This window comes from Mauremys reevesii, linkage group 8 (assembly GCF_016161935.1).
Source record: "Mauremys reevesii isolate NIE-2019 linkage group 8, ASM1616193v1, whole genome shotgun sequence".
Classification (NCBI taxonomy): domain Eukaryota; kingdom Metazoa; phylum Chordata; order Testudines; family Geoemydidae; genus Mauremys; species Mauremys reevesii.
The window spans coordinates 60,548,643-60,620,731 of NC_052630.1; the positions used below are offsets into that span (position 1 = coordinate 60,548,643).

General features: G+C 42.2%; 1 long non-coding RNA gene across 1 annotated transcript; it reads left to right on the forward strand.

The window, feature by feature from the left end:
- Positions 1 to 27,396: 27,396 nt before the first annotated feature.
- On the forward strand, positions 27,397 to 38,061 carry LOC120370785. Its single transcript, XR_005583937.1, has 3 exons — positions 27,397 to 27,513; positions 29,396 to 29,488; positions 37,761 to 38,061. It is a non-coding gene; the product is annotated as an uncharacterized LOC120370785 (long non-coding RNA).
- The last annotated feature ends 34,028 nt before the right edge of the window (positions 38,062 to 72,089 follow it).

Here is a 72,089-nt window from a genome sequence, read left to right on the forward strand (position 1 = left end):
AGCTACAGTGGAATCTGCATGGTGCATATCAAAAGCTCAGGTTCTTCGGCAAGAGACAAGCTTTTCCCATGGGACAGCTTGGGGTCTCAGGAGGGGAGGCGCAGCATGGCTGGAGGTTGGGAGGAGGGGCTCTGGCTGGCCTGGGGGTCCTCTGGCTGCAGGGGGACTTGGGGCTCCAGCCTCTGGAGAAGGGGGGCTCAGGCACAAGCAGTGGGGAAAAAAAAAGCCAAGATCGGCGGCACTTTGGCAGTAGATCTACTGTGCCGCTTCATTCTTCAGCGGCAATTTGGCAGCCAGTCCTTCTCTCTGAGAGGGACTGAGGGACCCGCCACCGAAGAGCTGGACATGCTGTCCCTTTCCGTTGGCCGCCCCAAGCACCTGCTTCTTTCGCTGGTGCCTGCAGCTGGCCCTGGGCACAAGAAGTGGGGCCAGGGGGGCTAGCCTCCCCAAAGAGGGGTTCCACCCACCACCCATGGCTGTATTCATAGAGTGGTCACAATGAACGCATGTGTCAAATCCTCACTTGCATGTCTATATTGTGGCAGATGCCTCTCAGTAGAGTTTTGAAGCAGTGGAATAGAATTGGGTTGAGAAACAGTTCCAAATGCAGATAGTCAAATAAACATGTGACTTGTCCAGGGAGTAGGCTGCACTTTTAATGGGATTTAGGCTCCTAACTGACTTAGATGCTTCTGAAATTTTTAACCCAAGTGTTTAACAGAATGTAATACATCTGTGATGCTTTCCATGGGTATCTAGGGCGTTGACACACCTCACCACCACCTGCCCTTACTATGCACAGGCATTACCATCCAGGCCTCCCTATCTTTGTACAGGTTAGGAATAGGCACACATCAAGCCCCAAGTCTTCCAGATGTTCCCTGTAGTGTCCAGCCCCCATCCACTGAACATTTGTAGAATTACCAGGCCTGCTGTTCTCAAAGAAATCTACACTGCAGATTACCAGTTCGACCTTAGAACACAGCTGAACATGCTATATTTAATATATTCATAGTGAAAACAAGAATAAATTTGTTATCAAAGAACAGAGATTCAAGTGATAGCAAGTAAGAATATTGGAAACAAATAGTTACATATCAAACAACATCATAATCTACTTTCTAGAGATTAAACCTAATTAACAAAGCATTCCCTTATTTCCTGCAAAAAAGCTACCCCAGTTCTGTCACCAGCATTTTCAATCAGTTTTGCTGAGACCCCTTCTCATAAGATCAACTCCTTATAGATTGAAGGAAAAGCTTATCCTCATAGATTGAAGGAATACCGAGGGATTCATCTCTACCCCAGATATAGCTTCAAAAGTTCATTGGTTTACCATTAAAGAGGATTAATCCTACTGTTCATCTAGTCCTGTTACTTTCCTCTCTTTGAAGATGCCACAGTCCTTCATTAGCATTTGTCTTAGAGTTGTCAGTGTACGCCCATTGTGAACTGTACAATATTTAATTTATGCACAAACAGATAAACATTTCATGTCTGAAAGAAAACTTGTTTTTCCCATTCACTGTTGACCAGTCTCTAAAAACAGACCTTAAACACATAATTTTCAGTGTAAATACATAACTCCTTACACTACATACATTTCACAATGATATTGATGTCCAGTGTGACACAGCCTTTTATTAGAGACCTCACATGACACTCTTTGGTGAACTAGACCCCTTATGCCCTCTTCCAGTTTAGCATCAAGAGGTCCCTGGGTCACAACATCATGACCACTCAGATCCCAGTGTGCCATCAAAAATATGTGCAACATCTGAAATCCCATTATCAGTGGGAAAGAAAATAAAAGTGGAACTAGCTTAATTGTGGTTCTGTTAACCTAGTGTAGAGAGCTGTCGTCAAAGGTTTTTAGCAGAAAAACAGAGGAAAGGGTTACCATGGAGCGTAGATGTTCAACAAGAGCAGAGCTCTGGTCAGTGAAACTACAGAGTTTTGTAAATGTGGGCTGCGCTGTACATGGGGACCTGGAATGACTTAAAATATTTCCCAAGAAGCTTCATTAGCTTTTTAAGGACTGAACACTTCCAGCTTGGAATGCTGTGTTTCAGCACTGCTAGAGCTATCGTGGTATTAACATTGTATTATATGGAACCATTTCATTTTGAATGAGATTTTTGCCCTGGTGGCTGCTTGCTATGTTCCATATAACTGTGTGGCTGCTTCTACTTCTGCCTGTGCCTTCCCAAGGATTCCCCTTGTAAAAAGATGATACATCTCAATGGGATCTTTCCTGATGGAAAAAGCATGTCTCTGTGGTTCTTGTATGTACCCAAGCAACAAATGGTGAAACTACATTAAATTATTGAGAGACCCTCTTCCTATAGTAAGTATCTAGTCGCACTGTAGTGTGAATGAAGGGTGCATATGCTCAGAGGCAGGACAGTATTGTGACTAAGACACCAATGGGGATAAGAATATCTAGGTTCACTTTCTGGCTCAACTATAAGCTTGTGATCTTGGGCAAGTCACTTGGTAAACTTAGGTTAATACTTCCTTATCTATCTGGTCTCTTTAGACTGTAAGCTCTTCTGGGAAGCGACTATCTGTTACCGTATACTTGTACTGAGCCTAGGTTCCTGAATTTGCCTGGAGCTTTTAGGAGTTACCATAACAGAAATAATTGATAATATATCACAACTGTTTAGAACTGCATTACCTGAGGGGAGAAGAGTGATAAATGACCTGTCATCATTTAAAAAGCAACAACAAAGAAATGGAAGGACATAGCTGTATCGTCATTGTGCTGATGTTCATTCAGAGCCTTAAGAGGATGTCTAGTTTGTGTAGAGAAGCTACACAAAATAGTTTGATTCTACAGTCTTTCCCATTCTAGCAAGGACCAATTGACGAATTCAGGGACAAGGTTTTCAATAGTGGCACTGTAAAAAGATGATTAATATGTATGCCTCTTGTATTTATTTTCCTGTGATTGCTTCATATCCCTTGACTCAATTTGACATAAATGGAATGATTTGGCAGAATAGCAATGCTACTCTGCTAACAACGTCACTGAGCTCTTGATCCTGTACTTGATCATTGACTTATTTGCTGGGGAGAAAAAAACAGCACTATCATAATTCACTGAGAAAACAGCACTGCACCCAACATGTTGTAGTGACTACATTGTGGTATGTGAAACAAATCCTCCTTAGATCAAAGTTAAAGGTCATTTTCGTATAAATATAGATCATGCAATTGATTCTATGACAACCATAACAGAAAACTAAGATATTTTTCTTCTGGCTTCTATATTGCTTTAAGTGATCACCTTTCCATGAATGTAAGTTGTTTGGTTGCTTTGTCAGCTCTGTGTTCAATGCAGAATTTCAATGTGTCTTCAGAAGCTGCCACTCAGTGAACAACATTCACATTGCCCTTCTAGAGGTCTTGGGATATATGATTGTAGTGCAGTTGGTTTTAAAACTAGAAACAATGTATGTGGTAGCATGTGTTCTAGTTGAAGATCTCAAGATGGAATCTTGCTAATGCATTATGTTACATTTTTACAACATTGTTGTTTTTCCGCACTTTTATTACCAAGGACATTTATGGTCCTGCAAGTTAGTGTTGAAAGCTCTGTGAGTTTTCAAAATTACATATTAGGCATAAACAACTAACAGTCATTTTCCAGAAACATTCAAAGTACCATATTTCTGGCTTTGTTTGATAGAACCTCATTCTATTATGACAATTTTACAAGCCTGCATTGTTTGTCAGAACATTTTGATAAGAAAAGGTAACCCAAATTGCTTTGGTGTACACAAATAAGGTGTTAAATAGGGAAGTTTGTGCATAACTAAAGCAAGGATCATTTTTTTCAGCAATAATGAAGAATGACTATGAATTGGGGGGTGGGGAAGGGTTCCCCTACAACTGCAATCTTAATGTTAAAATTTGCTTAGGTTACCTATAACGATAGACCTACACCAGAAAAGTTGTGTTCTGGGGATTTGGGTTAGGGCTGTCATTTGTTATCTACAATACAAGGTAGTCAGATGAAGGAGAACATAAAGCATAGACACATAACAGATTTCACTATCTTGCAGACCTTGGAGAAGGTGTCGCTTCTGAGGAAAAATAATGATGCCAAACTATTGAATGCCAGCTTCAGAGTGATCCACTGTTCTGCAGCAGAACTCATGGAGCTTGGATCCCTTCACACTTCCAGTTCCACTGGCCTGCAATTCACCTCCATGATTCATAGATAAGTAGTGACAATTTATTTTCTCTGGTTGAATTTTTAACATTTTTTTTCATGGTGGCATGAAGCAGAACAATTTAAGGCAATGGTGGTGGAAAACCATGCAAAATGGATAATGATTTGTCCATGCAAAATGGATAATGATTTGTCCAGCTGGTTACAAAAATATCCTAATGGTCAGTAGTGAATTTAACAGCCCTTTACTACTGACAAACAACCAGAGGATGGATGGACCCCAAGGATCTACAGCGCTCTTCTTGGGCCAGTTATTTCCAATCGCTAGCCCAGTGATTTATTCTCTTGGAAAACGTCCATGTCTGAACTGAGGTGAAAGATTCCAGGGCCAAGGGGAAGAGCATGAGGTCTGGGGCAGACACTGTCTTTGTTCTGTGCGTCTACAGGGATTAGCACAGTGGGGTCCTGGTTCATGACTGGGGGGTCTTTCAGCCCCATTTTTGTTTGGCAGGAAAACAGTGATCCATTGCTATAAGGAAAACTTCAGTGTACTCAACTGTACAGGTTTCAGATTTGTATAAATTGCACATGTTCTTGGGTTTAGTACACAAGGCTTGGTTGTGCGATTTAGACATAGTCTTGCATTGGAGTTAAGGCAGAGCCACGCGGGCTCCTGAAGGCATATACCCTCCCCAAATCTCCCTCGCATGTATGGTTTGGGGGAAGGACTTCTTAGGCTGCAACAGCCAATATCATTTTAGTTATCTTCAGAGAAAATCCCAGGGCTTTTTGCAAGGGAGAACAAGATAAGCCATTTGGGTGAGTATGGGTCCCCAGGGGGTTAATGAACTTTCTACTTGGAAAAACGACCTCAATCCCTGTTTGAGTTTTTGTAAGCATTGGCTCATGAATGAACTGAATCTCAGGTTGAGGTTTAGTGTGAATATTTGATAGAACTAAAGGGGGAAATCTGATTTGAACTGGTTCTTCTCAGTTTAAAATTGTATGCTTTCATTAGGCTCTCTGGGACATACAGGGCAAAAATGATCCTGTTTCACAGCACCTCCGGAAGACAGTGTGTCAAGTTTTGTGTGTGTGTGTGTGTGTTGGTATGTGATTACCAACTCATTTGCCCCTAGCTGATATGTTGATAGGAAAACCTGAAGCAAATACTCACCAGCTACCACAGACCACACAACAAAAACACGAACCCAGGAAACTATCCTTGCAAAAAAGCCCATTGCCAACTCTATCCATATATCTATTCAGGGGACAGCATCATAGGACCTAATAACATCAGCCACACTATCAGAGGCTTGTTCACCTGCACATCTACCAATGTGATATATGCCATCATGTGCCAGCAATGTCCCTCTGCCATGTACATTGGCCAAACCGGACAGTCTCTACATAAAAGAATAAATGGGCACAAATCAGACGTCAAGAATTATAACATTCAAAAACCAGTCGGAGAACAGTTCAATCTCCCTGGTCACTCAATTGCAGACCTAAAAGTCACAATTAAAAAAAAAAAGACTCAGAGAGATTGCTGAATTGGAATTAATTTGCAAACTGGACACCATTAAATTAGGCTTGAATAAAGACTGGGAGTGGATGAGTCATTACACACAGTAAAACTATTTCCCCATGTTTATGTACCCCCCGCCACACACACTGTTCCTCACAACTTTTTGTCAGCTGCTGCAAATGGACCATTTTGATTACCACTACAAAAAGTTTTTTTTTCTCTCCTGCTGGTAATAGCTCACCTTAACTGATCACTCTCATTAGAGTGTGTATGGTAACACTCATTGTTTCATGTTCTCTCTCTCTCTCTCTCTCTCTCTCTCTCTCTCTCTCTCTCTCTCTGTGTGTGTGTGTGTGTATATATATATCTTGCTACTGTATTTTCCAGTCCATGCATCTGATGAAGTGGGCTGTAGCTCAGGAAAGCTTATGCTCAAATAAATTTGTTAGTCTCTAAGGTGCCACAAGTACTCCTGTTCTTTTTGCGGATACAGACTAACACGGCTGCTATTCTGAAACTTTTATTTTGTGACCCCACATGCATACAGTGCTCAGAATAGTTGTCAAGGTGCAAATGATACTCATAAACCAGTTTGTTTGACATTATTGGTGCTGTAATTGAACTGTGCTTTTCCATAAACAAAGAATAAGCAAGGCTCTTGCTGCTTTCAGATCAATAATCATTTCTTCAATCAAGTCTACCAATAATATAATAAAATATATGTGAGATTCTGGGGCTGTCTGCTTGTTACGTTTATGTTTGGACTTTCTAGAACACTCTGATACCATGGTGATAAGTGTAGTATAAATCTATGGATACACAGAGTAATGATATACTTTCAGTCAAAATTATTTTTATTTCAGATTAAAGGAAAGTAAAAATAAATAAAAAATGGAGAGGGGTTGGGGAAAAATGATGTTTCCCTGAGAGAACATGGTTGTGTAGTAGCAGCCATCCTGATCTGAAACTGCCTTTCACAGTGAGATCTTCACTGGTGACAGCAGAAAATGGAGGTGACTCCTTTGAAAAGTAAAGATGAAGTACACAGAAAACAGTAGTTACACTTATGTCTCCATACACATCATATCAGCCTCTGAATCATCACCATCTACAAAGTCTGATTATTCCCAATCTATGGAGGCACTGCTGGTTTCTAATTGTTCCCAACAGGATCACCTTTTTCTTCACCTTATCCCATCAGTTGGGGCTGGTGGCTCTTTTTCTTCCTTTCCAAGCATTTTTGTCAAGTGTGTCTTCCAAGATGGCACCAACCTTCCTCATGTTCTCCTCCTAAGAAATCAGCTTTGATCTGTTTGCTATCACTTATAATCACTTGAAATCTATCTTTTTGTAGTTAATAACTTTTTGTTGTTGTTGTTGTTGCTTTATCTAAACAAGTGTGCCTTTGAAAGAAGTGTCTGGGGAAAAATCTCGGCTTGGTTAACATAATCTTGTTGCATATCCCACATCGAGGGGAGAGCGAATTTTTAATGAGCTTACTTCGTACAGATCCCTGAGCCGTATAACACAGTATAATTTTGGGTTTATACTGCAGCGGAAGGAGGGAAAGGGCAGAAGGGAGGGAGTGCTTGCTTGAGGAACTGAGAGATTGGCTGGTGTCTGCTGTTTGTACTCAGGTAGTTCAGTTTGGGTGAGTGGTGCCACCTGCTGTCATGTTCGGTGATAACATGGCCTGGTGAGGCTGGCTGTGTCTCCAGCAAAGCAGTATGAACTGAACCAGCCCAGTTTTGTGCCTTAGAGGGGCGCAGTGATTCCCAAGGCTCCCAGACTGCACCCCAGGGGTGACAACCTGTCACACAGCCCTCCATGGTTCTGGGTTGCTTTCCAGCTCATATTTATATTCCTGGCATGTCACTGTCAAAAAGCATGCTCCATGGAGCCTCTCCCCTAATCTCCGACATCAAGGTGTCCATTACAATCACAAATAGGAATGGGCTTAAGACTGATCCTTTGTTGCAGACTTGGTGCTTTTCACTACTGTTGTAGAGCTACCCTCATGCATGTCCATGATAGTCTGAACATATTTCTCTAGGAATTCTGTTATAATCCTCCTCTAAATCCACAAACACTACATGCAAGAATTTGCATTTCTCCCTGTACCTCTCCTGCAATATTCGGGCTGCAAACACTGCATCCACTGTCTACCTTCCTGGCATAAAAACAAATTCATTGTTGCTTACTTGATGCTATACCTCTTCCTGAAGTTTCTTCTTGATGATTCTTTCCAGCCAATTCATCATGTGACTAATTAATTTAACAGGGCAGTAAGAAGTATGGAGAATTAAGTTGACAAAATTTGTCATCATCACTCTCTCATGATTTAAATTCCCCTGTTGGTACACCATCTCTTCCTGCTATCTTCCCATGTTTTATCTTCAGCACTATGTGAGTCTCCATCATGGTGATAGGCCTTGTGAGGTTGTTGCTTGTGCATGATTCCTTCAACTGTTTCTTCACGCTCTCTTAATTGAGCAGTTTCTCAGAAAACTGCTGCCACCTCCTAATGAGTTCACCCTCTCCCACCAGTACTCTTCTGTTTTTATCTTTGAGGCGCTTCACAGCTGCTATGTTTTCTGTGCTTCTTTGATTAACCTCGGCTAATCTATAATGTTCCTTTCCCCCCTTCCTTAGGTAATAGTTCTGTGTATAATGCTTTAAATGCCTGACCCTTAGCTTCTGCAACAACTCTTTCCCTTGTTTCCTTTGCCAGCTTGTATTCCTCATAACTTTCCACCATTTTGACTTCCTGCCACCATTTAGACTTTTTCTCCTCCTCTTTTACTGCCTCCTACTCACTGGAGAACCACCCTGGCTCTTTGCCATGGAATTTCCCTCCTTTCATTTGGCCACAGGTAGCTTGTGCACTTTCTGTAACATGTCTAGATATTTTTCTCCAGGCCTCATTTGTATCATGGTTAGTTTGGTTGTTCTCCAACCTCCATATGACCTCACTCTTAAATCTTAGACTAACTTCTTCATCTGTGAGTCTGCAGTGCTTAATCCTATGTTCTACAACTAGTCTTTTGTCCCCCACTAGAAATCCATTACAAGAAATATATGTTGCTTTGCCATCAGCTCTTCCTTGACCATTTTACAGCACATTTTTAGATCTTGTCCTCTTGTTGGGAAGTAATCAATATGGGACCTATTGGCACAGCTCTTGTATCTAATTAAATGTTTTTCCCTTTTTACAAAGTACATATGGGAAACAATCTGGACATGGTTTCTGGCTAACTCTAAGATATCCTCATCAGCCTCATTTCTGGTTCCAAAGTCTCATCTTTAATCTCAATTGTCGTAGCCCTCACTGTGTTCTCTCACACATACATTGAGATCTTCAATAATCCAGTATTCAGTTGTGGTACATTACTTAGCGCTTGGTCCAGTTATCTAGAATTCCTCCTTCTCTTCAGTCACACAACTGACCTGTGGCACGTGTCCACATATAACATTAAATATTTATTCTCTGTTCAGTGGTAGTCTAACTTTAACTTTAATCATTTGTTCACTCTTCTTTTGGATGTCCAGTACTTTATCCTGTAATATTTCTGTTATGATTATTTCTGCTCCATTCCTCTTTGCTACTGAGCACTGATACATTATCTTGTAACCTTCCCTGATGTTCATGGATTTCAACCCTTTCGTTTTTGTCTCTTCTATACTGGCAATGTTCACACTTCTTCTTCTTTGCAAAGTCTCATCTAGTTCTTTAGATTTTCCAGTCACTTCCATATTCAGGGAAGCCAAACATATTTCTTGGACTTGGTTCTCTAGCTGCATGTGTCTAGAATGCCTTTTTCCATTTTTTCCACAGCCATCAGGCAAAGTGGTTGTGCATCACTTCTAGTAGATGCCCTAACATTGGACCAATCTACTCCTTGAAGATAAAGACCCATAGAGCAAGTGTGATTGGCACAACTTTTACAAGCTGGCTGAACAGGTCTGATATCCTAGGTAGGCTATCTACCATGGCTAACAAGCCCCATCTACCTGGAGCAACAGGATGAGATCAACTATCAAGCCCCTTTCATATCAGCATCAACTGAGAATGCTGGCATGCATGTGGATTTGAGGAAATGACTTCTGCTTCCTTTGAAAAATAAACTACAAAAAATGGTGGTTGGAGTGGAACAGAGGAAAAAATTGAAAAGTTATTGACAACTGCAAAAGGCTCAACAAGTATAGCCCTAAGGGTAAAATGTTGTCCCTTGTTTTTCAACACTTATCTGCTACAAGAAGGACCTATCCACAAGTTCCTAAAAATGCTAAATGCACAAAACATTCCTCTGTAAACTAACATTGATATTGATGGGCATTCAGATCTGATGGTAATGGAGACCATCTAACTAGCTAGAAAATATTAGTTATCAGTGTAAATCTGTTAGTGATGTATTATAGGAGAAGCAGTAGTAATAGCGAACACATTCATTACTGATTTCTAGAAATTTGCTCCTTCCTCTTAATCCAAAGAGTTGTATACTCTGTGTTTCACTGCTGAGCCCATACTTGTTTCCATTTCACAGACATTCTTGATACTTAGTGTATTGTACTCAGGGGCGGCTCCAGGCACCAGCACGTCAAGCATGTGCCTGGGGCGGCAAGCCACGGGGGGGCACTCTGCCAGTCGCCGTGAGGGCGGCAGGCAGGTTGCCTTCGGCGGCTTGCCTGCGGAGAGTCCCACGGCTTCGGTGGACCTCCCGCAGGCATGCCGCCGAATCCACAGGACCGGGGACCTCCCGCAGGCAAGCCGCCGAAGGCAGCCTGCCTGCCGTGCTTGGGGCGGCAAAATACCTAGAGCCACCCCTGATTGTACTTAGTGTACATCCTTGAAATATTGTATTTATTCTGCTCTATCTCTTAATGCTCCCCTTGAGATTGTTGTTTACCAGTTGCCTATTGCAGAAGGGCATCCTCATCTTTAAAGCGACCCTCTCTTCAATTGCTTTTATTAGCACATTCAGGGCTTACCTTAAAATTTGTTCTACCAACATTTTTCCCCTCTCCCTGCTGAATTCTCCTACTGAACCAAGAAAACATATTAATTTACTCCCTCCTCCTGCTATCCTCCCAAATCACTTGTGTATCACAAATGCAATTTCATGAATGCAAATGAAAAATGCAGTTTCTGTTTTTAATAAATAAGGAAATCATGTCCCTGAATACCAGAAATTGACCTTACAACAGCATCCAGAGTCTGACTCTACATGGACCTGTCTCTCTGTGCATATAGCAGGAAGGGAATTGTGGAGGAAGGTTGAAAAAGGTGTTCCTGAGAAGGTCTAATGGAAGGCAAAATGTTAATTTTGCTGTATAACAGATCTGGAAGTGGTGCCTGAAGTGAACATTATATGTGCCCACCCAGCCTCCTGTTAGTTTCACGAGTACAGCTGGCTGCCAGCTCCTTGAGGTGGTCAGTCGACTGTGTTTTAAAACCACTAGGACACTTTGTAGAGCCAGCAGGGACTTATCCTAAAAGTAAGACATTCCTATGTTTGTTGGACCTTATTAGATTACCATATTTGTTTATGAAATCTGAGATGGTGTTGTTCATTTACACTAATGCAGCAACAAAATCTCAAGTTTAGTGCTCCAGACAGTAATCTGCTGATGTGGAAATCACCTTCACGATAAATTTGCAGGTTAGAGCTTTACTAGTGGCTTGTAATGCTTGGTATTGCCTGCATGGCTTATGATATTGGTTTATAATTACAAAAAGCAGCAAGACCTTATACATGTATTTATTTTTAAATGGGAAGTACCATTGTGGCGATTGCAGAATGCCTTGCTAGTTCTATTTAACTGAAAGTATAGAAATTAGATTTTAGAGAAATGCCTGTTGTAGAAGATGACACAATTCTTCTATAAATTGAGCAGATTAGTTCCAGCTATAGTGCTAAAATTATATTGTACCTGAATATCTCCCTGAGACAAGGTGTGTGAGGTTATATCTTTTATTGGACCAACTTCTGGTGGTGAAAGAGACAAGTTTTTGAGCTACATGGAGCTACTACCTACAGTTTACACCCCACAAGCATATGTGCCAAAACCTTACCAATGTTAGTTGCTCTTGCTTCTGAGATGGACATGTCCTGACATACTCAACACAAATCAGGAAGATTTTTTGCCCACGTTTTAATCATTGTACATAAGCTTAAGAGACTCTGGTCCAAATTCAACTAAGCAGAAAACCTCAACTTCAAATAACTCATTTAAGCAGATGGTATTCTACTTATTACATGATTGAATGTATTCTTGATCAGAAAGTAACAGTTATTGAAGACATCATTTTCATTTGTCAGTGATCTCAAGAAGGACCTTGTTCTTCATCCTGCTCAATGGGCCATGCTGGAACACCTGTTACATATTTTGTAATGCTGCCAATGAAGTCAGTACTGTAAAGCATCATTAAATCCAGTTAAACCACTCATCCTCTTACAGACGGAAGAAAAAAATGTGGAGGAAAACCGTGACCTCTGCCAACTTATTTTTCATAGCAGAAATGGATGGAAATGTAATTTTCAGTCCTCCCCTTCTCTCTTCCCTACACAGTTTAATATTAAACATTAAGAAACTACTAACATTAGCAGTGATGATGTGGTCTCTTGAGCACACTTTATACCAAGTCTGAGTAATCGGGATAAACTTTGAATAAGCATAGACTCTCTGAGCTGCTTATCAAAGTGGAGGAATGGATCCTCACCAGGGTGTAAGTTGATATAACTCAATTGAACTTAAAAGATTTTGTTGATTTATACCAGCTAAGGATCTGCCCCCAACTGCCATACCTTGGGGTTTGTTCCCATCATTACTACTTTCTTCATGTCTGTAGTTTTTCCTCTGTGTTTTGTCTATGACAGAGAGAGAGACTATTGTGCTTGGAAAAGAGCTAAATGCTCATGGCAAGGTGATACATATGATGATATTACTAATATGAAAATGACAGTGAGTTTTATTACCTTTTAGCCTCTTATAATAGGAGAATGAGATTGTTTAATGCCAGATCTGTATCATTAAACTGACTTTAGCTTTTAATGAAGGCTCCTTTTGGAATCAAATGAAAAAAAAAAAGTTAACTCTGCACTGCAACAACGCTGCAGGGACAAAAAGCTTTTGGAATCCTATTGACTGTAAATAAAAAAAACAACATATTTTTCAGTAAAGAGCACATCTTGACATTGTTTCTTTGAAACCTGGCCTTCTCTAGTGTCGTTGCAGATGAAGTAACATCAGCTGATAGAATGCAAACTTTTTTTCAAAAAAATCATCTTCATTCCTTCGGTGCTTTATTCGTCAATCAGTTTGAAAACAATTTAAATGTCACCAACTTTTTGTGTCTCTTTCTGAAAACCTTGAAAATTTGCTGTTAGTACAGATGGAATTTTTGTTTTTTAATTCTTTAAACAATCCCTTTGCCCTTCAGATAAAAGTTTTAAAATTCAGTAGGTTTTATTTCCTATCGACCTCCTCCAACTCCCAAACACTAAAAGTTAAATTTTGCATTTGAACAAAGTCAAAAATAGGGAGTTACTGTTAACTGACATAGTGACTGTGAAAGAAAAAATGTTCTCAAAGCCTAGAAGGATCCAAAATTCCTTTGTTCAAATCTGCCAACAGCTTCTTTGAAAAAAAAACGAAATCATAATGAAGGAATTTTTTGGATGGGGAGATCTTCTGGAAAAGAATTTCTTATAGCCAAAATTTGTCTTTTGGAATTTACTGTGTTTCTTTCCATTATTTTTCTGAATTTATAGAAAAAAATAAGAGTCCTTGTGGCACCTAGAGACTAACAAATTTATTTGGGTGTAAGGTGCCACAAGGACTCCTCATTGTTTTTGCTATACAGACTAACACGGCTACCACTCTGAAACCTGAATTTATAGAGTGCAGGTTAATCATGATCATACAGTACGTAGCTGGGTCCATTTAAATACAGATATTTCCCAGAATATGTCAGACAGAAGTATGTCAGACAGAAGTATGTCTGAATATAATGATATAGTTAGAGGTATGACAGCTGTCTCAAAGAATTTTTCCCTGATTTCTTTTGGATTTTTATAGTCAACTTAGCTTCAAAAGAACCTTTAGGGTTTGGAAGTTTGCAAAGCCTATCATTCCAACCTAAGTGCTGTTTGAACTCTCCCATAATTTGCTTGCCTTAGCAGTGCCTTTCAGAGCTGACTAGTTCTATCTAGATGTCTATCTAGATGTCCAGCAACAGCAGGGGTAAAAGTAACTTACAGGACTTACCGGTACTGCCGGAGTCCTGGGGGGGGGGGTGGCCTCATCCGGAAGAGGCGTGGCCTCATCCAGAAGAGGCGGGGCCTCTCAAGATTTAAAGGCCCTGGGGAACCAGCTGTGGCTGGGAGACCCAGAGCCTTTAAATCAACCAGGGGCTCCCAGCTGCAGAGGTGGCTGGGAGCCCCCCGGGGCTCAGGGGCAAATTAAAGGGCCCGAGGCTCTGGCCTCCAGGGGGAACCCCAAGCTTTGTGGGGCTGGGGCAGAGATTTAAAGGGCCCAGAGCTCCTGCTGCTGAGGGAAGCCTGGAGCCCTTTAAATTCTGGCCCCAGCCCGGCCGCCAGAGCCGTGGCCAGGATTCAAAGGGCTCTGGGCTGCCTGCAGCTGTGGGGAGCTTTGAGCCCTTTAAATTCCCACCCCAGCCCAGCCGCCGGAGCCCAGCTGCGGCAGGGATTACTTACAAGTTTGAAATATGAGAGACTTGTTCAGAAAGATTTGGAGAACATGGATTGATGTCTGGTCCCTCTTAGTCCCAAGAGCGAACAACACCAAAACAAAGAACACAAACAAAAGCCTTCCCTTCACCCAAGATTTGAAAGTATCTTGTCCCTTTATTGGTCCTTTGGGCCAGGTGTCAGCCAGGTTACCTGAGATTCTTAACCTTTTACAGGGTAAAAGGATTTTGGTGCCTCTGGCCAGGAGGGATTTTATAGTATTGTATACAGGAGGGTTGTTACCCTTCCCTTTATAGTTATGACAAGGCAGCCTCTGACTAATAGGGGTGACTGTAGATGGTTTTGAATAAGACAAAATAAAGCTGTCTTAAAATGAGCCAGAATGGCCCTTCCCACTGCACACACAGTGTTATCTCAAAATTTAGGGCCTGTGTGAACCCAGATGCAAAAGAAAAACTGTTGGCCAGCAAAAAGGAGGGGAGGAAAGGCCTTGGAGAGAAAGGAGGTTATAATTTTTATCTGCATTAAGACTGGAAATAAGGATGAACTGCCTCAAATTGTTTTTTAGCTGAAGTCCGTAATTGGCAATGACATCTCTCATTTATTAAAGGGTATAAAAAGGAAGCTTTCAAAGAGTTCATTGCTAATACCTGCCTGACCACGTTGGAGCTGACAATGTGGCTTTAAGCACCCCTGGGTTTTACCCATTTGTAAGTATTTTGATCAAATACTTATGAATATTTTGTTGTTGTGTTGGGTGTAGTGACTGCATATTTTTAGGTTGTTAGATATGTTTAGAGCAACTGTATAAAATACCATTTGGCCTTTGGACTTAATAAAGGAATTTATGATTAAATTAGTGTTACATGGTTTCCCATATCAATATTAATAATTGCCAGTATTATTGATAATGCCAAAAAGCCCTATCAAGTATCTCAGTTGCACATGCAGATCAGGAGAATGTGCAGACAGATGGTGAGTTAGGCACCTAATGATTCACATGTGTATTAACCTGCTTTTGTGTGCACAGAAATGAGACCAGCACAAGTGCAGGTATGCAACTGCATGACCAAAAAAGCTATGTTAACAACTGGGACCTCTCAACTGCCACTGTATTTTATTGTCAAATATACCTCCATCTTGCAGGCCAAGTAATGTCTCTTTTTGAATTACTCTTTGCTTGGGCTAAACTTAAATTTCCTTTCGTTCAGCTTTGTGCAGCCCTTTGCAGTGGTCAAATTAAAAATGTATTATTATTTTGGGGCAGGGGTTGTATTTGGGAGGTAAGCTAATGGCCCAAATCCTTTATTCATGCTGAGTGGCACTTACTCTGAGTCATCCTCTGTCAGATTAATTAACTATTGAAACAATTTACCAAGACTCATGGTGGCTTCTTCATCGCTGACTATTTTAAAATAAAGATTGGATGTTTTCCTAAAAGATGCAATCTAGGAATTATTTGGCATAAATTCAATATTCTCTATTACACAGGAGGGCAGGCTAGATGATCAGAATGGTCCCATCCAGCCTTGGAATGTATGAATATATGAAAACAATCTTCAAATATATTAAGGGCTGTCATAAGGAGGACAGTGATCAAATGTTATTTATGTCCACTGATGGTAGGAGAAGAAATAATGGGCTTAGTCTGCAGCAAGGAATGTTTAAATTAGGAAACCTTTCTAACTACAAGGGTTGTTAAACCCTGGAATAGAATTCCAAGGGACGTTGTGGAGTCCTCATCATAGGACATTTTTAAGAACAGGTTGGACAAACACTTGTCAGAAATGGTCTAAATTTATTTGGTCCCATCTTGGGAAGAGTCTGCAAACCTATAAAATCAGCAGGAAACAAGGAAGAGGAGCCAACACAATGACACTATGGTATCAAACAGACCTCAAGGAAGCACCATATAGTGATCCACAGACCACCTGTGGTCTGTGCATTAGAGTTTAAGAACCACTGCATTACAGTAGCTGTTCATGAGTCTTAAATGAGCTTGTCAGAGGTACTGTCAGCAGATACTTTTGTTGTTGTTAAGGGGGCAAGCCAGAAAATTTCCTTCTCTAAACTATTAGTTTCCTCGCTATACATTTTCAATAATTTCTAGCCTTGGAAATAGACTTCCATCTGTTTCTTCTTTGTTTTTGTTATGTTTGCATTATTACTTAATAACTGTATTAGAACACACTACTGAGTAATTTGTTTGCAGCCTTGAGACTTTTGTTTGAGTTGTCCACTCTGCTTGTAAGGTTTTCACACACTAAATCACAGGTTGTTGCTTGTCAGTATTAAGGTCTGCATTGGGTAGTGTGTATAACACTCCTCTGCAATATAGCTGTCCCAGTACTGTCCATCCCATTTTTTTGTTAACATGCACTCCAATATATCCATTAAAGAAAGAAATTAACTAAAACATTGTATTTCAGTATTTGAGTTTACAGCTGGATGAGAAATTGAATTAAACAATGTTGATAAAAATAAGATTTTGATTTTTTTAAAACACAAATGTGTGAGTAAATAAAGCTGTGGTACTGAATGCTTAATAGAGTGTGTTCCCTGAATTCCACTATTATAGCTGCACTTTTGTTGATGATATTTGTCAGTTTGCACTAGTAAATTGCTCTTCCCCCCACCCCTTCTTAGCTTTACTAATATATTCAGAATTAAAAGCCACTGCCAGTTATTCTGTTCATGCAGATGTTGGTTTATCTCTTGGCTTTGAGGACTGTAGGCTTTCCATTTTAGTATGAATATTGTGGTGCCATTTTTCATATATCTTTCTGTCAGTATTGTCATTTCAGATACTTAAACCATACTGAAAATGAAAAGTACATAAAACTTTAGTAGGTTTGAGAAAGAGTTCATTGCTTTGTATAATAGGATGCCAATTAGAGCCATAATGGGTCTAAAGGGACAATCTCTTTTATGGGTTTTCATCACATCATTTAGTAATATTGTAACTGGTATAGAGAGCTGCAGTGGAGCTTTTAAAATGGGTTTATCAAACAATGCATAGGTGTCCCTCAATACAATGTTGTTTTACAAATCACAGGATAAGTTACTTTGTGCTGAGAAGAGTGTTTATGAGTTGTCACAGTATTTGAATGCTTATTAGTAACATGCAGCTTTCCCATTAAAATTCCATTGTAATTCAACTGGATTCATTTTACAAACAATTGATTTTCAATAGAATTTCACAGGGGGAAAAACGTGATGGTTAACAGTTGCCAGCAACGTTGCATCCTCAGTCTAGTACTGCATCCCCTCCCTCTAGAAAATGCCTGCCTCTCTTCCCACCAAAGCTATCAAAATGGGTACATGTAAATGGATTGCATGCTATATATTTTAACCATGAAATGTAATAAGATATACATTCGAAGTTTGTTATATTTTGAAATATGAGTGAAGTATGAAGAACATCAGTTTATATGAATTTCACTAATTATAGCTATATTTTTGAGGGGGTCAACAGGCATGCGGACAAAGGAGATCCAGTGGATATAGTGTATTTAGATTTTCAGAAAGCCTTTGACAAGGTCCCTCAGCAAAGGCTCTTAAGCAAAGTAAGCAGTCATGGGATAGGAGGGAAGGTTCTCTCATGGATTGGTAACTGGTTAAAATATAGGAAACAAAGGGTAGGAATAAATGGTCAGTTTTCAGAATGGAGCAGGGTGACCAGATGTCCTGTTTTTAAAGGGACTGTCCTGTTTTTTGGGACTTTTTCTTATATAGGCGCCTATTACCCCCCACCCCCTGTCCCGATTTTTCACAGTTGCTATCTGGTCAGCCTAGAATGGAGAGAGGTAAACAGTGGTGTCCCCCAGGGATCTGTGCTGGACCCAGTCCTATTTAACATATTCATAAATGATCTGGAAAAAGGGGTAAACGGAGGTGGCAAAATTTGCAGATGATACAAAACTACTAAAGATAGTTAAGTCCCAGGCAGACTGCAAAGAGCTACAAAAGGATCTCACAAAACTGGGTGACTAGGAAACAAAATGGCAGATGAAATTTAATGTTGATGAATGCAAAGTAATGCACATTGGAAAACATAATCCTAACTATACATATACAATGATGGGGTCTAAATTAGCTATTACCACTCAAGAAAGATCTTGGAGTCATTGTGGATAGTTCTTTGAAATCATCCACTCAGTGTGCAGTGGCAGTCAAAAAAGCAAACAGAATGTTGGGAATCATCAAGAAAGAGATAGATAATAAGACAGAAAATATCATATTGCTTCTATATAAATCCATGGTACACCCACACCTTGAATATTGTGTGCAGGTGTGGTCTCCCCATCTCAAAAAAGATATATTGAAATTGGAAAAGGTTCAGAAAAGGGCAAAAAAAATGATTAGGGGTATAGAACGGCTTCCGTATGAGGAGAGATTAATAAAACTGAGACTTTTCAGCTTGGAAAAGAGGTGACTAAGGGGTGAAATGATAGAGGTCTATAAAATCATGAGTGGTATAGACAAAGTAAATAAGGAAGTGTTATTTACTCCTTCTCATAATACAAGAACAAGGGGCCACCAAATGAAATTAATAGGTAGCAGGTTTAAAACAAACACAAGAAAGTATTTTTTCACGCAATGCACTGTCAACCTCTGGAGCTCCTTGCCAGAGGGTGTTGTGAAGGTCAATACTATAATGGGGTTCAAAAGGGAGCTAGATAGATTCATGGAAGCTAGGTCCATCAATGACTATTAGCCAGGATGGGCAGGAATGGTGTCCCTAGCGTCTGTTTGCCAGAAGCTGGGATTGGGTGACAGGGCATGGCTCACTTGATGATAACCTGTCTGATCATTCCCTTTGGGACACCTGCCATTTGCCACTGTCAGAGGACAGGATACTGGGCTTCATGGACCTTTGGTCTCACCCAATATGGCCATTCTTATGTTCTTATGCACTAGAAAGCATGTCATAGGATTTGGGAAAGAGTAAGAATACTCATCAAGGGACTGATTTTGCAACCTTTAATCATGGTGAGTAGTACTTAAAGTAGTTCCATATCTCTGGACTGAGGGTCTGAATCCCACTCAAGTAAGCATTTAACCAGATGATTAATTCCATCCATATACGGCAAAACATTTAGGTATGTGCTGTGCTTTTAAACACACATAAATCCCATTGAAAACAATCAAATTTAAGCACGTTTAACTTTTGGCATGAGTTTAAGTGCCGAGTCAAGGCCTCAATGAACTCAGTGGCTACGTCTACACTGTGCTGATAAACTTGTGGCACCAAGGCATGGCTACACTTGCAGATGTAGAGCGCTGTGAGTTAAACCCACCCTCGGAGAGCACACTGTCAGATTCAAGCGCACTGGCATGGCCACATTAGCAGCTCTTGCAAGGCCACAAAGAGCAGTGCATTGTGGTAGCTATCCCAGCATGCAAGTGGCTGCAACATGCTTTTCAAATGGGAGGGTGGGGTGGAGTGTGACAGGGAGTGTGTTGTGTGTTTGTATGTGGGGGGAGAGAGAGTGAGTTTTGGGGGGGGGGGCGCAAGAGCATGTCAGCATGCTGTCTTGTAAGGTCAGAAAGCAGCAGACTCCCTCTCCCTGCCCCTCTCTCTCTCACTCTCTCAACAGCAGCATTCCACAGTAATGGTTGCTTTGTCCCAGATCAAATAAGCATGCCGGCTGTCAGACGTGGAGCTTTGCAAGGGCATATCCGCATTTCTACAGCCAAGTTCAAAACAATGACAAGAGTGGCCACTTGACTTAAGGGTATTATGGGATGTTTCCGGAGGCCGATCAAAGCGCAGTAATGCAACACCTCATTCACACTGACGCTGGGGCGTTTCAGCCGAGGCACAGCAAGCGTTATGCTTCTTGTGGAGGTGGATTACGAGGAGCACTCCAGATGCAGAGTCCATGCCCTCTAATTGCTTTGCCAGTGTGGATAGGTCATGAGTTAGGGCACCTGGGGCTTCTTTAATGTACTCTAACTTGCAAGTGTAGCCAAGCCCTGGCTTGCAGTGCTTGGATTGCAGAGCTATAAAACTGCAATGTAGACATTCTGGCTCAGGCTGGAGCCCAGGCTCTGAGACCCTCCCCCTTGCAGGACCTCAGTGCCTGGACTCCTGTCTGAGCCTAAACCTTTATGTTGTAATTTTACAGCCCTGAGTCAGCCGATCTGGGCCTGCTGCCTCCATGCTGTGGGTCTTTTCTTGCAGTGTAGACATACCTGTGAGACTATTTGGCATGAGAGATGGAATCAGGTCCTAAATCTGGAAATCCTAAACATGAACATATTATACACTAAATAGTATAATTAATATTATGAGTTATTTGACCCCTTTATTCAAGGGTAATGCAATAAAAAATACTCGAGGCGTCTCTTATTAGGTGGCTTTACATTTATGCAAAAGGATTATTCTTGTTCTGTCGGAAGTGACAAGGTACTGTTTCAATCCATGTTAAACATATTGTTTCTTGTTATCTCATTCAGTGTCTACTACTGCACTTCTCGATCGCTCTCTGTAACAAGAAAAGGAATATTTTATCTGACCCAGGGATACAGGGACTCATGAGTCATAGATACTAAATGACAATTATTTTCTACATAAAATGTTTCTGAGGGGTATGTAGGCTGTGCTACTGAAAAGGGAAATGTCAAGAATGCACTGCCATTACTGTTTTCCATTCCACCCAACCTTTCACACTTGTTTTGTCAGTTTTCAGTATGCTCTCATCAAATAAATCTGTTTTCTTAGTTTCAGATAAAGAGAAAATATACAAATGTGCTCCTCTTGTTCTATACCATTTTGCTCTCAAAAGAATGTTTGGGGTTTTTTACTAGATCAATCACTAAGTAGTTCTCACTGCTTACAAATGAGGGCCATCCAAGTTATTGTTACTTTAAAGTTATATGCTTTACATTCATGACGTGGTTCCAGCTTGTCTCTAAGGGGTGTCTGATTGTTATAGGTGAAAACTATAGCACATTGTTCAGTTCCTTGACAATTTATAGCTGAAAACCCCCTATTTTCAGTCATAGTCTCCCCTCAGGATGTAAATATCTCATACTGAAGTCAGTGAGTTACTTGTCCTCTGTGGCAGGGAATAAGCCTCCAGGAGTTTTAATTTGCTCGTCTGCGTTATCTCCTTCTATTCTAAAACTGAATATTGCCATATACGTACAGTGAATTTCTTCATTAAAACCAGGGTTGATATTTTAACTCTGGGCAAATATAGATCCATGATATGCTGATAGAAGTTAATCTAATAACATATGCTTTTATAATCTTTCTGCAGTCTAATGCTGTAGAGGACACTTCCATTAATTTGCAGTTACCATACAATATACTCTATATACAATCGCCATTTTTATGTGGACACAGAAACAATGAGATGCATGCCAAAGTAGGGCTCAATGCAGAGATTATAATTTTATTGAAACCCTTAACTATTCCTCCCCAGCTACCCAGCAGGGCTGTTCCAGTGCAGATATCAATTGGGCACAAAGATTCTGGACTCTACAAATGTGAGGGCAGGAATAAGGACAATTGCCCCTCTACATCCTTAGGCCTGTTCAGGGACCCTGGCTGGAAGCCAGAATCCCAACCCTCTCCTCTTCTCCATGCAGGAAGTAGGAGAAATTAGATAAGGGGAGCCACAGTCGATGTAAGACATAGATGCAGACCCTTTCACGGTGCAATGCCATGCTTGGGCCTCATGGCTAACAGTCCATTGAGTTGTAGGGGACTCACATTGGACCTTTTCTAACCCATCAACTGCACTAGAACTCATTAAAATTACAGCAGACAAAACAGCAGGCAAGAGCTAGCAGAAGCTACCTTCTCCTAATCCCCCCTTCACCCATCCTGGCAATCGAGAACCTGTCAATCAGCTCCTACTGGCTCCTTCATCCAATGGAAGCAAGAGTAGGTGAATACAAGATTGCCATGTGCGTTGCCCCTCCTCCCCCTGAGCACATGTGGAGGGAATGAACAAGAAATGAGTAGCACCTTCCTCCAACTCCATTCACTCAGGCTTCAGGGAGGAAGGGAAACCAGAAAGAGAACATGTCGGACTGCCTCAGCCATACTTGCGAGGTGATCTCTGCTTCCATCCTCCAACCCATGAAGTGGGGGAAAGGGATCTTTATTGCCTCCAGACACATCAAACTCACAGCTCGGCTAGCGAGATGAGTACTTGTCACATATATGTAATCTAAAGTTTAGGATAACCTTATGACATTATCAGAGGGGTAGCTGTATTAGTCTGGATCTATAAAAGCAGCTAAGAGTCCTGTGGCACCTTATAGACTAACAGACGTATTGGAGCATGAGCTTTCATGGGTGAATACCCACTTCGTCGGATGCATGTAGTGGAAATTTCCAGAGGCAGGTGTGTATATATATATATATATATATATATATATATATATATATATATATATATATATATATATATATATATATATATATATATGCAAGCAAGAATCAGGCTGGAGATAACGAGGTTAGTTCAATCAGAGAGGATGAGGCCCTCTTCTAGCAGTTGAGGTGTGAACACCAAGGGAGGAGAAACTGCTTTTGTAGTTGGCAAGCCATTCACAGTCTTTGTTTAATCCTGAGCTGATGGTTTCAAATTTGCAGATGAACTGAAACTCAGCAGTTTTTCTCTTCGAAGTCTGGTCCTGAAGTTTTTTTGCTGCAGGATGGCTACCTTTAAATCTGCTATTGTGTGTCCAGGGAGATTGAAGTGTTCTCCTACAGGTTTTTGTGTATTGCCATTCCTAATATCTGATTTGTGTCCATTTATCCTTTTATGTAGGGACTGTCCAGTTTGGCCGATGTACATAGCAGAAGGGCATTGCTGGCACATGATGACGTATATTACATTTGTGGACGTGCAGGTGAATGAACCGGTGATGGTGTGGCTGATCTGGTTAGGTCCTGTGATGGTGTCGTTGGTGTAGATATGTGGGCAGAGTTGGCATCGAGGTTTGTTGCATGGATTGGTTCCTGAGTTAGAGTTTCTATGGTGCGGTGTGTAGTTACTGGTGAGAATATGCTTCAGGTTGGCGGGCTGTCTGTGGGCGAGGACTGGCCTGCCACCTAAGGTCTGTGAAAGTGAGGGATCATTGTCCAGGATGGGTTGTAGGTCCCTCATGATGCATTGGAGGGGTTTTAGCTGGGGACTATATGTGATAGCCAGTGGAGTTCTGTTGGTTTCTTTCCTGGGCTTGTCTTGCAGTAGGAGGCTTCTGGGTATACGTCTGGCTCTGTTGATCTCTTTCCTTATTTCCTCGTGCAGGTATCGTAGTTTTGAGAATGCTTGGTGAAGATTTTGTAGGTGTTGGTCTCTGTCTGAGGCGTTGGAGCAGATGTGGTTGTACCTCAGTGCTTGGCTTTAGACAATGGATCGTGTGGTGTGTCCGGGATGGAAGCTGGAGGCATGAAGGTAGGCATAGCGGTCGGTGGGTTTTCGGTATAGGGTGGTGTTAAGGTGACCATCATTTATTTGCACTGTGGTGTCTAGGACGTGGACCTCCTGTGTAGATTGGTCCAGGCTGAGGTTGATTGTGGGGTGGGGGAAAGCTGTTGAAATCGTGGTGGAATTTTTCCAGATTCTCCTTCCCATGTGTCCAGATGATGAAGATGTCATCAATGTAGTGTAGGTAGAGAAGGGGCGTGAGTGGACGAGAGCTGAGGAAGCGTTGTTCCAGGTCAACCATTAACATTTTGGCATATTGTGAGGCTATGCGGGTGCCCATAGTGGTGCCACTGATCTGGAGGTATATATTGTCATCAAATTTGAAATAGTTGTGTGTGAGGATAAAGGCACAGAGCTCAGCAACCAGTTCTGATGTGGCATCATCAGGGATACTGTTCCTGGCAGCTTGTATTCCATCTGTGTGTGGGATGTTTGTGTAGAGAGCCTCTACGTCCATGGTGGCTAGGATGGTGTTTTCTCGAAGGTCACCAACGCATTGTAGTTTTCTCAGGAAATCAGTGGTGTCACGGAGATAGCTGGGAGTGCTGGTGGCATAGGGGCTGAATAGAGAGTTCACGTATCCAGACAATCCTTCAGTGAGAGTGCCAATGCCCAAGATGATGGGATGTCCAGGATTTCCGGGTTTGTGGATCTTGGGTAGTAGATAGAATAACCCTGGTCAGGGCTCTAAGGGTATGTTGATTTGTTCCAGTGTTAGTGTAGGGAGTGTCCCGAGTAGATGGTGCCGTTTCTTAGTGTATTCCTCAGTGGGATCTGAGGGAAGTGGCCTGTAGAATTTGGTATTAGAGAGTTGTCTGGAGGCCTCCTTTTGGTAGTCAGACCTGTTCATGACATTAATATCTCATTTTCACAGAGGTCTTGGAGGAGACAACAGTTTTATAGTTTTATTCCAGTGTACTTAAGTACAACAAAAACAAGATAATGCAGAGCACACAAACTAAAATTACAGAAGCTGAAAAGACATAATTTCAGTCCGTTTTACCTGGAGCTTCTTAAATTGAGAATAAGGGTTTCTTAAATCCACAGGGTGTATGCTTTTAGCTATTTAGAACTTACAACTCAAAACAATTCATTTTAAAGTAGGATGTCCTGGGATATCTTGATTTTGCAAGTTTAATGGTACTCTCACTCTATTTTTAAGAAACATCTTGAACTAAATATGATTGCCTGGACACGGTTCCCATAATCCTAAAAAGTCATTTCAACAAAATCTTAAGGTTTTTCAGATATATTTCATAAGTACTGGTGTGCTCAGCACATACAATGCACACTACGGTTGGTCCCTGCCGTGAGGAGTTTACAGTCTAAAAAGGATTAGATAGAATAGACAGGACACATCAGGAAGGCCTGTGAAATGAGTGAGTAGGACTTAATAATATTTTTGTTGTTCATTGTATTGTTGATTCACTTCTTCAGGATATGACAGAAAAGTCTTTAGCAGCAATATGAATGACGTGTGTGTGGTGTCTTGGCAGATTGGGATAGGAAGGACATTCTTTTCAGAGATAACAATATGGAAAAGGTATAGAAAAGTTTGCAGGAGAAAAGGACACATGGAGCAGTAAATGGATTTTTAAATTATAAATTTGATCATAATGCTAAGGAATTTAACAAAAAAAATCAGCTTGAGTGTACATTGAGCACTGATTTCTAGCATTCTCTGATGGTCTAGATTAAGGAAATGGGTTTCCTTGAGCTTGTCTGTGAACTCTAAGGGCTTGTGAAAAGCTCGGAAAACTTTTCTTAGGAGTAATTATTTATGCACCTATTAAGTGGCCTTATTTTTTTAAGCAGCATACAGGAGTAAGATACCATCTCACTGTTGTCTTTATCTTCACTGACTTCAGTTTTTGCATTTCTCTACTGTCTCTCTGACATTGCTACTTGCTCAAGAGAGTAAGTCAATGGGGCTTTGGAGAAATGATAGCTCGGGGGTAAGCGAAGAGGAATAGCAACCTAGACATTTTCTTCCTAGTACTTTTTTTTTTGTTGCAACAGAGAAGAAAGCAGAAAGGGAGGTATAACAGAGCAGAGTTTGGTAACTGAATGTATGTCCTGAGGTGTATTATTTGAGTATATCTTCAAATAGGGTTGCCAAACCTCCAGGATTGGCCTGGAGTCTCCAGGAAATAAAGATTAAACTTTAATTAAAGATTGTCATGTGATGAAATCTCCAGGAACACATCCCCAACCAAAATTGACAACCCTATCTTCAAATCACCTAAAAATCTACTATTGCTGGAGTAGAAAGTAAATGGGAGATTTAGAGGCACAAACTAAACTGGTTACTGGGTTTTTTGTTTTTTTTTTAAGACAAGAATAGGAGGTGGGAAAAGTGCACTGATAAAGAAGAATTCCTGTTAGCAGTGAAAAGCTGAAATGATGAAGAATGCAATTAATTCTCTCCCGTCCCCCTCCCCCTGGAACTTAAGGATTCTAAGGTTTCTGCTCTAGAAGGTTAAGATCTAAAGGGCATATAACCATTCTCTTCTGTCTGAGTTTCAGAAGAGAAATTTGATTCTCACGTTGCCTGGAAAGAAAATGAAACCTTTTAGATTCTGATTTTGTAACAAATGTCCAGGTCATGCTACATGAGAGGGAGAAAAGAAATCTGACAGGCCTTCTGGGACTTTAATTACAACTTTGTTTCAGAACAGATAGAGACATAGTGTTAACTACTGTGAACAAAAAGAAAACACTATCATTATAAGCAAATGCACTTTAGCTAAGAGTAGGGTGTCAAGTTTAATTTAATCTTGCTGATTTAGTTTGTATTAGTAGCTGAATTTTCTAAGTTACATATCCACCTATTCTGATGGATGGTAAATAATATGATGGTGCAGACCATGCCATTTTAGAATCCACTCTTGTAAATACAACAGAACTCTTTGCTGCACAATTTTAGATCCCAATTCTGAAAATCACCCCAGACTCTGTGCAGATGCATCATTGATCAGGACACACAGGCAAATGAACAAGACACATGCGCTAGATTTAAATCAACAGGCCACCACTTTACTTATTTAACACTGTGCCCCATACTCTGCTCTTACATACCAGGCAATTAACTGGGTCCAGTGCAGTGTCGTCATACCTTACAACCACCCTTAGGACTCAGCTCCCTTTTGAATTCTTTCCACCTCCCCCAACATGAAGGGGTGGAGGCTCAAGATACCAAGCGAGGACCTCAGTCAGCAAAGACTTCAGATCTCTCCCTTTTTTTCCTGTATGTAAAAGCACCACCATCAAATTCCAAGATCTCATTTAACTCTGGGGGCAGGTTCCTTTTAGCTTTATTCATCCTGGACATCAGCTGCAAGTTGTGACAAGCTGAGCAGTCTTTCACCCACCCCCCAGTATTACATTTGAAGTCTTACTGCTGTCACCTAAGGTGTACCACCATGGTGCTGGAAAGAGAGCAGAATTCTTGCCAGTTTGGTCCAATGGAAAAATTCCTTTTTGATTCTAAACTGGCTGATCCATCAGCATTCTAATTACAACAGCAGCAACACTATGCAGTCATGCACACTCTCTCGTGTCTGCCTCCTTTCATCTGGGCACTGGATTCTGCCCTGCAGTCCATTCATAATTTCCTTCCCCATTGATTTCGAGAGAAAGGTATTGTGTCTGCATTCAGTGAATTGCCAGATCCAGGGCCTTGTGTTTTATAGTGTCCTTGCTTTCTGAAAGCACCATCTTGACAGATCTGATTTGTGGGTCTGATTTTTCTCTCTACAATTTTCATAGCTTAACAAATGAAAATAATTTAAAGCACAGTACTCAATAGTTTGCTTTTCAGTTCTCCTAAGAATAAGGAATTAACTTGAGTTTGAGTCCAGGCATAGTTTGGTGTTTCTTTACACAGTACAAACTTTCCCACAAATGTAAACATGAGCACCTGAATCAGGACCAGGTTTTGACATAGGCACAATTGGCATGTGCTTAAGGCCTTAGCTTCCCAGAGTCATGTGATGAAATCAGAATCTCAGATTTCTTTTCCCTGGGTTGTAAAGAAAAACTTGAAAATATGAAGCAAATTTAACCCAAAGTAGTGATGTGTCTGAGTCTGCAGACAGTGTCTACCAGAAGGAAAAGCGGCAGCCATTAGAAAGAAGGAGAGGGAACAGCCAGACTTGATTGATACTTTGCATCAGATCAGCCCAAATCCATTACTGTTTGGTGTGAGAAGGGGCAGCGCCTCTCTTCCCATCATTGCTGGTGCAAAGTGGCACCAGTGGAGGGAGGTTAGAATTGGAAGTTGAGAGGGGAACCTCCAGCAGCCACTGCTGCCTCCTGGGAGCAGGAGGGTAAAGAACAATTGCTGGTTCATTGAGAAGCATTGCACTTAATCATTGTTTGTGAAATGGTTTAATTCTGAAACCCTAGAGCCCAGAGCAATCTTCCTATTAATATACAAATAAGACTTTGGGATTGAAATGCTTTATAGTTTAGGAATGTCAAATACTTTCTAGACTGGCATTTACCTTAATTTTAATGTAATGTGAATACTTTTATTTTGTTGAATCATTTCACTTGACTCCACTTTAAAAACAAAACAAATCTTTGGCTATGAACTCAGAGGTGGATTAGGGGTTTGTGGTGTCCTGGGACCTGGGAGGCCCCTGCCTGCCCCTTCCACCTGAAGCTTCCCCCACCCCACCAGTGCTCCTGCCAGGGAAATGGTGTGAGGGTGCGGGGCCTTGCCCCACCTCTCCCCCCTGCCCAGCACTCCTGCAAGGGAGCTAGGTCAGAGCACGGGGGCTTCCCCCGCCCCCCGGCAGGAGTGCCAGGCAGATAGAGCAGGGAAAGCTCTGCACCTCAATCCCCCGCTCCCCCATCAGGAGCACCAGTGGGCGCAGCAGTTGGGGGCACAGGTGTGCCCATTTTTCCAGGGGGACCCCAATTGGCTGGGGCCCCGGGGCATGGGCCCCATTGGACCAGTGGCTAATCCATCACTGTGTGGACTATCCTACCCAAAACCAAATGCTGAACATTCTGCAAACTGGTGGGTGTAAGACAAATTCTGCTTCAAAGTTAGTGCTGCTTTCAGAAAAGCGACAGATTAAAATGTAGCCAATATTAGAAATTTGTACTGAGAAAACACAGCTAAAAATGACCACAAGTGTCCCTTTTTTTCCCATAAGCACACTTTAATGATGAAACACATTTCAGTTGCAAATATACTCAGCATAGAATGTTTTATTTTTATCCCCTGCATTGGGAATGGATACTGATGCAATGGTTTTATTTTACTGAAGATCCAAAATATAATTTTTAAGCTCATTAACCTGTAATGTAAGGCTTAGATATTAGAACAGACATAGACAAATATATTCAATCACGATAATGGAGCTTGTGGACCAATGTAAGCACTTTCTGCTGTATATTAATGTGGTGTCTTGCATATTGTGAAATGGCAAATAAGTAAATAAATTCTAAAGATTCATGAGAAGCCTGAACTGTCAAATCCAATTTTTAACTACAAATTCTCTCTCTTTAGGAAAATGGATATACAAATGTGGTATAGCAGCTCATATAATTATTGCCTAAGCATCTTTGGGAGCTACATATCTATATTATAACTCGAAGTTTAGTATGTATCCTTTTTCTTCTTGGTATAGACTTTTCTATAACACTTCTGTTATTTAAAAGAAAACTGAAATGTAAAGCCAAGCCATAGACACATGATTAAATCTATAGACTCAGCTGCAACTATAATAGAAATAAATACTAAAACTAGCAATAGTAAAAATCTGATTCATCTTCGAAGCATGATAGATCTTAAGATGATGATGTGCTGTGGAGTTTTTTTGGGAAACAGAATAATTGTGGAATGCAAGCATGCAGTGGAGGGCAGTATTTTTATAAATAAATCTTACAGTAGTGGGTTTTACAGTGCATTTGTGGAATTGTGATTATTTTAAATCCTTTCCTTAGTAAAATGGGGTATTTTTAACCTCTCATCTGACGTGTCTTAAATTCAGTATAGGCAGTCTTTTTGTCCATACTGAATTTAACATATATCACCCGGTCCTGACTGGGAACTTTGTGCTACAGCAGTACCTGTAATAAAAGTTCAGTGAAAGTCCTGAGGTTTGGTGGCTAAACCAAAAAGTAGGGGGGGATTCAGTTTGGATCAACCCAAAATGACATTTTTAAAAATGGTGAAATTAAAAAATGTTTCATTTTGTTCAACTCAAAGCTATATGTTTTGTTTAGTTTTTGAAGGATTTTTACTTCAGTCAATTGTAATGAAAATAATTTCAAATTGAAAAATCAAAATGTTTTGTTTAAACAACATTGTAACAAAACACTTCAACTTTTGCAGAATGTTTTGGATGAAACATCTCTGAATTAAAAAATAAAATAAAATTACCCAGCTCTAATTGTATACAATTTCTTACACATTGATTCTGCAATTCTTAGTATGCAGGCAGATGATGAAGTCAATGGGGCTTTACCTGGATGCAGCACTTCACCTGCCTGCTGTTTAGTTGAAGGATCAGAATCATCTTGTTTCCTGGACTGCATTTTTGTTTTCAGTATGTTTGTAGCGTGATAGTACAATCTCCCAGTCCCAGTTAGGACTAAATGCTATTGTAAAGAGTAAATTAAATAAATAAAAATAAAAAGGAACATATCTGCTTGTGTTGGAACCATAAGGTGATACGTATGTTATCACACTATCTTAGTAAATTTACTAGAACTTGTTCCTATAGATTTTACATGTGAGATGCTGAAATGTTGGCAAAAGGCAGAAGATGTCAGTGAAAGATGAAGAGCATATACACACAACAGCCAGTTTCATATTAATTGTTGGAGATTTCAGATGCTGCTTTACTGCATCTCTTTACTGTTGGAACATTCCAGTGCACACTCCCTAGTTTGTTTTGAGACTAAACAAGAGGTCCCCTAGGCATTGGTGCTGTGATTCAAACACACTCCTATTTTCTAGCTAATGAGAAAAGACCAGCTCCATCTGTAATGAACTGAACATTTTCAGCGATATTACCTTTCCGAGAGGCATGCTGACAGAGAACACCAATAAAAGAAAATTAAATGTATAGCACATTTTCCCATTCTTTAGAGTGGGTCAAATATCCAGTAGAAAAGAAAAGAAAATCACATAAAATGGAAATATACAGAAATCACATTAGCTTTTTTGCTTCCCATTAGCGTTTTGTAATGTTCATGCTAATGGGAAGCTTTATTTCCAGGAAATGATCAGGATATACAAAGTAAGAATTGCAACAAAATTATTCTCTGCAATTTTAGAAATTTGTATATGTCTGTTGGATTTGAAATGCTCAGGAACTCCTAGGCACTGCACAAAACCAAATTGTTTTCATAATTCTTTTTACATCTTTAGGTTATACCATTTTCTTTCCCCCTCCATTCCCTCTCTGGAGGACTCCATTCCAGTCACTCTGTTTTGTCATACTGCCTGGCTCATTTGAGGGTAACTAGTCATCCAAGTGCTCGAGAATATTATATCAGTAGGTGCAGGGCAACCTTCTCACTTACTGTTTCGGGGGACTGCTATTAGAGTTTTCTCCCATTTATGTGCAGTTTTCAAATTCATGGTGCTACCATTAAGATTCATTCTTGGATAATGCTACTGTTCCCCTCCATTTTAACACTGTTACTTTGTCTCAAGTCCTATATTGAATCTAGCTCTTATAAGGATAGTTATCTAATCATTTAACGTCTATCTATTTTAATCTTTATCTAACATGTTTTAGGCAAATATTTTAGTATCTAAGCAATTCATATCTAAAATCCATCATACTGTTGGTGGCAACCTAATTTAGTATAATTTGCTGTTACCTCCCAGAAACTTGTGTACCCCTTCCCCTCATCCTACTTCTGTTGTTTGTGTGATTTGGTGTGGGAAATGACTATGCTTTAGACCAGCGGTTCTCAACCAGTGGTACATCTACCCCTGGGGGTATGCAGGTTCTCCAGGGGATATGTCAGCTCATCTAGATCAGTGTTTCTCAACCTGGGGGTCGGGGAATGGGTTGCGGGGTTACAATTGCAGGGCTGGCATTAGGGAGTGGCAAGCAGGGCAATTGCCTTGGACTCCATGCCACAGGGGGACCCATGAAGCTAAGTTATATGCTTCAGCCCCAAATGGTTAGCCTGGGGCTTCAGACTCCTGAAAGGGTTACAGTAGTCTGGAAAGGTTGAGAACCCCTGCTTTATATTGTCAGCTTCTTGAAGCTGTTCAGTGATAAGCCCAGATCATGCCCTGTGGGTCTCTGCATAGAAAGAACCTTCTGTGCAAAGGGCAGGTAGTGGGGCTCATCCATCCTTTGTGGGCCCAGGATCTGTGAAGGGTTAGGTGCTAAGAAGAGGCAATGAGAGACATGCATGATTCCTTTTATCAATATGCTCATCAGTTTATGTACCTGAGGCTTCATTAACTTGTGATTAGAGTCCCTTGTGCACTATGTAACTCTCCTGTAGAGGGAGGTTTTAGGGGGAGCAGCTGGCACAGAAAGCCTTGTTGTCAGCATGGATCCAATGAAGCCATACTGGCAAGCAGCCAGGGGAGAGCTGCAGGAGGTCATTAAAGGGGGTTTGGACGCAGGGCATACATGCAGATCTTCCTGGGCTTCTGTAACTCCTCTGAGATCACTCAGTTCTGTAGGCCAAACTTTCTCTGTTGCTTCTCTGGGGATAGGACACAGCAATGCCCTACCTTATGGAAGATTTTAAAAGATGCTGCAGGCACTTTGTGGTCCCGTCACATGGTTCATTCACCACTGGGTTGCCTCTTCCTGGTTGCTCTGAGGATTAGTTCCTGCCAGGTGTGACACCCCTTCCATTGCTCATTCGGATCCCCCACAACCTCCTTCTCTAAGACTTGGGTGCTTTCTTCATGGCTTGGTTGCTCCCTCTTCATGGCTTGGTCCTTTGGCCAGGTCACTATAGTCCTTTCTTTCTGGGATATCAATCTAATGGATAAATTGGTATCAAGTTCTTTCTGTGGTATCAGCTACTGGATAAATTGTCTCAGGCAGTGTTCACCTCCACTGCCCAATCTGTGCTACTTCCCTACTGGCTGGTAAGGAGAACCCGGGACTGTCTACTACTCCAGGTTCCAGTACATGGAGCCTCTTCCAGCAACCTCAGCCTGCTCACTCATAGACCACATTGCTGCTTCCTTGTGTTTCTTCCTATTTCTTTTCCTACCTTCTGGCCAGTCCTTGGGTTAGCAGTGGAGTTTCCTCTGCTCCCCATGGCTATCTCACCACTCTCTGGTTCTTGCCAGAGTATGTCTCCCAAGGCAGGATCTCAGGACTTACTGCCTCTTGTCTGTTGCCATCTCCCCTCCTCTCTAGGGAGAAACTGCAGAATTCCTCCCAGCAGCCCCCTTCTGCTCTCAGCATCTTGGCTTTATACAAACCCAGCCTGCTGTTGCCCAACTGGGCTTCACCTTCATGCATGGGTTACTTAAGCCAGTGGTTCTCAACCAGCGGTACATGTACCCCTGGAGGCACTCAGAGGTCTTCTAGGGGATTGTAGTGAGGCGGCCTGGCTCCCGACGGCCCCTGAGAGAGAGGAACCGGAACAGCCACCTCAGTGGGCGGAGCCACCGCCACCTGTTCCCGCCCCCCGGAAGTCAAGGGGCGGGACAGGAAGTATAAAAGCCCGGCCCCAGTGCTCAGTTGGAGCCTGGCGGCCGGAGAGGACAGATGCTCCTGATCAGGCTCCTCCTGGACCGAGCCTGCCCCGAGCCAGGTACCCTGACGTGGACGGACCGAGCCTCCCTCGAGCCAGGTATCCTGACGTGGACTGACCAAGCCTCACTCAAGCCAGGTACCCCGAGGTGGACTGGCCGAGCTTGCCCCGAGCCCGGTACTCCGAGGAGCTGCCCGAGCGTTCCCCTGACCCGAGTCCGGAGGAGCAGCCCAACCTAGAGAGCCCTCAGCACGCCGAGGAGCCCATGGTGTGGGACCCCGCTGCCGAGCCCAGCGATGAGCAGGTACCCGTGGAGGGGGAGATGGAGTGTAGCCCGGGGGTAGCCGACCCCTGTCCGGCTGAGGGCACCACCGTGCCCCTGTCAGTGTGTTGCGGCCAGGATCCCCACTGACTGCAGTGGATCCACGCTGCTGCTAGGGCCCCGGGCTGGGACACAGTGGAGTGGGTGGGCCTGTGTCCCCCCTGCCACCCCACTCACGGGTGGCAGACTCCCCCTCCTACCAGCGTTCAGGCAGAGAAGCCTGCACTTACCTGGGCTGCCTGAACTATTGCTGTAGCTCAGCTCCTGCTACAAGGACCTGAGCCTTGAACTATTGTTTATTGCCCCGCCCTGACTAAGGGCCTGGGCTTCCTGAACTATTGCTGTAGCTCAGCTCCTGCTACAAGGACCTGAGCCTTGAACCATTGTTTATTGCCCCGGCCTGACTAAGGGCCTGGGCTTCCTGAACTATTGCTGTAGCTCAGCTCCTGCAACAAGGACCTGAGCCTTGAACCATTGTTTATTGCCCCGCCCTGACTAAGGGCCTGGGCTTCCTGAACTATTGCTGTAGCTCAGCTCCTGCAACAAGGACCTGAGCTCTGAGACTGTTGCTGCTGCTCAGCTCCTGAGGCAAGGACCTGAGCTCTGAGACTGTTGCTGCTGCTCAGCTCCTGAGGCAAGAGCCGGAGCCCTAAACCTCGTACTAAGTGTTTGGTGCCCCGCCCTGAGTGAGGGCCTGGGCTTGCTAGTGCCCCTGTGTGTTCAGCTCCTGCTGAGAGGATCTGAGCTCAGGACTGCTGTGTTGCTGCCCCGCCCTGATTGAGGGCCTGGGCTTAGCTTGTTTAACTTTGTTACTGCTCAGCCTGCAGGAAGGCTCTGAGCCCCTGGACTCTGGCGGGCTGCCCCGCCCTGAGCTGGGGCTTGGGGCTTACTGACTTTGTGATTGCTCAGCCCCGGCTGCAAGGACCGGAGCTTAGAACTGGTTTGCTGCCCCGCCCTGAATGAGGGCCGGGGCTTATTAACTTTATTGGTACTCAGCCTACAGGGAGGATTAGCCTAGACCTAGTGTTTGCTGCCCCGCCTGACTGAGGGCTGGGACTCATTACAGTGACCGTGTGCCTTCTGTTCAGCCCCTGCCTGACGGGCAGAACCCCGAGACCTTCCAAACCCGAAGACTGATTTGGGCCGTGTAGTGAGGCGGCCTGGCTCCCGACGGCCCCTGAGAGGGCACGGCCCCAACAACAGACTATTACAGGGATACATCAACTCATCTGGATATTTGCGTAGTTTAAAAACAGGCTACATAAAAAGCACTAGTGAAGTCAGTACAAACTAAAATTTCATAGACAATGATTTGTTTATACTGCTCTGTATATTAGACACTGAAATGTATGTACAATATTTTTATTCCAGTTGATTTATTTTATAATTATATGGTAAACAATGAGAAAGTAAGGCATTTTTCAGTAATAGTGTTCTGTGAGACTTGTATTTTTGTCTAATTTTGTAAGTTTTTAAGTGAGGTAAAACTTGGGGGGCAAGTCAGACTCTTGAAAGGGGAACAGTAGTCTGGAAAGGTTGAGAGTCAGTGACATAGTAGGGGTTAATTCAGTTAATTGGCCCCTTCTCAGCCTCATTAATCCTTTTGAGGCTAGTGAGGGGTGAACACCCCATCACAGGTTCCTATGTCCTTCCCTCTCTCACTGCCCCTGAACCCCAGGATACATTTTGGCTAAAAGGGCCAAATTCTCATTTATGCTATGACCCCTTTAAGAAGCTATGACAGAGTAAAGAAGCCTGAAGGCGGATGTAAGTTACAGTTTCATCCATGTTAAATTGTCCTATTATAATTGGCTCATAGTTTTTACACGTCAAGGTTTTGGGAGGTTATCTTATTCAATTTTTTTTAAATCAACACAAGGTATGAACTCTTGATATGTGTCAATATTATGTCTGACTTGTGTAAAAAGTTCCTGTATGACTTAGCCTAAAATACATATTTACAGTGACAGATTGTACAAACGGGCAATTATTATAATTAAATCAAGAAAATCATTTCTAATGCAAAAAGGGTTTTAAATAATCTAAAAGTGCCCATTATAATTAATATGTATTCCTTTGTTAGGATTATCCTGGAAGCTTTGGGATCTGGAGACTTTTTTCCTTATGAAAAGCATTTTGATTGTTTAAAAGAAAGGCAAAAGTAATACTAGGGAAATGAATAGACCCATAATACCCAGAGCATCTGCGGTTGCATTTCAAATTAAACAAGACTGTAGGTTTGTCCTTAATGTGCCTATAATTAATATAGGTAAGTTTTTCTCCATTCTTAATTATCACTCTACATCACTTCCTTAAATACATAGCTTCTTAAAGAAAAAAGGTTTAAGATTATTTCTGCATTCTGTATAATGCAACATATTTACAGTTTGTGTGTGTGCATGTGCCTAGAAGAGAGGCTACACTAATTTCAGTTTCTATGTGAAACAGTAAACCTTTCTTTTAAGAATGTACCATATCTAAACATGTAATTACTGTTCTTAGAAATGAGAGATTGCTAGAACTGTCTACAGTGAGGATTATATCATGCAACGTTGCTAGCACTCTAATGTTAAAGGAACTTGTGTAAGAATTTTAATCTTTTTGTTTGCTAGAGCTATAGCTCTAATGATATTTGGACTTGTAAACAATGTTACCTTGCTATGTCTCCCTCACATGCTAGCCCCAGTATATTTTTATTGTTTCCTATGCAAATAACTTAGTTTTTGTACTGATTTAACAATTTCAGTTAGGGGATATGAATTTTATTTTTATACTGATGTAGGTAAACTGATACAACACCCCAATATGGATGCAGTTATCCTAATATTGTTTATTCCTTGTATAGGAATACTGTTTTAATGTCATTCACACTAGGATGTTGTACAGATCTACATATGTCAGTTTCTAATCTGATCTGCAGTTTTGTAGGTGGCTATAACTTTCAGTGAGTGCCACCAAGGCATTACCTATCCATTTGTAGATAACACAACAGAGAAATCTAATAAAAATGGAGACTTCTCTGACTGGGAAACTAGTCTGGTATAAAGGATAGGGTGATTAATGAACTGTCACCTTAAACTTTCCAATTGTACATCAGATGAATTGTTATGGTTACCTCAGTATTTGCACTGTTCCCTTGTACTTCCCTAAGACCATTAGGTGACTACTACATATACAACAATGTTCAACAATAGCGTCAAGTGTGTCATGAAGAGGATGGAATCTAGCCCTAACACCCCTGCTGAGAATACCGATGGTAGATCACTGATTAGAGACAAATTCACAGTCCTCTGTAAGTCTGTTCCCTTGTGAGGATTCGCTACTGTCACCTTCTCCGTGGGTTCTGTAAATTGTGGGGACACTTTCATCGCACCCTCAGTGAAAATGTAAGTCCCACTTGTAGAGGCTGCCAAGCAGATGTGCTGAATCAGCACACACTTGGCTAACCTCACTTGGGGCGTGCTGTCTGGGTGCCTGCAAGCCTCCTGGTGGAGGGAGGTTTGTCAGCATCTTATGCCACCAAAACTGCTCTCATAGCTAACTTATTGACACCAGGGGTCTTATGCCAGACTGTGGTGCTAGCAGAATGATTCTGTTTCCATACAAAAATAATTCAAAAATATCAAATAATACAAAAACAAATCTCTTAGAAGTAGCTAGAGTGCAAAATGGTATCCTCTCCAGATAGCATCTTACTTCTCAAATGAAGAATAAATAAAATCTGATCAAATAAATTACCATCTATAAAATAATAACATGAAATAGTTTATTTGAGGCATAAAGATCCTATCATACATATGTAAGCACTAACAATGTGTGCTACCCAGTGACTACAAGCAGTTTGTTTATTCATTAGATCTTCAAAAAACCTACATTGCCTCAAGATATAGAAGACAGATGAATCTAAACTTCACAAGCAAATTATACCATCAGCTCCACAGGGTTCTACAGTTGATAATAGAGTATCACCAAGAAGTTTGAAAGACTGAACGACAAAGGAAAGAAAAACAGTTACAAATTGAAAATCATTGTGATAACTCAAACAGACAATACCGATTAATTTTATATGCAAACTTTGTATCACAGTTTTGTTTAGTGTAGACTTCTCTTCAGCAACTTGTGTCTTTTTGCAGGCTCACCCTGTCATGAATTTTGACAGCAAAATTTACCTTAAATTACCATTAAAAGATACTTTAAACTCCAGCTAATAAACTTGATTTTATTGAAGTAGGTTTTTTGTCAAGCATACAAATGGAATCAAACAGCAGATAGTTACACATTGTGAAGCAGGTTTAACATCATCCACAACCATGGGTGGCGTGTATAAGAGGCTGGGGGAGGCTAAGTCTCCCCAAAATAATTTACCTGAATCATCAGGCCAAAAAAAAAAAAAAGGCTGGCCATGAAGGGAGCAAATGCCTGATGCAGGTCACCTCCCTTTCGAGGCTCATCATTTCCTTTTTTTTTTTTTTTTCACTTTTCAGCAACTACCCCACTACAGAGGTGGGGTGGCAGGGGACCTCTCTTCCCCTTCCTGACTTTGCCAGGTGGGTGGCCTGGCTCTCCACAGCCTGCTGCCTGCCTCTAACCTTGCTGTCCCACTTCTCATGGGCTCGGGCTATCTTCTTGCTCCAGAGGGTGGCTTTGGCACTGCCCATGCAGCCAGCCGTCCCAGCCGGCATGGCTGCATTTGAAAGCTGGCACCAGTACTGATTTACTCCAGATTTCAAATGAGCTTTGGAAGCAGGTTGGAGGCAGCCCACCGCCTTTGTGCATGAGTCTTCCTGTGTATTGTTTGATTAGTAATACAAGGAAAAACTACAGAGTAGCTTCCCCAAACAAAACACTTAGACACTGCCTTTGCCCACAACTGGGTTTAGCTCCTGTTTAAGCACTTACAGAAAAGCCACTTTTCCAAACTATCTTAGTACCCACCAGCTCCCATTGGGACACTTTTATAGTCTCATTTTCTAAAGAGCTCAATACTCAACGTGTGGAGATTGCTTGGTAATCTGACTACTTATTTTAGTTCCTAAATGGGAGTGGAGCTCTTTTGAAAATCTGGCCTACATTCTCAGGCACAGGCCCTTCACTACTCCAGATAATTTACTGGTGATTGTTCTGTGCTTTAGGAGGAGGGACAAACAGGCTGTGGTTTTTGTTGTTGCTTGCTTCTGATAACCCTAATCCAACCTCCATGGTCTCCAGTTGAGCAGCATCCACTCAGGGAAACACCTGTGCTCTGCTTCTTTCTTTTCTCTGAGAGAACAATTGTCTTGAGGGGATCTTTCTCCCTTAGGTTTTCTTGTATCACTACTGGAAAGTTTCATAGTTGTTACTTTATTTCCATGGGGGATTTTTTTTTTGGTAGCATTTTATCTGCCATTTCCTTTTCCATGGCTCTTTGCAGTACTGATGTAGCAGCTGAGCCTCCAATCTCTCACTTTGCTTTATTTATAAACAGTGTCTCTTTTGTCCAAGTGATTTTCTAGCTCTTCTCTGTTGTGGCCTGACCTTCTTAGCATCTGTGCAGTTTGGCCCAGGCTGCTTTAATGACATTTTAGAACCTTTTATTGGAATCCTTTCATCAACTTCCCTTTACCTTCCATTTAAGCTACCAGTCCTCACATTTAAAGCCCAGTGTGTATCTATTCCTTCCTGTTACCCTTATTTTATTTATTCCTACTCGCTCTGTAGTTTCAACCAATCAAGAATTCCCACCTAACTGCTCAAAATATTTTCATTCACAGAAGTTTGAGCAGAGATAATTCCCCTCACCTCAGAAATGCCTCGTACACCGATAGTGTTTTATGTACCAAATTCTAACACAATACAGCTTTTTGTCTCCCTCTAGTGGCTAGACCCTTAAGAAAGGTTATGAGACTGGTACCGCCTGTGTCATAATGCTACTTATTCTTTAGCTCAAGCAGTAATAGCTTGTGGGTTTTTTGAACTGGAGGTTGTGGGTTCTGTCCCTGCAGATAACCCAGTCAAGAGACATTGTTACTTGTACAAATACAGATGGTTCTTGGAAGAGTGTTATTTTTCTTGTGTGCAAGCATGTGCGTACATTCACACAGAACTTGTGCTCTCACTGTGGTCAATGAGTGCAGTAATTGGGTTTTAGCTTTAGGGGCTTCTAGAGGAAGAATATGAGAGATGTAGGTGATCAAGTACTTGGCATACTTTTCTTCACTTTTTGTGTTTCAGTAGATGTTCCAATGAGCTCAGCTTGCTAATCATTGCATTTTTGGTTCAGCTCTTTCATCATATTGGGAAGGAAGGTGACATCTTATTGTCTTCTTCATCTGCCAGTTCTAGTTCAAGCTGGACATTCTGTTACATATTACGTAAGACCTTTTATTTCCATGGTGGCATTCTCTTTTTCTCTGTGTGTGTGTGTCTGTCTGTCTCTGTCTCTCTCTCTCTCTCTCTCTCTCACACACACACCCCACCATGAATTTTTGCTTCAATGTTTGTATGTTTTTAATTTCCTCTATCAGTAGTAGCTGGTATGTATGAAATGCCAGCTGGATTATGTGGTGGTAAGGCCTAGAGAGAGGATCCTGCTTTGCTATGTCTCTGGTCTTTCTATGTGATAGACTGTGTCTTGCAATCAAATCCATTTTGTGGGGGCAGAGGGAAGTAATCTTACAATACTCTAGTGCTTCACAGTTTTGATCTGTGACCTCACTACCTTGGTCTGGTATTAAGCTTGGGGAATACTTGGGTTTTCCATAGAAGACTTCCATCCAGGTAAATGCTAAAAGAAGTGGTGGTGGTGACTGGCTTTTGCACATTTCCCTTGGCGTCTCTACTGAGCTATTCCCCTGGATGGTAGTAGAAGTGCCATCCGTTGGATGAGATGTAAAGCTGAGGTCTTAACTGCCTCTAGTAATTGGATCCTATTGCACTTTTTTTCTTTTCGCGGGGGAGGGGGGAGAGGGAGGGCAACACTATACAGTCCTAGTCCCAGAGTCCTGGTAAAATTCCAGTAAAAGTATGATCTAATCTCATTTCGAAGTGGTAGCTGGGTGAGCACTGGAAACGTGATGAGAAACTAAAAACGATTTATCCCCCCAATGGCCAGCATTGCTACTGAAAGCTGTGTTAGCCTCCACCCTAACAAACATCATCCATGACAGGGAAAATGGGACGTTCTCCTTAGTGGTGCTCACCCTTGCCTGAACTCATATAGAGCGTGCAAATCTGAGTCAGAACCACAAAAACAGCAAGCCTATTTCAAAACCTTTTTTAAGTTAAACAGATAAAAAAAGTTCATTGGAAAGAAATGTTAAAAGTAACTAAATGGTCTATGGAAGCCATTCAAGAAAAGTCTTGGGAATTTTGGGGGGGGGGGGGAGGAGAGGAAGATGAGAATAAGAGTGTGTGTGTGTGTGTGTGTGTGTGTGTGTGTGTATCCAGCTTCTGAATATAAACACTCGATGATGCAAGCCATCCCCCTCCCCTCCCGCCCCCCCGGCCCCCCGAGTCTCCCCAGAGCTTTTAGTTTTGAAAGGTAATTCTCTGTTTTCAGTAAGATGTGGAAATGAAGAGGCGTTGTTCTATTCTTTTGGGTTATACATTATAATGATATAATTTCACTAGTAATTGAGTTTTCCATCACACTAATTAAAAACTGAAATATAGATTAAATGAAAGGAATCAGATTCTCTAGGGACCTGTAAGTTTATTAAGTGTAACATTTGTAATCCAGTTCATGTAAGTAGAGTCAATTAAAGTTACCACGATGTGTGTTTTTATACTTAGGCCCTCTCCCTGTTTGATTTCACAGCTCAGGGGGAAAAAAAAAAGTAAACTTTGTTATGATTAGAGAGCCCTTTAATGATGAGCATTAAAGAAAAAAGTAGCACTAAAAAAAAATTCTGATTGACAGAATGATGCAAATAATATAATTTTTTAATTTGTCAAATTTTATTGGAAATTTATATGAAGAGGTATTGAAAAAACAGGGGAAAAATATAACCTAGTTTTACTGCTAGGTAAAGCAAAAAGTGACCAAAAATGAGTTTAGCACAGAATCATCTCATCTAGATTAAGGTAGCACAGAAATGTTACAGAAGTCATGAAAAAATATAAAATAAACTGCCCCTAAAGTTCCATCAAAAAACTGACATTTCACAGCTCTAGCATGATCTGCTGTACAGATTCTTTCATATTAACTATGTATTTACTTTATGAAAGTTGACTCACAGGTCTATATTATATAAATAAACTATTGCTATTATCTGAGTTCCTGGCCGGATCCCAGCCTGCTCAGCCCCCACTGCTGGTGGGGTTCTGACCACCCAACTCCTGCCAGCCAGGAATTCTGCTCACCCAGGCTGGCGACAGCAGGTTGTTTCTCTGATGAAACTGGGGCCCCTCCTGCCTCAAACCAAACCTGTCACTATAATTGTCAACAACTTAATTTTTCTGTTTTGGCTAAGATATTGACCCCAGAAGTTGAGTACTTTCCTTCCTCAGGCAGCAGCCAGCCAGCCTCCCCCCCCCCCCCCCCCACCCCACCCCCAGCCCAGGGAGGGGAGGGAGAGGAGAGAGGAGAGAGGGGGAGGAGGGAGGAGAGGGGAGAAGGGGGGTGGGGGGGGGGGGGAAGAAGAAGAATGGATGGACAACAAACAATAAAGGATACTGGTTCCAGAGAGCCTGAGCCCTGCCTCAAAAGAGTCACACTCACACTCCTCCTTCCCCCACCCCCACCCACCACCTCCCACCCCAGAGACCCAGCAGCCAATCCCCTCCCCCTCCCTCAGCCTGTGCTGCATCTCTCTAGGACCCAGCAGCCTGCTGCTCATTGCTACTGCTTCCCATCCGTCCGGGCTCCCGGCAGAGCGGTGCCCCCAGACCTAGTGGTGCCCTAGGCGGCTGCCTATTCTGCCTATGCCTAAGGACGGCTCTGCCACCTACCTCCAAGTTCTGCACTCCTCATGTTTATTTTATCATTAATCGTATCCCATTTCTTTTGGGATGCACATCTGTTATACATTCATGAAACTTATGTGAGTATATTTATATTTTAAACCAAAATAATACAATGGAAACTTGAATTATACACTGCTCTACAGGCAAAATGCTTCTGAAATAAATGTAGTCCAACTTTACTAATTCTGGGTCACTGAGAATGAAAATGATGCTTAAAATTGTTGATTGGCTCTAGTTTTCAAGTTATGCTATTGGGTCAGTATATACGACCCTTGACTTGGGAATAGCGGAGGATAAGTGAGTTATAAAGGGAAGGGATCTCAATTTAAACCAGAAATGACTAAAATACATCTTTGACTGGATCTATGAATAAATCTATGACTGGGTTTGGACAGTACTTGCTTTTTAGGCAAAACAATGAATGATGCAATCTGAAGCTGGTATTGCGTCATACATGATATGAATTGCATCATGTTATTCCTAGAAGTCATGGATGATGCAATCATAACGAAGCTTGCATCACTCTGCTGAACAAATTACCCTATATCAGCTCTAGAAATCATACAGTGTCGTGCTTTCTTATTTGTCAGTGTTTGATTTTGCAAAGGGACACATTTCTGTTTAGCCAAAGTGAGCAGAGATGCCTCGTACTTGTGTGAACAGTGCAGATAACTTCTGCTATGTTTGTGGTGAAGTGATTTTTACATCACAAAAGCGCAGTATAAGCACTATGGTTAAGAAAGCCTATCACCTTCATTTTGGCTGCAAAATTGGAGATCAGGACAAGAGGTGGGCCCCACACATATGCTGCAACACTTGTGCAACAAATCTTCGCCAGTGGTTGAAGAGGAAAAGGAAATCTATGCCTTTTGCAGTGCCAATGATTTGGAGAGAGCCAACAGATCATACCAGCAATTGTTACTTCTGCATGGTGCCTCCAGTTGGGAAAGGTGTGTCAAAGAAGAAAAAGTGGACTGTGCATTATCCAAACATTCCATCAGCTATACGCCCAGTACCCCATGGAGAAGGACTGCCGGTTCCTGATGCACCAGAATCATTCTCACTTGAGTCAGACGAGGAAGAGGAAGAGGATGAAACTTCTGGTCCTGAACCATCAATGTCACAGGACTCACATTTTCTCCCATCCTCCTCATCTGAACCACACCTTATAACACAAGGTGAACTGAATGACCTTGTCAGGGATTTGGAACTACCCGAGAGTAAGGCAGAGCTGTTGGGCTCCAGACTACAGCAGTGGAATCTCCTGGCAGGTGATGTTAGGATTTCCATGTTCTGTGACTGTCAAAAGGATCTTGTCCCATTCTTCTTCATGGAAGGTGATCTTGTAGCCTGCAACAACATCAGTGGTGTGATGGCAGCCCTCAACATCGTTCACGATCCAGATGAGTGGAGACTGTTCATTGATTCATCGAAGACGAGTCTTAAAGCTGTTTTACTGCATAATGGCAATATTTTGCCATCAATTCCAGTTGGTCATGCAGTCCATAGGAAGGAAACCTATGACAACATGAAACAACTTTTGAGGTGCATAAACTATGACCAACATCAGTGGCAGCTTTGTGGCGATTTGAAGGTTGTTGCTCTCGTGCTTGGTCTGCAGACTGGATACACAAAGTACTGCTGTTTTCTCTGCGAATCGGATAGCCGTGCAAGAGATTCCCACTACATCAAGAAAGATTGGCCACTCCGACAGTCATTGGAGCCTGGGAGGAAAGGTGTTCAGCATCCACCACTTGTTGAATCAAGGAAGATTTTGTTACCACCCTTACACATCAAGCTGGGTCTGATGAAGAACTTTGTCAAGGCCATTGACAAAACACAAGCAGCTTTCAAGTACCTCCGTGGAAAATTTCCAAGGTTAAGTGAAGCTAAGATAAAGGAAGGTGTCTTTGTTGGTCCTCAGATTCGTGAACTTCTTCGAGATGATGCATTTGACCATGCACTGCGTGGCAAGGAAAAGACAGCATGGAAAGCCTTCCAGTTAGTGGCAATACATTTTCTCAGAAACAACAAGGCAGACAACTACAGGTTGTTGGTGGAAAACCTCCTCAAGGCATATGTAACAGGGCGGTACTCACCCCTGCGGCGCCTCCTACTGGTTACTCCGGGAATTAGCTCTAATTCCAGTCCGGAGCGCCCCCTGCAGGCTGGTGATCCACCTGTTTTGCTCTCGGCACTGTGTCCCTCCCTGGACCCGGTGCCCCTTTAACTATAACTGGGTCTCCTCCTCCCAGGGGAGCCCCCACCCTACTAACCCCACTTTGCCTCAGTAGTGGCCGCTGACAGTCATGGTCTAGCTCCACACTCTGGGGCAGACTGCAGCATCGGCCCACTCATCACAGGCAAAAGGGGTTTGGACCTGCTGCTTTACCTACTCCTGGGTTGTCCCTTTCAACCCCCAGTACCTCTTGCCCTTTCCTAGGCCGCAGCCTGGGGCTTTCCAGGCTGGAGCTTCCCTGGCTCCTCAGCCCTTCCCCAGCCCTGCTTCACCATAGGTACCTTTTCAACCTCTAAGCAGCCAGGCCCATCTCCCTCTGGAAGCAGAGAGAGACTGCCTGCTCCTGGCTTCCCTGCCTTCTTATAAGCCCTGTTCAGTTTGGGGCATGGCCTCCAGCTGCCGCCACTTCCCCAATCAGCCCAGCCAAAAAGCCCCTTCCCAGGGCTGTTTTAAAGCCCCGAAGGGCAGGAGCGGGTAGCCACCCCGCTACAGCATACAAAAGCCTTGGTTGCAACATGTCACTAAAGAGACATTTTTTGCACTCTCATCTAGATTTTTTTCCACCAAACTGTGGAGCAGTGAGCGATGAGCACGGCGAGCGATTTCACCAGGTCATCTAGTCCAACCCTGCTCAAAGCAGGATCAACCCCAACTAAATCATCCCAGCCAGGGCTTTGTCAAGCCGGGCCTTAAAAACCTCTAAGGATGGAGATTCCACCACTTCCCCAGGTAACCCATTCCAGAGCTTTACCACCTTCCCAGTGAAATAGTTTTTCCTAATATCCAACCTAGACCTCCCCCACTGCAACTTGAGATCATTGTTCCTTGTTCTGTCCTTTGCCACCACTGACAACAGCCTAGCTCCATCCTATTTGGAATCCCCTTCAGATAGTTGAAGTCTGCTATCAAAACCACCCTCACTTTTCTCTTCTGCAGACTAAATAAGCCCAGTTCACCCAGCCTCTCCTCGTAAGTCATGTGCCCCAGCCCCCTAATCATTTTTGTTGCCCTCTGCTGGACTGTCTCCAATTTGTCCCACATCCTTTTTGGCCATGCAATACTCCAGATGTGGCCTCACCAGTGCCAAATAAGAGGGGAATAATCATTTCCCTCGATCTGCTGGCAATGCTCCTACTAATGCAGCCCAGTATTCCATTAGCCTTCTTGGCATCAAAGTCACACCACTGACTCACATCCAGATTATCGTCCACTGTAATTCCCAGTCTTGTAAGGTATTGACAATTATGAATGCATATCTTTAAAACACATCATAATGCTACATTACTGTGTATTTTAAAACGTATATATAATAGAGGGATTAAAATATATCTTTTGTTAAGTAAGGTGATTCCATATTTTCTATGGGAAAGAGAGACTAGCACACAAAGTAAATTTAGGAGTTCAGCTCTGTACCTGCCTCTTTGGTCACTTGATCATAGCTCCTAGACCAGCTCAACAGGCTATTCTGACTCATCCAGAATTAACATAAACATAAGAACATAAGAATGGCCCTGCTGCGTCAGACCAAGGGTCCATCTAGCCCAGTATCCTGTCTTCCAACAGTGGCCAGTGCCAAGTGCCCCAGAGGGAATGAACAGACCAGGTAATCATCAAGTGATCCATCCCCTGTTGCTCATTCCCAGCCTCTGGCAAACAGAGGCTAGTGATACCATTCCTGCCAATCCTGGCTAATAGCCGTTGAGGGACCTATCCTCCATGAATTTATCTGGTTGTTTTTTTGAACCTTGTCATGGTCTTGGCCTTCACAACATCCTCTGGCAAAGAGTTCCATAGGTTGATTGTGTGTTATGTGAAGAAATATTTCCTTTTAAATAATAAAATAATTTGTTTTAAACTTGCTGCCTATTAGTTTCATTTCGTGACCCCTAATGAAGTAGTAAACAACACTTCCTTATCTACTTTTCTCTACTATGCACCGGATTGGCTTGGTTTCTTCTCTATACTGTCACTTTGGGGCAGTGTTGCAGATTGTAACTCATGTAGTGCAGGAGTGCCCAACTCAACACCTAGAGGACAGTTTACAATGCCTAGCCTCACTTGATACAGAGGCTGTCCTCTTGTTATGGAGCCTGAATAGTGAGCTCACTCCTAGCTACATGGGAGAAGAAATAAAGTGATATATTTTTGCATATATACAAAATACACAATAAATGTCTGCATTTATATTTCACAAGCAATAGACATAGTCTATTCTATGTATGTGCATACATAATATTTTTGAAGATTAATCCTTAAATACATTTTTCAATATGTTCTAAAATGCATTAGAAATAAAGCTTAAAAGCATGATAGATTTATTTATTTTTTAATTTATACTTTACATATTTCTCCAGTCCTTATGAAAACTACTTCTGATTTGATTGTTATCTATGTGTGCCTTCTGCAGAGAGCTGGTAATTGGCAGAGATGACCTAATAGCCTGCTAATGAGCTCTTTCCCCAGAGGAACTTTAAGTCCGATTCGGGAGAGTCATTGACAGCCAAGTATTGAACTAAGATGGATAATAAATCCAGTTGAGGGCACATGTTTACATTATTGTGCACCTGGGGATCACCAGCCAGGTTTGTATAGATAGTATTTTTATTCATAGTTTCCACTGGAAGATTTAATTGTAAAAAGAATAAAAGTACGTCTTTGGGATAACAGAAGGCATTAAATTAAGGTCCCGGGGTGAAGGCTGATATTTGTGGAGCTTTATGACTCTGATATATGACAGTTTAAAAATATATGTATTTATTTGGGTGGAGGAACAATCTCTGGCCCTCATTTTCAAGTTCTCTTGTTTTCAGAAAGATGGACAGAATTGTGAAAGGAGGAAAGCATCATAAACATAAGAATACACTTTGGAACATTTTTCCATGATCAGAGCATTGGTCAGAGAGGGTTAATAGCTCAGGAGCTAGGTTGGTCTGTCAGCAGTAACAACGCCAGGATTCTTGCCTTTGTCAAAATGGAATATATCCATCTGTCCCAGGCAACAATCAGTCATTGCTAGAGATGTTGCTTTTTAAGTTAATGATCTCTTTTGTGTGTATGGTATAACTGTTCCACCCATTCTCTCAGAGAATGTGAGGGCTGCTTAAGCAAAGAAATAGAGCTGACCTTCGCACTCTGAGATAGACCTGCCAAACATAATTGATGATGCTGGAGAGGGATCACACCCCTATGTACAGGGCTGGTGTAAGGTGTTTGAGGATAATTAGTCAGATGATTCTTTGGGGAGCACTGTAAACTTAATGACTTATTTTACATTAAGTGTGGGGTTCGGGAGAGCCCCTCTGCTGTGAAAGTGCAGTACGCTTCCAACCCTGGCGCTTGGTTTGTATTTTCAAGGTTATCTTCACAATGAAAAGATCTTGAAACTTTTTCTTTAAAAGCAGCTAAGACTCTTCTTTACAGGGTGGCCCAGGGCAGTAAGTTCAATGGAGCCCATCAATTAGCACCTAACAAATTGAGAATTAGTTTATTATTTATATTTCCAAAGCACACCCCATGAGACTCTAGCCAATTCATTGGACTCTCTTGGCTAAATTGCTATGTGGTGTGTCACTATGAAAGTTTAAGGTAGTAAAAGGTTTTCTGTGGTGAATCTTTGTTGATTAAGTCACATTCTGATATGTTGTACTCAAATTGCATTTGATTACAACAAACTGCTTTTCTCCTTTAAATGGATTTTATTTCCAGTTACTGATTACAAACTCTTAAAAGCTACCCATCTCTAATCCCTTAGTGCCCTAGAATTCATATTGTTTGGGACTTGAGATCTGCTGTTGGCATTGCCCACAAACTGGAGACATATCTATTACTTAGGGGTTCTTTACATGGGAAGGCATTGCACATAGAAGGGGGGGGAGATTTCTAAGTATGTGTTTGAAACAGTACTACTCTAAAGCACACTAGAGCACTTTTTTGTGCACACAAGTAGAGTCTACATAGACCAATTACTATGCAAAATATTTGTGCGCTTCACAAATCGCACCCCTATAGTTCACTTTGCTGCTCTGAGTGGTCAAAAGTAGGTATTTGTGGTAACCAGTAGTTAAATTTCTAAATACATTATGCTTGTTGAAGGTCTACCAATGTAAGTGGTACATGCTGGTGTAAGTGCAAATTCCATTAGGGAATTTCAGTGCAACAGCAGCAAAACTATTTAGAGGTTAGGTAGAGTTCAGTTGAAAAATTTCACCCTATATAGAATTGTATGTAGTTTATTTTTCTTCTGTTTCTTTGTGTGTATCATTTTACTTCTGCTATGCCATTTTGAATATTGATTGGCCTACCCTTCTACTCCAATGAGTGTATAGCTTGGTTAGTATTTATTATAGTAGAGCTGTCAATTAATCATGGTTAACTCATGCAATTAATTCAAATTAATCATGATTAAAAAATTAATCAGGATTAATCACAGTTTTAATCACTCTGTTAAACAATAGAATACCAATTGAAAATGATTAACTATTTTGAATGGTATTCTATATTTTCATATATATATTGTATTCTGTGTTGTAATTGAAATCAAAGTGTATATTATTTTTTATTCTAAATATTTGCTCTGTAAAAATTATAAACAAAAGAAATCGTATTTTTCAGTTCACCTCATACAAGTACTGTAGTGCAATCTCTGTGTTGTGAAAGTGCAACTTACAAATGTAGATTTTTTTTTGTTACATAACTGCACTCAAAAATAAAACAATGTAAAACTTCAAAGCCTACAAGTCCACTCAGTCCTACTTCTTGTTCAGCCAATCGCTAAGACAAACAAATTTGTTTACATTTACAGGAGATAATGCTGTCTGCTTCTTATTTACGATGTCACCAGAAAGTGAGAACAGGCATTTGCATGGTACTTTTGTTGCTGGCATTGCAAGGTATTTACATGTCAGAAAAGCTAAACATTCATATGTCCCTTCATGCTTCAGACACCATTCCAGAGGACATGCTTCCATGCTGATGACGCTCATTTAAAAAATGCATTAATTAAATTTGTGATTGAACTCCTGGGGGAAGAACTGTATGTCCCCTGCTCTGTTTTACCCGCATTCTGACATAGATTTCATATTATAGTAGTCTTGGATGATGACTCAGCACATGTTGTTCATTTTAAGAACACTTTCACTGCAGATTTGACAAAACACAAAGAAGGTACCAATGTGAGATTTCTGAAGATCGCTACAGCACTTGCCCCAAGGTTTAAGAATCTGAAGCATCTTCCAAAATCTGAGAGGCATGAGGTGTGGAGTCATAAAAGAGCAGCACTCTGATGCGGAAACTATAGAACCCAAACCACCAAAAAAGAAAGCTGCTTTGGATTGTTATGAAGCAGAACCTGTCATCAGACTGGATGCGTGTCCCCTGGAACGGTGGTTGAAGAATGAAGGGACATGAATCTTTAGCGCATCTGCAACTTAAATATCTTGTGATGCCGGCTACAACAGTGTCATGAGAATGCCTGTTCTCACTTTCAGGTGACATTGTAAACAAGAAGTGGGCAGTATTATCTCCTGCAAACGTAAACAAATTTGTTTGTCTTTGCAATTAGCTGAACAAGAAGTAGGACTGAGTGGAGTTTCAGGTTTAAAAACTTTACATTGTTTTATTTTTGAATGCAGTTTTTTTTGTACATAATTCTACATTTGAAAGTTCAACTGTCCAGATAAAGAGGTTGTACTACAGTACTTGTATTAGGTGAATTGAAAAATATTAGTTCTTTTGTTTTTTACAGTGCAAATACTTGTAATAAAAATGAATATAAAGTGAGTACTGTACACTTTGTATTCTGTGTTTTAATTAAAATCAATATATTTGAAAATGTAGAAAACATCCAAAGATACTGAAATAACTGCTATTCTATTGTTCAACAGTGTAATTAATTGTGATTCATTTTTTAAATTGCACGATTAATCACAATTCATTTTTTAATCGCTTGACAACCCTAATTATAAGTCAGAAAAATATTGGAAGATTTGTGTGAGGTAAGAACCTAATGAGATAGACCATGATACATCAAATGACTACCATGTGAGCCTAATTATTCTTCCTCTTACACAGATGTAAATCAGAAGCAACTCTATTCAAGTCAATGCATTTACACCAGTGGAAGTGAGAAGAGAATCTTTAAATGCTGCTTGAAGCTCTTAGTAAAGTGTAATGTATGAAATAGCCTTGTTCTTCATGATATTTTGAGTCTTGGTTTAGGTCCATAAAACTTGCCAATTCTAAGCAAAAGAGCAATAAAGTTCTAAGGGTATTGTGTCAGAATACCATTTCTTTAAGAGACATGTTGAAAGTACACATTCAGAAGTTTCACATGGGACACAAGAGGAGTGGATTTTGTCTAAAAGGATTTATGGAACTAGGAACTGTCCAGTTCAAGATTTATCCTTATATCCTCAAATAAGCATGAGGGTTGAAAAATCTCTTCTTGGTGTCAGTAAGTGAATTGTCTTTATTTTGGCCAAGTATTGGGAAAGAATTTTGGAAGTAGCAGGAAACCATTCTGCAGATTAATGTCTCTTGTTCCTTTTTAGAGATTCATAAATTCACAGTGAACAGCTTAACTGACAAAGTTAAACATTTTTGCCTTTGAATTCTTGGGTAATTGGTTATTTTTACTGATTTGTTTGCTTTTTGTAATTGTTTGAAACTTAATGTGAGCTGTGAACATTTTACAAAGGAAACCTTAATTGCATGAATGTTTGTCAATAAGCAACAAGAAAGAGAGTGCAAACATGGTGGACCAGATCCTTAACTGGGATAAATTGTTTTAGGATTTGGTCTGGTGACACTAAATTCAATTTCTTATTTGCCAAATTGTCAGAATTTTTTCTTTTCTTTTCTTTTCTTTTTTTTTTTAAAGCATGTACCCAGATCTAATTTGTTTAGGACAGGAGCAGCCATTGAGCAATTGGATTGATAAAAAATATAAAATTAGGGATATGTGGGTAGCATTTTATTAATTTTAAGAATTTCTAGAGGACGAGCATTAAGGATTAGCAAGGAACATACTCCATTAACACTTGTATGGGCCATTAACTTCCTCAGGGGTGTTGTGAAGATTAATTAATGTTTCTACAGTGCTTTGAAGTTATAAAGTGCTATGTAAGTGCTAAGTACTATTATAGAATTGCTAAATTATTTTTTAAAACTGTGGTTACTAAACATTTTCGAGGGGAAAACACAATTAAAATAAAAAGAGAAACAGAAGTGATCCTTCACAAAGATTAACACAGAGAACATTTTAAATGTTTCTTTTATGAGTTAAATAAGAAAACTTAATGAAAAAACAAGATTTTGTGTGTGTGTGTGTGTGTGTGTGTGTGTGTGTGTGTGTGTGTGTGTGTGTGTGTGAGAGAGAGAGAGAGAGAGTAACCTCTGGAGAGAAGGTTTTCTTATGTCTTAAGCTAACAGAATGAAATATTAGCCAGTTGGTAATATTTAGTGGTTCCTAGAAAGTTTTGGTTTTCCAGAGGAAATTTATATGCAAAAGTGAAAGATGTTGCTTTTGTATTCTGGAGAAATTGAATAAAGGAAAGGTAGAGAAATAATTTGTACACAGGCTTTGTAGCAGTAAATGAAGCAGTTTAGGGAGGGGCCATAATTTAGCCTTTGCTTTTTATGTTCACTGTCAGAGCCGCCCTGTGAGCCCTGGCCCGGTGGCGGTCCGTGTCTTTTGCTGGCATTTCAGTGGCGGGGGGCCCTTCAGTGCTGCTGAAAACGCAGAGGAACTGAAGGGCCCCCTGCTGTTGAAATGCCGCCGAAGACCCAGACCACCGCCGGGTGAGTACAAGTGCCACAGCTCCCCTGCTTTGCCCCAGGCCCTCTGAATCCTCTGGGTGGCCCTGTTCACTGTTTTCACTCAAAAATTTAAAAAGAAATGGAAGCAAAGCTGAATTAAGTTAATTTATCATGACAGTCCCTAATCATGTCTTTGATAGGAATAATGCAGGCATATCATGTGCACTATCAGAAAGACATCATAAACAAACTCCATTAGTGACTGAAATCTTTGGCAAACCAATTAGCTCCCAGCCAGTATCTGAGTGTAGCTAATCCCTTGAATACTCATCCTACTGCAGAGCTGCTTACAAACCTATGCCTAGCAAGCAGCAGCACAGCTTGGTTCCCAGTTTGCAATAACTTCAGACAACAAATACAATTGTCAGTGGCTATAACATGCCCACAAAGATGGGCCTATAACCCCAGACCTTCAGCTCCAAGAATGCAGGCCTCTGACACTTGAACTAAAGGAAAACTACTATTCCTATTACTCCTTTAGCTGATAGGAGTAGTAGGAATAGTAGGCTCCATCTGTGGGTCCGTCACTCACTAAGCCATGTGCATAGAGCTGGCCCATTATATCTCTTTTATTTGAAGATGCACTCATCCTTTTGACTCCTTTTTTTCTTGCAAGGGGATGCAAAAGCCTTGTCTATCAATGTGCAGTTGGCAGGAGGGGAGCCAGAGAACTTGGTCTGCAAAGGAAGGAGGAAACAGAATTTTATATGCAGAGTTCGTACAGTGAGATCTCTTCTGTCCCTTTCATTAGGCTGGAAAATAATTATCTGTGGGTACTAAATAAACAAACAAACAGGAAAAAAAATCATCCGGTAGCACACAGTGTCAAAATTAAAGTAAAAACATACTGGGAAAATGTCTCAGGTCACATTCTTTAGGAACTTGGGACATACTTTTTTCCAATGCATTATCCATATTTGTCTTCATTGCAGCCAAACATGCACTCAAGATGTGCATTGCTAGAGCTAATCACTTCTAAATCGAAAAGAGGTTTATCTGACAACCTTGGTAACTTTGAAATACATCTGGTAAAGGGGAAACAAGTGAAAAGTGACAACATAAATTTTAAGAGGAGATAAAAATACTTTGTCTGAGACTGGAATGTGCTACCTAATTAAGGGAAAACTATAGAGACACCACTGCCCTTAGAATGTAAAGAATAAGGCCAAAATGCACTGTCTCAGTCTTGGTGTGTGTGTCATTGCTGAAAAAGCCACACCTGGTTTAATAAACCAGTTGCTCCAAAATTTAACATTGGAGGATCTGATGCACTTTATCTGTGCACATAGACTCTCCACAAGGAGAAGAGGAAATCTGGAGTGCACATTACAGGTCATCCTTTCTGACATTCCGTATCAGGACACCTTGCTGAATACGAAGTGTCCCTCTTTATCAAAGAAATCCTGTCTGACAGAACTAAATGTCTGTTCTTTCCTATTCTTGAGCTAAACTCAAAAGCTGACTGACGAGAGAGCACTGAAGCTTCAGTTGTGTTTTCATACAAGTTTAAGGTCACTCAAGACAAGGGGGAAAATACCCCAATGCTTTCTTGAATTGACTGTTAATTGAATGCTAAGTAAAATCCAGTAGAAGAACCAGAAAAAGCTGACAGGAAATGACAATAAAGAAAATAAAATCATGTCTGTTGGTCCTATAGTTCACTGGAGAAGCCTGTCCTCCCCAGTGAAATGTATCTTCGGACAGTTGCCACTTCAAGACTCTTAGCCCTGGATCACTGACTATGACATCCCAGAATGACTCCATGAGGAAACATCTAGCTGCCTCACCAAGAGTGCTTCTGGGCTGAGTGAGAGACGTTCTTGAAATCAGTAAGATTTTACATTTCTCATAAAGATTGGCAAATTGCCTCCATGAATAAAGTGGTTGTGGAGCCCTGGAGCTTCTTCAGGCTGACAGTTGCAGAGGCAGTTTGATACTGGATTGAACTCTGCTTTGTGTTATTAATTTACTATATAATTACATTATAAAAGCAAATTACTCTGCTATTTCATTGCAGTTGTTATTGGTTTATGAATTCATTACTTGCCTTTTCTCATTGCTGTTAATTATGCAAATACAATTTGCTTACCAACAAATATGCTTGTCTCTGATTAATCCCTTCCCTAATGGTCCTTGTTCCAAATTCAGTGATGTTGCAGAAGGGAGAGATGTTCCTCCATAGTGCCATTGCTTCACTGAAATGTCAATGCTTTAGAGGTGACTTATGTGGTATGTGGGACAGTGATTCATTTTCCCTACTACATCAGGTGCAGGTCCATGATGAAACAGAGAAATAATTAAGATCTAGTCTGTGCAACTCTTAATCAACTTGATGAGCAATTATACAAGTAAACCCATGGAAGTTAGTTAGCCAGTCTACCCACGTGAGCATGAGTGAGTGCTGTTATGTATGAGTGAGAAGTAACCGTATGACCATGTAGTCATAAATGTTTAGCCTCATGTCACCACATTTTCAAGTACTACTCAAGTCTTCTTCAGTTTCCATACAGTAACTCAGCAATTTTATCTTCCAGGAATCCGTGTGTCTGTAGTATAATCCAGTCATACAATCCACTTCTATGACTGACTACTGCTATATTAATCAAATTCCATTATATCCCCAAAATCACTGTACACATAATGAACTAATGCACCACATCATTCTGAAAACATTAAGGGGAAAAAAACAAAATTCATTTCTTTTAGTAAATGAAATTAAAATTTTATACTTTGAAATTACACCTCAAAATAGAAGGCTACAAGTTTTCCAACAGCACAGACTTAAGCTGAGTGATGTTCTGGCTTCCTTTTAATCAGCTATATTCACATGTTCATAATTTTCTCAAAACAAATAAACCAGGTACAGAAATTTTCCAGGCTTAGTCCAGGGTCAAGGTTGAATTTTTTGAAAGTTGATAAGTCTCTAGACAGTCTAGAGATACGGATGAGGAAGGAGGGAGAGAAGTGGGTGGGAAACTTTTCCAGCTTTAAACAAATGTGACACAGAAATGGCTGCACAGAGTTGGCAAGTGTCCAGCTTGGGCACTTGTTGGAAGAGCTCCTTCACCAATTAGGAGCAATATATAGGCAACTGAAAAGCCATCTCTGAGCATGCTCAGTAGATATATGCCAACATTTAAGCAAAGTTTAGCAAACAGAGCTATGTGAAATTCAATTTTGCTTTATGGAATTTTACATGAAAAACGTTCACTCTTCTGTTTTATAGCAGTGTTTTGGAGCTGGATGCAAATTAGAAGTGTTCTGTAAATAACCCTCCTTCTGTATCTCTTTATTTTTAGTGCTTTGGAGATGCAAACAATTCAAAAAGAGTGAGTTTTTCCAAATTGTTCAGTGGTGCCCTAATTCAGCTCCCATTAGAGTCAGTAGAAGTGTTACCATTAACTTTAATATGATAATGTAGGCCAAAACTGATCATTTAGGAAAAGTCTACCCTAAATATTTAAACTTAAACTTTAGGTTTTAGATTTTTGTTTATAATTTTCAAGTACAATCTTTGGACAATATATCTTGCCTCACTTCAGTTCTTCATTCTTTGTTGCATATTTTCTCTTGTGGATGGTTTGGCTCTTGCTTCCTCTTCTATAATACTGAGCATCTAAGTTACAGGAAAGTACCGGTATATTCTATACTGGTTCTTTCCCACCCCACTACCCTGGGGATAGGATTTCTTAATAGTCTCATATAATTATTACATCTGCAGACATCAGTGATGTCTACTTTCTAAGTAGCCCAAATTAGTTCTGACATCTTAAATATTCTGTAGAATGGTGGTAATTCAGGTGAAATGTTAAGTGGTAGCTAGAGAACTCAAGGCAAAAACTATAGAGCTTATTTTTTTCTGGTTATGCAGGTTACATTTAAATTATATTGAGTTTTCACTTGTATCCTTAGGAAATTGGGTTTATATGACCTGTGGTTTTCTCATTTTTACTCATCACTGTTCACACAGATTTTAGGTAGTGATATGTACTGCACTACAACCTCAGTTTAATTATATTTTTGAAAAGCATTAAACATAAAAATTATAATAATCTCAACTCAGTAACATTTGCCATTATTGTATTCCGTAAACTGCTTTTATGCTTTGGGAAAATTCTTATGTTGAGATTCATTTTGAACACAGGTAGTTATTCCAAAGTCCCCAATATTCATGCTTCTAAAAGAAAAAAAAATTGGGTATTGCTGTATCTGAAAGTAAATAACTGCTTTAGATGCACTTGACCCTACTTCTTAGCAGGTATTTGAAACACCGTACCTGGTGTTCTGCAGTTTATTGCAGATTATAAAGTATAACAGTTTTTCAAACCTATAATCCAAGACATAGCGCGAGTCAAAAATGTAATGCCTTGTTCCCCACTCTGAAAATTATTTCAGAGGTTCATGTCTGCTATTGCATATTTATTGAAAGTGAACAGATTGAGGAAGTGCTCCAACATATCCTCTGGGAAACTGCAGGGTTGTCATTGCCAAGAATACTGCCTCCTGAAGGCCATACTGCTAGGAATTATACCCTAGCACTGAGCTAATGATATTAAATCTCATTTTCCATCTCATCAAAGTCAAGAGGAACTTTTTTTTCTTCAAATCAGAGGGGAGTTCCCACAACAAATACTGCTGAATAATGGGGCCAGAATCTGCCTTCCAATATTCATGAATAACTGCTTTTGATGCCAGTGGAAGCGGTGGACTAGTATCTGCGGACAGAATTTGGCACAGAGAATTGAGTCATAGAAATGATCTTTTATTTTGTAAATTTAATACTTCGGAAAAATGATAAATTAACAGTCTTGGAAACTGTTTAGCCATAGAAGGGGATATAGCATCAGCAGCAACACTTCACATTTCTCCATAACTAAACTAACCTAACCGCATCAATCATGGGATGGGGGCCTAAATTCTGGAACAGTTTTTATAGTGGGGGTGCGGAAAGCCATTGAACAAAACTGTAAAACCTGTACATGCTACAAACCACGAGGTGCTGCCGCACCCCCAGCACCTCTAATTCCAGCACCTATGGATGGAGGGAATCCCTTCGAGGAGTGAGAGTAGCTATGCTTCCGTAACCCTGTGGTTTCAAAGCAGCCTATGGCAATGGAAGGTTTTTTCCATATCTATAAGAATGCCACCTCCAACAGTGATGGCTTTGAGGTTGACAGAAGCTGCGTATACACCTGTGACTAGGTTAGCATAGCTATGGCACTCAGGCTTAAGACAACCTTCACACTAGGATTTTTTCTTATACACTTACACTTATAAAGTTTGTGGAGGATACTAAGATGGGAGGGGTTGCAAGTGCTTTGGAGGATAGGATTATAATTCAAAATGATCTGGACAAACTGGAGAAATGGTCTGATGTAAATAGGATGAAATTCAATGAGGATAAATGCAAAGTACTCCACTTAGGAAGGAACAATCAGTTGCACACATACAAAATGGGAAATGACTGCCTAGGAAGGAGTACTGTGGAAAGGGATGTGGGGATCATAGTGGACCATAAGCTAAATCTAGTCAACAGTGTAACACTTGCAAAAAAAAAAATAAGCCAACATCATTCTGGGATGTATTAGCAGGAGTATTGTAAGCAAGACATGAGAAGTAATTCTTCCACTCTACTCCGTGCTGATTAGGCCTGAACTGGGGTACCGTGTCCAGTTCTGGGCACCACATTTCAGGAAAGATGTGGACAAATTGGAGAAAGACTAGAGAAGAGCAACCAAAATGATTAAAGATATAGAAAACATGACCTATGAGGGAAGATTTTAAAAATTGGGTTTGTTTAGTCTGGAAAAGAGAAGCCTGAGAGGGGCCATAATGGTTTTCAAATACATAAAATGTTGTTAAAAGGAGGAAGGAAAAAAAAATTGTTCTTAACCTCTGAGGATAGGACAAGAAGCAATGGACTTAAATTGCAGCAAGGAAGGTTTAGGTTGGATATTAGAAAAAACTTCCTAACTGTCAGGTTGGTTAAGTACTGGAATACATTGCCTAGAGAGGTTGTGAAATCTCCATCATTGGAGATTTTTAAAAGTAGGTTAGAGAAACACCTGTCAGGGATGGTCTAGATAAATACTCAGTCCTGCCATGAGTGCAGAGAAATGGACTAGATGACCTCTCACGGTCCCTTCCAGTCCTATGATTTTATGATTCTTACGCATAGAGACAGAAATGCAGTATAGCCCAAGTTCCAAACATCTCCAGACTTTGGGGATTCAGAATTAAGATCCCTGGTTTGTGAGTCAGGCCCATCAGCATCTGCATGTGTGCTCAGCATGAAATCCCAAGTGTAACTCTTCTGAGCCTTCTGCTCCATAATCTTAGTGAAAAGCCCCATATGGAAATCGTGATGCACAAGCTTTATTAAGCAGAAATGTTTTAATGGAGTCTCTTTCTGTTGTTCTAATCATTGATTCAGTTTATAATAGGAAAAAAATGAATGAGTTGTAGTTATACATCCTCTTACTTACCCTAGCAAAAGAGAGAAAATACTGTTGATCGAAACGGCAGATAGATAAAGTAGTTAATCTCTGCAATTTGATGGGAAATTGTAAGGAAAAACACAAACTTCATGCTGATTGATTGGGGGGAAAAAGTTGAATGTCATGGGAATTTAAGCAGTGATGAGATTTGACACATCCATAAAATTAGTTTAGAACCATAACAAAGACACAGTCCCACTTGTAATGAATTTTATTTAGAAAGCAAATAATGCATGTACTTATTTCTACAAAGAACTGATATAGTGTGAGAATGGGCTGCAGTAATGAATCTTGGAAGCATTTTGCTACCTCATTGGGTAGTTTACCTATAAGAATAAGGTGACACTTAAGAAGAGTCAACTCATTTTGCCCAGATTTTACATATGGATATGATAGTGATGAAGAATTAAGTGGATTACACAGAGAAGATGACTTGCTGAGATAATTATTTTAATGATCATATAGTCAAGCTTTCAGTTATAAAATCCTCCCATTTTCTTTTCCTACAGATTTAGTAAAAAATTTAGGGTGAAACTTGGCAGATGTAGATTCTATTTAAAGGACATTTTTACATAAATCTGGGAGAAATTACTGTAGTTCTTGTGTTTTAAGAGCTCAGCAAAATGAATTTCACATTTAGATAATATATAATATTTGGTACCTCAATATCATTCAACAAATGTTTCTTTTAGAACAAATGTCACAGGACTGATGATACAGTCATACTGTGATATACTCGCTCACTGTTACTTATGGGGACAGCCATTCCATCTCTTGGTGGATGAGACACTCCTGTGTTTGCAGAATGCCATAAAAGACCATAATCTGTGGATTATCTGCCAGTACCTCTCACTGCAGCCCTGCAAGGTTGAAGTATAGCATCAAGCAGAACATGACCACAAAAATTCAGGCTTCTTTTCATGGTATGGAGGAGACCTGTATGCACAGATTGTCCTTGTAGAGCTCAGCCTGAGGGGGAGGGTGTGTGATGGGATTTAGAGACCCCACACGAAGGTGAATGGAATGGTGGAACAGTATTGGGCCAAGAATCTCCCACCCTTCAGCAGCTGCCAGGTGTGCTCCCTATAGAGGACCTGCTGAAATGGAAGCTCTGACAGTCTGGCAGCCTGGATCATGGAGGAGAGATGGCTGTAAGAAGGTAGACAGGCTTCAGTTGCTTATGCAGAAGGACTCAACAAGGGAAGGAAATGGACTGTGAGTAAGACTTGCCCGGGATCCCCTTACTCCCTGGTTAATGGGGGCTGGCACAACTGGACTCTGAGTGTGAGCTGGGAACCATCCATCCCCCTACCCCTTACTGAAGCCCTGGACTACTGAGACTGTGTAAGATTAAGCATGGGGGCAGGTGCAAATTGAAGGGAAACAGGGAAGGTAGGAAGCTGTCCAGGGAGGCTGATGTGGAGTAGCAGCCAGAATGAGCTACCTCTTGCCTCTCTCCCTTAGGTCCTAGGTTGGGACCCAGTGGAGGGGGAGGGCTTGGGTCCCCCTCTCCTACCCTCTTCCCCTCAGCCCCCTGAGAGTTTCTGGAGAAGTCCAGAGGGTGGATGGGCCATGAACTGTGGATTGGAGCCACCAGCACCCTGGACAAGCCACACTGACCACTAGGCTTGCTATCCGCCAAGGGAAGCCTGCTACACTCACACCAAATAGCACCTTACACTATAAGTAATTCCACTGAAGAAAATAAGGCTATTCATGGAGTCAACTAGTTTAATGACTTCACAGTCTTGTCCTGTGGGAATGTGAAATAAACATTATTAGGGAAAGAAAAATTAAATGACAAAGAAAATCTTGTTTGGTTATAGCAGGGATTATATGCTAGATGCTAGGACTGGACGAGAGGGGATGGATCAATTGAAAAATGCCCTGTTCTGCTCATTCCCTTTGAATCATAGACTCATAGACTTTAAGGTCAGAAGGGACCATTATGATAATGTACTCTGACCTCCTGCACAATGCAGGCCACAGAATCTCACCCACCCATTCCTGTATCAAACCTGTGTCTGAGCCAAACCTCAAATCATGGTTTAAAGACTTCAAGGTACAGAGAATTTTCCAGCAAGTGACCTGTGCCCCACGCTGCAGAGGAAGGTGGAAAAAAACCCCAGGGCCTCTGCCAATCTGCCCTGGAGGAAAATTCCTCCCCATCCCCAAATGTGCCTAAACCCTGAGCATGTCTCACCAGCCAGACACTCAGGAAAGAATTCTCTGTAGTAACTCAGATCCCACCTCATCTAACATCCCATCACAAGCCATTGGGCATATTTACTGCTAATAGTCAAAGACCAATTAATTGCCAAAATTAGGCTATCCCATTATGCCACCCCCTCCATAAACTTATCAAGCTTAGACTTGAAGCCAGATATGTCATTTGCTCCTCCTGCTCCCCTTGGAAAGCTGTCCCAGAATTTCACTCCTCTGATGGTTAGACACCTTCATCTAATTTCAAGTCTCAACTTCCTGATGGTGAGTTTATATCCATTTGTTCTTGTGTCCACACTGGTACTGAGCTTAAATAATTCCTCTCCCTCCCTGGTATTTATCCCTCTGATATATTTATAGAGAGCATTAATATCTCCCCTCAGCCTTCTTTTGGTTAGGCTAAACAAGCCAAGCTCTTTGAGTGTCCTTTCATAAGACAGGTTTTCCATTCCTCGGATCATCCTAGTAGCCCTTCTCTGTACTTGTTCCAGTTTGAATTCATTCTTCTTAAACATGGGAGACCAGAACTGCACACAGTATTCCAGATGAGGTCTCACCAGTGCCTTGTATATCAGTACTAACGCCTCCTTATCTCTACTGGACATACCTCACCTGATGCATCCCAAGGCCGCATTAGCTTTTTTCACAGCCATATCACATTGGCAGCTCATAGTCATCCTGTGATCAACCAATACTCTGAGGTCCTTCTCCTCCCCTGTTACTTCCAACTGATGAGTCCCCAGCTTATAACAATAATTCTTGTTATTAATCCCTAAATGCATGACCTTGCACTTTTCACTATTAAATTTCATCTTATTACTCCAGTTTACAAGGTCATCCAGGTCTTCCTGCATGATATCCCAGTCCTTCTCTGTACTGGCAATACCTCCCAGCTTTGTGTAATACGCAAACTTTATTAGCACATTCCCACTTTTTGTGCCAAGGTCAGTAATAAAAAGATTAAATAAGATTGGTCCCAAAACCAATCTGAGGAACTCCACTAGTAACCTCCCTCCAGCCTGACAGTTCACCTTTCAGTACGACCCATTGTGGTCTCCCATTTAACTAGTTCCTTATCCACCTTTCAATTTTCATATTGATTCCCCTGTTTTCCAATTTAGCTAATAATTCCCCATGTGGAACGATATCAAATGCCTTACTGAAATCGAGGTAAATTAGATCCACTGCATTTCATTTGTCTAAAAGAGCTGTTACCTTCTCAAAGAAGGAGATCAGGTTGGTTTGGCACAATCTACCTTTTGTAAAACCATGTTGTATTTTGTCCCAATTACCATTGACCTCAATGTCCTTAACTACTTTCTCCTTCACATTATTTTCCAGGACCTTGCATACTATAGAAGTCAAACTAACAGGCCTATAGTTGCTCAAATCACTTTTTTCCCCCCTATCTTAAAGATGGGAACTATGTTAGCAATTCTCCAGTCACACGGTACAACCCGAGAGTTTACAGATTCATTAAAAATTCTTGCTAATGGGCTTGCAATTTCATATGCCAGTTCCTTTAATATTCTTGGATGAAGATTATCTGGGTGCCCCGATTTAGTCCCATTAAGCTGTTCGAGTCTGGCTTCTACCTTGGATGTGGTAATAGCTACCTCCATAGCCTCATTCCCATTTGTCAACCTACCATTATCCCTAAGCTCCTCATTAGCCTCATTAAAGACTGAGGGTATGTCTACACTACAAGACTATTTCGAAACAACTTAAGTCGAATTTGTGGAATCGACCTTACGAAGTCGAATTTGTGTATCCACACTAAATACACTAATTCGACTGTGTGAGTCCACATTAATGGGGCAAGTGTCGACTTTGGAAGCGGCGCACTGTGGGAAGCTATCCCACAGTCCCTGCACTCCCCGCTGCCCATTGGAATTCTGGGTATAGCCCCCAATGCCTGCTGGGGGGAAAACTGTGTCGAGGGTGGTCCTTGGTAACTGTCAGCATTCAACCGTCACTCCCGCCGGCGGGAAATCAGTTCGCACACTTTTCCTGTTATAAGTGACAGCGTGGACGCCACAGCACTCCACTGCGATCATGGAGCCCGCTGCGATCATCGCTGCACTTATGGCCGTTGTCAACTCCTCGCACCTTATCGTACACCTCTTCAACAGTCAGATGCTGAGAAATCGGGCGAGGAGGCAATGGCAGCGCGGTGAGGACATGAAGTCTCAGACTGGCACAGACCTCTCAGAAAGCACGGGACGCCGCGCCGTGGAGATCATGGTGGCACTGGGTCATGTTCATGCTATGGGACGGCGATTCTGGGCCCGGGAAACAAGCACGGACTGGTGGGACCACATAGTGCTGCAGGTCTGGGATGAATCACAGTGGCTGCGAAACTTCAGGATGCGTAAAGGCACTTTCCTTGAACTGTGTGACTTGCTGTCCCCTGCCCTGAAGCGCAAGGACACCCGGATGCGAGCAGCCCTGACTGTGCAGAAGTGAGTGGCCATACCCTCTGGAAACTTGCCACGCCAGACAGCTACTGGTCAGTAGCGAACCACTTTGGCGTGGGCAAATCTACCGTGGGGGTTGCTGTGATGCAAGTAGCCAACACAATCGTTGAACTCCTGCTCTCGAAGGTAGTGACCCTGGGAAACGTCCAGGTCGTCATAGCTGGCTTCGCCGCGATGGGATTCCCAAACTGCGGTGGGGCTATAGATGGGACTCACATCCCTATCCTGGGACCGGACCACCAGGCCAGCCACTACATTAACCGAAAGGGCTACTTTTCAATGGTGCTGCAAGCACTGGTGGACCATAGGGGACGCTTTACCAACATCAACGTCAGGTGGCCGGGCAAGGTTCATGACGCGCGTGTGTTCAGGAACTCTGGTCTGTTTAAACGCCTCCAGGCAGGTAGTTTCTTCCCGGACCACAAAATAACGGTTGGGGATGTGCAGATGCCTACAGTGATCCTCGGGGACCCAGCCTACCCGCTAATGCCCTGGCTCATGAAGCCCTATACAGGCACCTTGGACAGTGAGAAGGAACTCTTCAACTACCGGCTGAGCAAGTGCAGAATGGTGGTGGAGTGTGTTTTCAGACGTCTCAAGGGGAGATGGCAGAGCTTACTGACTCGCTCGGATCTCAGCGAAACCAATATCCCCATTGTTATTGCAGCTTGCTGTGTGCTCCACAGTCTCTGTGAGAGCAAGGGGGAGACCTTTATGGAGGGATGGGAGGTTGAGGCAAATCACCTGGCTGCTGATTGCGCTCAGCCAGACACCCGTGCCATTAGAAGATCCCAGCGGGAAGCGCTGTGCATCCGGGAAGCTTTGAAAGCTAGGTTCCTCAGAGAGCAGCGTAACCTATGACTGTCCAGTTGCTTTACAGAGAAGCTGAACCTGCCCCTGTTTCTTTACCCAGTTACTGCTGACTTTCCTAGACTCTAGGAATGATAGGCTACTGCTCCTACAGCGGTCTCTGGGGGGAGGACGGTTACAGGTGGGTGTGCAGGAAGGGGTGAGGGGTGTAGGCTTTGGGATGGAGTTTGGGTGCAGCCTCTGGGCTGGGGGTGGGGGCGTAGAAAGGGGTGAGGGGTGTGTGGGAAGGGGAGGAGGCGTCGGGGGTTGCGTGCTGGGGCTGGGGCTGAGGGTTTGGGGCATTGTAGAGGCTCAGGGCTACGGTAGAAGGGCAGGGTGAGGGCAACCTGCCTTGCCATTTGTGGATGGCAGGCGCTAGGACCCTGGGGCAGCAGACAGCATTTCTGCCGGTAGCCGCTCTACTGTCAGGTAGGGACGCAGCGCGGCGGGGGGGGGGGAGACTACACGCCGGGGGAGGGGTGGCAGGTGGGCGCTGGGACCTGCTCCAGGCAGGGCATTGACGGGGCGGGGGGAGACCCGCGTGGGCCAGGGCCCGATCCAGGCAGGGCCGGGGGAGAGACCCACCTCCAAGTATACCTGGAGCAGGGCACCTGCCGCCTATGAACAGAACATTAAAAACACCTCACAGACCGACCAGGGTGCCTAGTGACTGCACTCAGTGAGTAACCTGCTGTTGATCCTGCCCCCATGTCTGTACCCTGTTCATGGTGAATGTCCTATGCAATTACCAAACCCCTCTCCCCCGTTCACAGAAAGTCTTCAGCAAACAAACATGACAGAAACAGAAATTAACAGCAAACTACTTTTAATACTCGACAACACAATAAAGGTAAGAACTTTTCAAAATGTAGGGACTGTGAACTTTTGGGTAATTTAGCAGTCCGCTTTGGTGCAGTGATAGTTTTCACGGCCCTTGGTGCCCCTCCTTCTTGTTATTCTGGGTGAGGTGGGTATTGGAGTGTGTGGCGGGGGAGGGCGGTTGCAGACACAGTGCAGGGGGCTCTGTCCTCCTGCCAGCGGTTCTGCAGAACATCGACAAGGCGCCTGAGCGTGTCCGTTTGCTCCCTCAGTAGTCCAAGCAGCGTTTGAGTCGCCTGCTGGTCCTCCTGACGCCATCTGTCCTCCCGTTCGCTTTGTGAGTGCTGCTGCTGTGTGAGGTTCTCCCTCCACTGGCTCTGCTGGTCCGCCTCTGCTCTGGAGCAGCCCATAAGTTCAGCAAACATCTCGTCCCGTGTCTTTCTCTTTTGCCGCCTAATCTGCGCCAGCCTCTGTGAGGGGCATGGTGGAGCAGGTCGGGATACTGTTGCAGCTGTTTGATGGGGAAAAGGGAGTGAATTGCTTACAAAGATAAATTTCCTCAAAAATGAAACATAGTCTACTCATTGTCTGTGAACCAGACCATGGATGGCACCTATCTCATGCTCACTCACTCAGGGAAAGTTCGATTTCTCTGTATTCACTTTCATTGCCTGGGGTATTGCACTGCAAACCAGACAAGCGGGGCAGGAAAGCTGAATCCGTGGAGCAGCCAGGCATGGTAAGCCAAAGGCTTTTGGCTGCTTAAAAGTCAATGTCCAGCTCTGTCCTCTTGCTGCAGGCAATCCTGAAAGCATAAACTCTGCCCCTGTTCCACCCCCTCGCGGTTTTCCCTTGGAAAAGATCCCTGTATGCTGCCACTCTGTAGCCTCCAGCACGTGGCTCTAAAGTGACGCTTCTTGTTGTTCTAAGGAACAGTGAAGCACTACCAATACTAATAGTACACAAATTACTCTACTTACATGCAGGAGTCTGCGCGCGAAATCACCCTGAGGAGGGTGTCACAGAGAGAGAGAGAGAGCGCATGCTGAATGAAAGCCAGCACAAGCCAGGGCCCTATGCTGCGATGCTCGTCAAGGCACTGGTCCCGGAGTACCAGCTGAGAGCGTGGCGCGGAAAAGTGTGCTACCTCAGAGCACCCAATAAGCCAGCTCTCCCCAGGAACCTCCTCCATAGGCTTTTTGACTACTTCCAGGAGAGCTTCCTGGATATCTCCGCGGAAGATGCCTGTTCCATTCCCCTGTATATAGACCTTCTGTTCGCCTAGTCTATTTTCCTGTTCTTTTAAGAAATAAATGTTAACATGTTTAAAGCACTTACCCACTGATCCTTCTCCTGATTCAAGGTCCGTGGTAACGGCTGCGGAGGGTTGGTAGGGGAATCTCAGTGAGGGTGATGAAGAGATCCTGGCTGTCGGGGAAATCAGCGTTGGAAGCGCTGTCGACTGCCTCCCCCTCCTCATCTCCTTCCTCATCTTCCCCATCTGCAAACATCAACGAGGATCTGGCCGTCGACACTATCCCTTCATCAGAGTCCACGCACACTGGTGGGGCAGTGGTGGCAGACCCACCGAGAATGGCATGCAGTGCCTCATAGAAGCGGCATGTCTGGGGCTGGGCTCCGGAGCGTCCGTTTGCCGCTTTGATTTTATGGTAGCCTTGTCTCAGCTCCTTGACTTTCACGTGGCACTGCATTGCATCCCAGCTATATCCTCTGTCTGTCATGGCTTTGGAGACCTTCTTGTAGGTCTTCGCATTCCGTTTGTTGGAGCGCAGCTCCGAAAGCACAGACTCATCGCCCCACACACCGATCAGATCCAAGACTTCCCGGTCAGTCCATGCTGGGGACCTCTTTCTATTCTGGGATTGCCTGGACTCCTCTGCTGGAGAGCTCTGCATCGTTGCCGGTGCTGCTGAGCTCGCCCCGATGTCCAACCAGGACATGAGATTCAAAGTGCCCAGACAGGAAAAGGAATTCAAATTTTCCCGGGTCATTTCCTGTGTGGCTGGTCAGAGCATCTAAACTCGGACTGCTGTCCAGAGCGTCAACAGAGTGGTGCACTGTGGGATAGCTCCCGGAGCTACTAAGTTAGATTTGCATCCACACCTAGCCTAATTCGACATAGCCATGTCGAATTTAGCGCTATTCCCCTCATCGGGGAGGAGTACAGAATTCGAACTAAAGAGCCCTCTATGTCGAATTAAATGGCTTCCTGGTGTGGACGGGTGCGCAGTTAATTCGAATTAACGCTGCTAAATTTGAATTAAAGTCCTAGTGTGGACCAGGCCTGAGGCAAAGTGTTTGTTTAGATATTGGGCAATGCCTAGATTATCCATAACCTTCACTCCATCCTCAGTGTTTAGCAATTCCACTTCTTCTTTCTTTGTTTTCTTCTTATTTACATGGCTATAGAACCTTGTACTACTGGTTTTCATTCCCTTTGCAAGGTCCAACTCTACATGGCTTTTGGCCTTTCTCACTTTATCCCTACATATTCTGACCTCAATAAGGTAGCTTTCCTTGCTGATCCCTCCCATCTTCCACTCCTTGTAGGCTTTCTGCTTTTTCTTAATCACTTTTCTGGGATGCTTGGTCTACAACTTCTGCCTATGAATTTTCTCCTCTTTCTTGGGATGCAGGGTTCTGATAGTTTCTGCAATTTTGACTTGATGTAATTCCAGGCTTCCCACACCTTTAGATCCCTACATTCTTCAGTCCAATCCACTTCCCTAACTAATTTGCTTATTTTTTTAAGTAGCCCTTTTAAAATAAAAAAAACTAGTTACAGATCTATTTTTGTTTATCCTTCCATTTAGTTTAAACTGAATTAGCTCATGATCACTCGAACCAAGGTTGTCCCCTACAACCATTTCTTCTATGAGGTCCTCACTACTCACCAAAACCAAATCTAAAATGGCATCCCCTCTTGTTGGTTCAGCAACTACTTGGAGAAGGACTCCATCAGCTATCGTATTTAGGAAAATCTAAGCCCTATTATTATTACTAGCACTTGTCCTCCAGTCTATATCTGGGAAGTTAAAGTCTCCCATGATCACACAATTCCTATTAGAGTTTACTTCATTAAAAACATTAAAAAGGTCTCTATCCATATCTAAATCAGATCCCGGTGGTCTATAGCACAGCCCAAGCACTATCTCAGGGGAGGTTCTAGTAGCTTTCTTTCCCAATGTGATTTTTGCCCAGACAGACTCTGTCTTATCCATTCCCTCCTTTCTTATTTCTTTACAGTCTACCTCATCATTAATATACAATGCTACTTCACCACCTTTGCCTTTATTTCTGTCTTTCCTAAACAGCACATAGCCTTCAATACCTGTACTCCAGTCATGACTACTATTCCATGTTTCTGTTATCCCTATAATATCTGGTTTCACTTCCTGCACCAGTAGCTCTAGTTCCTCCATTTTGTTACCTAGGCTCCTCACATTAGTGTACAAAATCTTAATTTTTGCCATTTGGCTTCACTCACATTCTTTACCCGATTAGGCCCAGACATTCTACCACTACTATCACCTATTAGAATGGTATATACACTACTCTTCCTCTGTATGTCCATTCTCCTACCCCCGGATGTATCCTCTCTTTCTTCGTTTTCTTCCCTCTCAATGTTAAAATGCAGTGTGGAGATTACCTGGACATCTCCCAACCATCTCCCTCAAATTCCTAGTTTAAAGCTCTCTTAATCAGTTGTGTCAGCCTCCATCCTAGAAGTCTATTTCCCTCCCTACTCAGGTGAAGTCCATCCCGAGAGAACAGTCCTCTGTCCATGAATGCCTCCCAGTGGCCATACATACCAAAGCCCTCCTTATAGCACCACTGCCTGAGCCATCTGTTGATTGTCATAATCTTGTCATACCTTTTGTTGCCCTTCTCCTGGAACAGGCAGAATCCCACTGAAGATCACCTGAGCCTCAATTTCCTTCAGCATCTTCCCCAGCCTGGCATAGTCTCCCTTGATTCGTTCCAGCGAGAATCTAGCCGTATCATTCGTTCCCACATGAAGGACACTCAGTGGATTCTTTCCTGCTCCTGTTAGGATTCTCTTCAGCCTCAGGTCCACATCCAACCCTTCTGTTCTCTGGATCATCTCTGTTTACAGACCTGTCTATTCTTCTCAGTAAGGAGTTTCCAATCACATAGACCTGCGTTTTCCTGGTGACAGTGCGATACTCCGGTCTATCTCCTGTTCCTCTGGCTGCAAGTTCTCTCGATTCCTATTCACCCTTCCAATCCTCCGCAACCCATCCCGTATCCTCCTGGGGCTCATATTTGGTGTTACCTCCATTGACTCTTCCCCTCTTCTTATAGGACTAGCTGCTCTTCTCTTCTTCCTTGCCCTCTCACCTTCAGCAACCACCTGCTGTGCCCCTTCTTCATTTTCCAACCCTGCAAACCTCTTCCTGAGCTCTATTTCTCCTTCACTAGCCCATCTTTTCCTCTGCCTGGTTCTCTTAGTCACATGCTTCCACCATCCTCTTTCCTCACCCAACAGTCTCCCCTCAGAGTTCTTTGGTCCTGCTTCCATCTGCAAGTCTGAGCTTTTCCATTCAGGCTCCTCGTGTCTCTTCCATCATCCCCTCAAACCCCTTTCTAAACTCAACCGGAGTTTCCACTTGCATTTCCAGTCCTCGGATCTTTTTTTCCATCAGCTCTATCAGGCAGCACTTCATGCAGATGAATCTCTTATCAGGTACCCCCTCCAGGATCATGTACATGCCACAGCTTCCACATCCAGTCATCTTCATTCTGTCTTCCACTGCTTGGGTCACTACCACTGCTGCCTCTGTATCTGTCATAGGCTTCCCACCTAAATCCTATGACTCTGTGAAACACAAACCACACCATCACCACCCACAGCAAAACAAACCCCCAGGAAGCACCAAAACACTGCTAGAACACTGCACACACCCTTCACTAGCCTGTGTGTTCCTCTGCCTGCCTCTTATAGTCTTCCCCCAAACTCCCACTCAAACTCCCCTGTTTACAGCTCTGTTTGCTGGCTCCTGTGCTGCTGCAGCTGTCTATGCCACTGCCTGACTGGCTGGCTACCTCGATAGGACCCCTAGTCAGAGAAGCCCCGCCCCCTAATCAGGGCTCAGCTTCTCTCCCAGCACACTGCCCCTACCAGCCTCTACACATACAAATACAACTATCTACAAATACCTTCTCCTCCAGCAGAACACCCCTGTTTACAGCTCTGTTTGCTGGCTCCCATGCCTCTGCAGCTGTCTGGCATTGGCCACTGTCAGAAGACAAGATACTGGCTAGATGGACCATTGGTCTGACCCAGTATGACTGCTATTATGCTCTTATGGATTTTCTAAACAGCTGACTGTGAAGTTAAGTGCCCAAATCCCCATGAAACTAAATGGTATGTGGGATCCTTTGAAAATGCCATCCGACATGTCCAGCATCTGTATGTCTCTACCTGCTCACCACTGTAAGTGCTGTTATCTGTTAAGTAATAGGGACAAATGTCAGGATGTAATACTGTGAACATATTCAGGTTGACCAAACTAGTTGACTTTTAAAAAGAGAGAAGGGAAGGAAGGTGGTTTTATTTATGTATGTATATAATTTAGATATTTTAGGGCCTTTCCATGTTTCCGCACCTGTATATATAGTAATCATTCTTGAGACAAAAATAGTTGTCATAAAAAAATGCTTCACAGTGTATCCCATAATATTGCAATTTGCCCAGTTAACAACTAGGAACCCTGTCATAGGCTATGATGCACCGTAAAAAGAAGCACCCCAAGCTTCTTATTCACTCTTCGCCAAAAATCTCTGAAAAAACAGATGAGCCTGAAGATCAGTTAGTCTTGGCTCTGTTCAAAGCAGCAAGTTCCCAGGGTATTGAATGGGTGAGACTATATAACCAAACACACTTTTTCTTCCACATAAAATATGTAAATTTTAGTACTTTCACTGTACCCAATGGAGTGCCATGTTCTAGGCAGTCAATTAGTGAGCTAAATACTTTCTTAATAGACTTTCATAGTATTTTAATCCTTAATAGAGTGCTCAAAGATGACACTATTTTGCCACAGCTTGGCCTATGGTTACAACACAATTGGCTACATTTAAGTTCCACAACTAGATTTGTTGTTCTTTCCATGTACTTTATTCCATAAACAATGCTAAGACCTAGACAGTTTAACCATAAATCTTGGGTAGGGTAAGGCACGGATCCGTGCCACCACGGGAAGAGCAATGAGGAGTTTGTTCCTCAAGTAGGTTTCTTCTTTCCATGTGCTGCTCTTTTCATATGATTGGGCATGGGT